This window comes from Phaethon lepturus, unplaced genomic scaffold (genome assembly GCF_000687285.1).
Source record: "Phaethon lepturus isolate BGI_N335 unplaced genomic scaffold, ASM68728v1 scaffold6913, whole genome shotgun sequence".
In the NCBI taxonomy this organism is placed as follows: domain Eukaryota; kingdom Metazoa; phylum Chordata; class Aves; order Phaethontiformes; family Phaethontidae; genus Phaethon; species Phaethon lepturus.
Window position 1 is genome coordinate 1 of NW_010526918.1, and position 66441 is coordinate 66441.

A 66441-nucleotide genomic window follows, 5' to 3' on the forward strand; every position below is an offset into this window, starting at 1 on the left:
CCCAAAAGCATGGCAAATGTTTACATGAATTCTCTCTTAGTATCTTTGTGGGGTAAAGAGACACATTCTTTTTAAGGAACAAAGAATGTTCTGCAAAACATCAACACAACATTTTCCATCACAAGTGAAGCTATCTCCTAGCCCCACATACGAACAGCTATAATGGAGTCTCTGCCTCCTAAGAAATAAAATAAAATAAAAGGTTATTAGTAGACCTGCTGATTGCCACCTTTCCCCTGCCCTTCACCCTCTTCACCCCACCCTCCCAAGTCTGATTCGAATTAGAAGTTCTCTTCAGCAATACGGAACCACTACCACTTCAGATGCATCAGGAATTATGGTTTGGCATGTTGTATGCATGAAAAATACTGCTAGAAGGAAAGAATTTGTTGTGGTCACTGGCAGATAAAAGGACACATCATGCAATGTGTAAGACCATGGAATGTGCCAGTCATAAATGAAGTAATTTTTTTTTTAATTCCTTTGAGAGTTCTAGACTAGCTGTACTATCCTCTCCCTCCATCCCAAACACCAAAATAATCAAGAACTTCATGCTTTTAGTATTTGCCGTTTAGAAGTGATGAACCATGTCTAACTCACTGCAGGTAAACACACAGGTCTTTATCTTAAAGACCATATTCACAGAAACACATACATTTTATTATTGCAAATCAAAAGAAAAGCATTTGGCTTTGTAGAAATGATTAGTTGTTCAAAACACACATATGCACCATGTAAACCTATGCTTTCCTTAAGTCTTTCTCTTCATCTTCCCGGACTGTGTGGCAAATATTTGCTTGGCTTTCATACTGGCATGTGATTGGCTATAAATCTCCTACGAGCAGGGATTAAAATCACACATTTGATAAATCCACTCAGTATCAGGAAGGTGTGTCACTGAACTCTTTAACAGCTAGTCTAAAACAGACATTTCAAAATGGTTCTTTTATATACACATCAACTAATGCAGGTTTCACTTATTTTTCCTTAGACTACTCCGATCCAGTGTGGAAGCATCTGCACACCTGACTCGGTCTCACTAGGAATGGCTATCTAACCAACAAGGTACTGAGCAAGAACTGAGGGAATCTAAATCGAATTCCCATTTCAGATACGGACTTCTTGTGAAATCTTAGACCTCTTAATGCAGGCAGGGCATCAGTGGCAAGATGGGGCACTGCTCCCTCTCCCCACAGTCCTCTCTCCTGTAGGATATTCTACCTCTTCATTTGCATCTTCTTTCAACATCCAACATCCATAGTTGTAATACCAACTGTATCTCCCTAAATTCACAGAAAATAAGAGCAAGGCAGGGTAGCAAGATGTTTATTTAGTCCAAGCCCTTTTTGCAAAGGCAGCTTTAACAGTAAAATCACTAATGGAAAATGTGAGAGGAAAACATTCCTTTTGGAAATGACCATTTACATTTCCTTTTTCCCCCCCCTTTTTCCCCCTCCATGTTTCTTCTAAATCTTGTACTTCCATTTTTTACTATATGCTTGGTAGGACGACAGGAAGAGAAGGAAGAGTAGTACCATGCTGGGTTCTTAACAGCTACATGCTCACACAACACATTAATGCCAGATTATTGGTTAACAGACATTAAAATAATCCATTATATCGCTTTAATTCCCTCAGGAGAAGGGCTACAGCATAACAAATAGCACTCTGGACCAAAGGGGAACAGTTCCCATTTACTCACTTGGTGGCTCTGAGCTTTCGGATTCAGCAAGAGGCTGAGTTGCTATGGAAACACGAAGGATAGATAGGACATGTAAAGGTAAGGCATACCATGTAAGTAAGTTATAAAAGGCAGGGGCAGGGGTGAGAGAAAGGAAAGAGAGGAGGTCTAATGAAGGAAGAGCGAGAATGACACTGAATCCTTATGGCAGATGTGTATTACCTGAAAAGGCTGCAAAAACTGTGTTGTGCTGCTGCAGTTTTCCGACCTGTCTCCACAGGGAGAGTTAAGCTGCTAGATGCAGGCCCCTCCAGGTGGCAGGGAAGCCAGCCTGCACTGCATGGTTCCTGCAGCAAGCTACGGCTCCAAAGGTCGCTACTGATATTTTTTCATCTTGAAGAGTTTTGAAGCTCTGAATCCAATTTCAGAGACAACTGCAGCATTTTTGCCTACTTTCGGCCCAAACAGCAACCTAGGTTCACATGTTGCTAGCTCATTAAGTACTGGAATTTCTGGGAGGCCCTCTAGAGAAGCACACCATTGCTAGCTTTTGCCCAACTATAGAAGACAAAGGAGCAAGGACTAATGAGAACCCACCCTCCTGATACACGGTTCTTTCTCACCTCCATGCACTAGGGCCAGGGTACAGGCAGAGAAGAGGAAAAATATCTAACGGCCCAACAAGATGTGAGCACCCTTGAGAAATGAGGCAGTTTTGAGAGAGGCCAACAGACTGAAAGCCCCTTGGGAATGCTGCTAAGCACTCCGCTCCCAAGAGCAAAGGCAGATTGTACAAGCAGTGAATACAAGGATTACCAGGACAGAAGGACAAAATAATATCTCTACTTCTGAACATCATGGGAAGAATGCAGCATGAGACACACAAGCTATGAGGGGTTTCTCTACTATTCTAGGTGACATCTTTAAAAACAAAAGAATTGTCACTGTCATGTCTTCATGACCGTGCAGAGAACTACAGCTACAGAGAGGGGTAAGGCTGGAGAGTGGCCCTGCAGAAAGAGATCTGGGGGTCTGGGTTGATGGCAAGTTGGATATGAGTCAACAGTATGCAGCGAAAAGGGCCAACCATGTCCTGGAGTGCATCAAGCACAGCATAGCTAGCCAGTCAAGGGGGGGTGACTATCCCACTTAGACCGCACTGTGGCCCCACCTGCAGTACTGTGTGCAGTTTTGAGCAGCTCAATATAAGGACATCAAACTATTAGAGTGTGTCCAGAGGAGAGTGACCAGTATGGTGAAAGGTCTCAAGGGTGAGACTCACAAGGAACAGCTGAGGTCACTTGTTCAGCTTGGAGAAGAGAAGGCTGAGGGGTGACCTCATCGCGGTCTACAACTTCCTCAAGGTGGGCAGCAGAGGCAGAGGTGTTGATCTCCTCTCTCTGGTGACCAGCAATAGGGCATGAGAAAATGGAATGAAGCTGTGTCAGGGCAAGTTCAGACTGCACATTAGGAAAAGGTGCTTTACCGAGAGGATGGTCGGTCACTGGAACAGGCTCCACAGGGAAGCGATCATGGCACCAAGCCTGTCAGAGTTCAAGGAGCATCTGGACAATGCTCTTAGTCACATGATTTAGTTTTAGGTAGCCCTGCCAGGAGCAGGGAGTTGGACTCGATGAACCTTATGGGTCCCTTTCAACTCAAGATATTCTATGATTCTATGATTTCTTTTTCCTCCCATGGTGATGTCAGTGCTGCTGGTGTGAGGGGAGAACAGAATAGACCCTCATGCAGTTTGCAGCCTAAATCTGATTATGCAGATTTAAAAAAATGATGAAGCATAATATAAAGAAATGAGTTTTCTTCCACAGCTCCAGAAGGCGTTTTAGTAACAGGCTTAGGGAAGCACAAGCCATTCCCTGCTATCACTTGAGTTTCTTCCACTCTATTTAGCGGAGAAACTAAACTCCTTATTTGCTGTGCTAAGTAGATTTCAGGAAATTTAGCTTCACACCACCAAAGCTGTGCATATCCCATAAGACAATCTCAACAACGGAACACAAACGGGTCAAAAATCTTAATGGCAAAGGCCAGTGACAACAACCAGCTTTCACATGGGCAGGGTTTCACTTGGTATCTTTCTCTTGATCTCTCTCCTTCCATGATTCCAGCATACCTGAGAGCTGTCTGTGGCTTTTATCTGTCCTGGAGATCAAACTTATGCTTATCTGTAGCTCCTCTACCTGAAGATTCAGTTCTCACTCGGGGGGGTGGGGGGGAACAGGGGGAGAAGATACTGAAAAGAAGGAAAACACCCAAGGATGTTAAGCAGACTGCACCACACTCAGTGAGGAGATGCATGCAGAGCAAAGGGGAAAAAAAAAGACAAGAGCCTCTTCTACCGTACTCACTCTCTGCTAAACGGGAGGTGGGTGCATCAGTACTTGCTAAAGAAAGAGAAAGGAAGGTGAGGAAGGTGAGGAGGAGAGTTGATTCCTGTTAAAAACTGCCAAAAGACAGAGAATTAAAAAACAAATTGGTCAGATTGTCAGATCAAGCCTCTCTGGACACAGAGTGCAAACAAAGTGTGTGCACTCTGCCAGACCTGCATTTTGGATCCTCTGTGAGTTCTTTCTTTAAACCAACTTTCTCACAACACAGGATCACTGAACACACATCACTCTTCACCAATGTTCCCAGGAGTTCAAACCAATACCATTTAAGGCCAGCAGAGATGCTGGCCAGCACTGTGTGTATGGCCGCAAAACACAGGATACCTGACCACTGTTTTGGTGAAGGCCATTGCTAACTATCCGTATTGCCAGCTTAGGACCTAGTGGAATTTGGAGATTATTTTAGTGTTGGTTCGTTGGTTTTTTGTGTGTTTTTTGTTTGTTTGGTTTTTTTTGTTTTTTTTTTTTTTTTTGACATTAAGGTATCTTGATATCAAAACCAAACACACACTCTTGTGGTTTAACATACATTTGGGTCCCACGTGGACAACAGCAAGAAACTGCCCACAAGGTCTGTGTGCAGCCTTTGTCTCCAGTTTTATAAGGAAAAGGAAATGCAGGCAAACAGCAAATTGTTGGGATGAAAATACAAACCCAGGTCAAGCTGGACAGATATCCTCCCAACCCCACAATTCTCAACTGTGCTAATCGGTGCTAATCATCACTAATTACTTGGGCCTTCATGTGCCTTTAAGATAGAAAGAAACTACTATTTGCTTACTGAGGAAAAATTTTAAAAATCAAAATAACTACGGATGTGATCTTCAAATCACACCAGACTAGGGGACACCCAACTTTTTCCTTATTTTGACTTTGCCCACAAATGGGTAATATTGTGTGACTGCAATTCTAGCACAGATGAAAGAAGGCATTTCTGTTGTGCCAACAATCTCTTCACCATTGCTGCAACCCAGTTCATGATCTGAGATGGGCTTTGAGAACCCCGGACAGCAGACAAAGAATTAGAGAACCAAATGCTCTGAAGCATCACAGCTGCAAGTCATAAATGTGCTTAAAAGAGCATCACCAGAATTTAATTTGTAAGTGAAAACACTGTTATAGCCCACAAAGAAAGGAAAAAAAGAAATGGAACTTATTCCTACAAGGGAGCAGAGTTAGGGACTACAGACTGTTTGATAGCCAATTGCCACCCAAAAAAAAAAAAAAAAAAAAAAAAAAAAAAAAAAGAGGGTGGCAAAAATGCTACTACAAGCATGATGTAATGTTCTTCAAAGCCACATACCTGTCCCCAAGTGATGAACATAAGTCTTGGCAGACAGCTCTGTCAATGTGGCTGAAACAAAGCTTTTAATGTTCTTTTTCCTCTCTTCTTAATTGGATCTCTTCTCTTTTCCTGCGGTACTGATCTGCACAGAGACTGCATAACTAAGCCCTTATCCCCCTTGTGTATCATGACTACGTCCACTTCAGAAGGGCCTACCATAATTTGGCTAATAGTTATAAGAAGCTAATTGTGGTTAGTATTATAAGGGATATATTACTTCTACTGAAATTAATAGGCTCCAAGCAATTTTAGGCAGTGGACTGCACATACGTTTTGGAAACATGTCTCCCAGTTGGGTCTTTGTAACTACTGCAATTTGCAGTTCTGTCTATCCATATGTCCATTCATTCATCCACCTCGACTACCAATCCATTCATCCTGCTAGTGGTCCAGTAAGTCCAGGCTTTCATATGATACAATCTTTAAGGAAAAATAGCACAAGCATGATTCACATCCTCTAATGAGGGTAAAAAAAAAAAGAAAAAAAAAGAAAAAAAAGGTTTTTTCCTTTTTTTAGTTCAGCTTCAGAAATCTCAGAGAATGCAACAGCAGCTTCATAAAGCTTGCCCATGCAATCTTGCGAATAACAACAGTTCACCACAAGGACACATACTTTAATAAACAGAATAATGCTCACTTAGATAAAGAGGTTTCTTTTAGCTACCATTGATTTGAAAGGCACAAAGCTATGGAGCATACAATGTTTCACTGAACCCAACTGATAATTAAACATATCCATCAAATCTCTCTAACTCATTTTGAATAGGGAAGGGAAAGCATGCATTTTCTTATTTAGTATGAGGTTTATTATTATATTTATTTGAGTATACAGTCTACACAAGTGCTGGAAGACTGTCCAAAGACTACTAATGACAAAAAGTATTAGTGAAAAGACGCAAAAAATACGATTTTTTTTTCTTGAAGTTTTAGCTTTCAACATTGTGGAGAAATTGAAAATTCTGAAGTTTTTCATTGGCTCTTAATTGGTCTAAACCAAATCTGCAACTCTCTCCTGTTTTTTCTTCCTGAATTATCTAAATTTTATTAAAATTTGAAAATTTTTAATTGATTAATCAATTCATAAACATTTAGCCTTCCACTACTCCACTCTTGTAATCAACAAGCCAACTATTATTATTATTATTAGACAATCACTAAGTTAAATATTTGAATTTCATGCTTTACAAGAAAGACAAAGATGTTAACCTCTTATTTTGTTCTAAAAAGAGCAGTATTACGCATAGTAGGATGGCTATTCTAATGTCAGTCTTGTTAGGAAATGGACAGTACCAGTTACTTCATTTCTAAAGACCCTGAGAGCAAAAGGGTACTAGATTAAAAATTGATGTTATATATGTTAGAGGAACACTCTAGGAACATAAAAAGAGAGTGAAAGAAACACAGAGAGGCACTTACGTGAGTGAGGGATGCCTGAAGTTTTTCCATGGATGGAACACAGACAAAAAAAAAAAAAAAAAAAAGACAGAGATAGGTAAAAAAAAAAAGTAGAAGAGATGATAAGAGGAGATAGAGAACACGGAGCTGGAAAAATCAAAATACCACCAGCTGTCTCAAGTCCAACCCTAGGGATTGGGGTAGGTTACAGGAGTTATCACAACAGAATGAACATTAATTGCGAGGGCTGGCTTACTGTACAGGGCCTGGGATTTCCCAGCAACAAGGCATGTGTACTCTCCCATACCACTCAGCAATTCTGGTGAGGCAGAAGCTGGCAGACAAAATCAAGACCATGCACAGCTCACAGGGCCTCAGAGCATGCACATACATGGGCTAGGAATATTGCTAGCTCTGAATTCAGGAGAAGGTCCTGCATAGTGGTTTCAGAAGAGCTATGAAATAGGTACACAAGTACAGGTGTGATGGTGGGAAGAAGAATAAGCTGTAGATCTAAATGCAAGGGGAATGGGAAAGAAGAACGCCAGGGGTTGTGGGTGGTTGAATACAGATCCTAATACTTAGATGAGGCTGTGTACAGGGATAAGAAACCACCTCTCCCCTGCCTCCTTTTATCACATCTCTCCTACCCACTCTACTTCCCCCCCCGCCTTGTTTCTCTCCTTCCCGACTTGAATACCTCTCTGGTTTTTAATTCTTGCCTCTTGTTCCTGGTTGAAACAGGAGGGCAAGTGTTACACCACAGCAGAGCACCCTGCCGTTGGAGTGGAAGATTACTCAAGTAAAGCAGACAAGAGGCTGTGGAAATCACGTTACAATGCTGCACGGCCATCTTAAAGCAGTGATTTGCAGAAAACATAAATCATCCTCCTCCCACAGTTCATGGCTAGTCCTATGCTGAACCTCTTAATTTCTGATTTGAAAAAAAACCCTGCCTTGCAACAATGACACTACATTCTCCATCACCAATAACCTTCTCAACTCACTGCTTTTTCTTATCAAAGCTCTCCATTGCATAGCCCCTTCTCTTTGACAATACCAAGTTTGTACTCGTAACTCAGGGCACAAACTAGTGCAAAGAAAGTAGTTCCTCTGCCTCCTACCTTCAAAGATTTTAAATTAGTAATGAAATTCCCTATAACCAAAAAGCACAACAAAAACAAATGGTGCAGCAAGGTCTGCAGGAGAAGAAGGTGTCATCCATGCATGGCAGAGATTCCCCGGAAAGATGCAAGGAAAGAGAACCAGAGAAGCAGAGGGAAGTCTTGGTTTTACTTACGAACTGGCTGTGTCTTGAAGTCGGATGGCAGGCTAATCTCACCCACGCCCTTGCCATTGACCGCAGATAGTCTCACAGTGTAGGCTGTTTCAGGTTTCAGGCCAGTGATAGTGATCATGCCTTCCGCATTTGCTGTCACAGAAACAAGGGAGGAAAAGTAAAGAAAGGCTCAGGCTTTAAGTTGACAATAAATACCATATTTCTATCGTATATTTTTGCCACGCTCACCCCATGCAACAGAGCTCTCTTCTGGGCCCAGCCTCACATAAACAGTGCAGACAAAGAGGAAGGTCAGAGTACCACCTCTGTGTCAGCCATCTAATTAGAGGTGTATTGCCACAGCCTCTCTAGAGGGGATGTAGTGGAGTTCGTGGTAGACACCAGAGGGCATCAGCCTTCGGCCTGTGCAAAGGAGCTCCCTGAATAATGCTCTTCAGGACCACAGCCCCACTGTGGGCCTCTGACTGTAGTAGACATACCACCTGGAACTGCTCATCTGTTGGGCTGCGTGATCCAACTGAAAGCAAAGCCCTTAGCAGGATAGAAACCCATCTTTCTCCTTCAGCAGTCTACAAGGAGGTCAGACACAATGTAAGAGATGGAAAGAACCTGCTGTGGGGTCATTGTGATATGAAGAAAGAAATAAGCTCTATTTTTCCTGCACAGACACAAAGGGAGAAATGAGAAAAATAAACCTGACTCTAGCTATGATCACATCACTCCAGTGAGGACCTAAAAGAATTTAAGTTCCAGCCAGGATTGGCAGTGGAAGATTCAGCTCTGAAATAGAACTCCTCTCTTCATAGACCTCTCAGATCAAAATTCCTTTGGTTTACTGGACTTAAGGATACATTTTAAGCAGTGTGTATTCCTATAGGTTGCTATAACCAGACAGGGTGCAATGGGAGTTAGACTTTCTTCTGGAATAGGAGTGTTTATCTTCCAAGAGGAACTGAAGGGTAACTAAAGGGGCTGACAGACAAGGTTTGAAAAGCCTTCCGTAGGAAGCGCACAGTCACTCCCCAGTCAGCAAGTGAAACCTCATTCGACACCAGACACAGGGTTCTGCACCTTATTCAGGCAGGACAGTACAAACAAGGAAGGGATACAACACAGTGCTACAACACACACTTTGTAGGTGGAGAAGGCTGGTGCCCTGTCACACACATAGAGCTATCAGCACAAAGGTGCCCTCATTTCCAACTGAAAATTCAAGGTCTTGCTTCAAAGCAAATGTTTAAGAACTTGTCTGGGGCCTTAATATAGGATTTGAAATTGCAAAGCTATGGAAGCCTCCACTCTGACTTTCCCCTAGAAGAAAGAAAGTCTTTTGGGATGCAGGTGGGGGAGGTAACATCTTGTTTTATCATCCTACCTTCTTTTGCATCATACAACCTTGAATGCCATTCTCCCTCACCCAGTGCCCTCCACTCTGCCTTGTATTTGAGGATGGGCACCCCGCCGGTAGCTTCAGGCTCATCAAACTCCACTTGGGCAGTACTGGAATAGGGCTCCACTCTGTCAATGGAAGGAGAGGACGGAGTATCTGGAGGAGGAAGGGAAAACAACCAGTGATACAGAAGAGAGCGGGGAAACAAGCTCTGGTGCAAAGAAAACAGAAAACTGGGAACATCAAACACACCCTTGTCGTGGCTTCACAAAGGACAGGAGATGGGTAGGCCTGAGGCTCCCTTCAGGAGCAGAAGGCCGTTAAGAGTGCTTTTAAGAATGCTTATTAGACAGTGCAGAGACCTTCATCTTGTCTCTCCTCTAAGAGGCTAGAGACACTTACAGTACCTTCTTCAAAACAGGCCAACCAGAGCAGAGCAGCAGAAGCATCCTGGATGCTATTCTGTCCCTAAAGACTCTTCCATAGGGCATTCCAATACATAGCTTTACCATTCCCAAATCTGTCTCTATGGCATCCCTGAGAGGACACCAGAGGCCCTTCCAGTCTCCCATGCAGTCAGACCCTGGGCCTCTTTTGCTTGGTACACAGCGCTCTGAGGCCTCTATTTTGCACTACTGGTACTATTTAGGGATATTCTGAGAAGCACATGTGCACGCATATGCACATAAGCAATTGCTGTCAGAAATCAAAGATCATAGCTTTGTCAAAGTGTACTGGAAGCTCAGAAAAGAATGAGACCCTTCAAAAACAAGCAAACAGAGATACTGAGGATCTTATCTACCACCCAACCTAATGCAAAAATCTACGAACAGCCTGAAAGTAGAAGCTGGCTCTCCCAGCTCTACCCCACCAACACAAACTAGAAAAGAACGTCCACTCTGTCACCTCAGCTCAAGGGCTGCATATGCATTTCCTTCTCTCCCTGCCTGGGATGCTTACCTGCCTGGACAAGAATGAACTCTGAGGACTCCTGGCCAATGCGGTTCACAGCAGTGCAGTTATAGTTCCCAAAGTCATTTTCAGAGTCTGGTGTCACCTGTGGAAGGAATGAAAGCTCATGCTCAGATCAGAAAAACCTTTACACTCTGAATGCACTCTGCATTTTGCTGGGGAGAAAAGCCACAACAAAGTACATGTGCTAACATTCTGAGGACTGTCCACAGAGGAGAGAACTGTAGTAGGCAGAAAGTCAAAGGCAAGGAGGAGGTGGTGTCTTCTATTACCTGATTTTTTTTTTAGCATTTATGTGCCAGAAACACCACACAACTTCTTGTCTACCAACAGGGTGCTCTGACAAAAGACTTAACTCCTTCAACATCAGCAACATAAATTACTTGATAGCACTGAGCCTTCCTGTCTGCATATGCCTTCTCCCCTCCTTGCTTTTCCTCACCTCCAGGTAGCTTGCTGATGGAGTGTTGTAGATCTTGATGTTGCTGTAGTTTGAGCTGGGAAGCAGCTGTCCGTCCCGAAACCAGGAGATGACAGCAGTAGGGTAAGCAAATACCTCACAGGTGATGTTCACTTGATTCCCTTCCCAGGTATAGACAGCCACAGGGCCCTGAAGCTTTGGGGCATCTGAAAGACAGACACATTTGTGAAGGTCACTTGAGCCAGAAAATCTCCTGAAGTAGCCCAGTCAGCTTCACTTTAAGGATCCCTTGGCTGGGGTCAAGTTTATTGTGGGGAAGGGAATCTAATATAGAAAACAAGAAGTGTCTTCTCATCTTGGGGGGACAGGCAGTGTCTTTCGCTGAAGGACATAAGGAGAAAACCTACTCAGTCCCAAAGGCTGCTCCTAAGGCAGTGTGGGAGGAGACACAGACAGTATGCTATGCATCTATGCAAGTGCATACCAGGAAGTTCTAGGGAAGAACTCTGATGCACCCAACAAATGGGACTGCAGCAGATTCATGGCCCATAATCTTCCCAAGGCGCAGGCAGTACACCAGCTGGAGACAGCTAGGGCAAACATTTGCATGTATGCACACAGCAACATGTCTCCAACAAAATTATATCAAACTGAGTTGCTTCCCATGCCCTCTACCTAAACAACACACCTTTCCCTAGCCATGGGTGCCTCAGTCTCATCACAGAAAAAGGAAATCAAAACAGTACCCTTCTAAACACATGAACACCCTCCCTGCCCCATCCTCCACTTCTTACACTGCACTTCAAGGTACATGGCTTGGGAGTCCTGCCCGATGGTGTTGCTGGCTGTGCATACATATTCTCCGGCATCTGTGTACTGAATTTCTTTGAGAGTCAGGGACGATACTCGGGCATGGCTACGTACTACAATGCGTCCGTCCAAGGTCTGGCAGGAAAGGAAAAGAGAGTTAGAGGCTGAGCTCTGAGCCTGTGGTATGGGCTAAAGGGATGGGAATAAATGCAAGTCTACCTCACACCAACCCTGCAGTGCTCAGTACTTCAAAAGTGATCACCTGAGGCCAAGTGAAATCGTGGGCAAAGGGGCATTTCCAAAACAACAAGAAGATTCCTTGTTGCACAGGGCCAACTGCAGTGATGCAAAGCACTCAGGGGAAGGGAAAAAGTGAAATGAAGGACCAAAGTATCAGATGCTACTACATGTCTGCAGACAGCTGGATAACATCAAGCTTCTTCCCAGAATGAGAATTGTCCATCTCTGGTCAGGTCTTATGGTTAGAGATCCAGGTCTGGTCGAAAATTTTTGCCACCATGTCTTTGTAGAAAACCTCTCCAACAGCTACTGTGTTTCTGCTCAGAGAATTCAGGCCTTCCTCTTCTCTGACTGATACTTGTTTTATTTTAATGTCCTTGAAATGGCATTACTAAGAAGAGATCCACACCCTAGAGCTGAATCAGGCAAAGTGAAAGCTCAGAACTTTCACATGGCACTGAAGAGAGCAAAGTACAGTGTGAACAGGGCAAGAAAAGTATGTTACCCTTCTAGAGACACCCCTGCTTCGAGGTCTTGTGATGCTCCAAGAAAATTCTAGAGCAATCTGCATTGACTATACACCAGTTTAGAAATTGCTCCCACGTGCAAGAAAGTGTGGGGATGTCAATGACAGAGACAAAGAATGTAAAATCCATGCTACCATCTCCTCAAAGGGACTGCAGACACCCAGCAATCCCATCCTACATCGTTTTGTGGTTCCCCCCCGCCCCTCCAATTTGTGACCAAAGCTCAAGTGCTCTCTTAATACATGAAGCGCATAAGGCCATGGACTCCTTCCTCCACCTTGGTGCTTGTACTTCAGCTCGGAAGCTTTAAAGCACCAACTCTCATGTAGTTTCCAAAGTGGCCCAAGCACGAGTGAACAAATTAGGTACCCTCATGGCTATGCTTGCTGCTGCAGCCTGCCACACTTAATACAATTAATGTTCCAAGAGCATTAATTTTCTTGGAAGATACAGGACAAGTACTTGAGAAAAGTAAAAACCCTGAGGATATTAGGCAGCCAAATGTACTGAGATGTAGCAGAAAATACATCTCTGGTATCTCAAGTGGTCAGATCCTCTGGGTCTGAAGCCTCTTTCTGTTCTGAGCTACTGGTCTCAATCTGAGACTGATGAAGTTTCTACAAGCAAATGTGATTACCTCTGTTCATTCTGAATATTAGTTAATTTGAGCTAGTCAAATTTTATTTGCACAAAAACAGTATCCTTTGATGACACAATTATATGCATTTTTCTTCTCTCTACCCTGCATGCAGGTCTACTGCAATCCCTGACCAATGCCACAAGCTACAAACTCCACTCCCTCTCCTGTGCTTAGTCCCTTGTGTTGATGGGAACAGTTCTTTATTTCATGTACACATGGTGTTGTGTGTACCATTTCCTAGAATGGGGGAATGATCCCTTAACAGGACATTAATCCATTGTGGTATCTTACACAACCAAATTCTACTTTTATTTTTCTTCTCGGGCTGACTATATTGTTATCCTTTTGTCAGAATTGTGATTTGACTCAAAAACCAAGCTCACTTCTAAAACTATTGCAGTAGGATCCATCAATATCAAGACTCCAGATCTGCAGAGACTCCCAGCTTCTTTTGAGCTGGGTGAATATTCTAAATACTCGTCTCTATGACCCCATTGGCAGGCAAAAGTATAAACACAACAAAGTACCAACACATGATCATTACAGCAAAGGTAATTTTACATCCAGTGTCACCTGCCTTTTCCCCTCTTTGTCAAGATCTAATACATACAAAAGAGTGGTAGGCAGTCATGGTAAAACAGTAACTTTACAAGTAATGCAACCGATTCTGAAGACGAAGCTCTGTCTCTTAACGCAAAAGGCACAACTAAAGAAAAAAAAAAAAGATCAGGAAAAATGCTCCAAAGAAAAATGTCTACCCAAGAAAATATGCTACTAGTTTTCTTTATTCATATTTGAGACCATCAGATACTAGCAATTCCTGGCTATTAGAGACACAGGATAGGTAGAAACTTGTGAGACAGATGTAGATAGTTGTAATATTTGATTTCAAGGATTTTGGATAACAAAATGCTTCACAGTAATGGGGAGACAACCTGAGGGTCACTCATGCCACAGCAACTGCCACTCTACAGAAAAGGGTATGATGGTTCTCTATATCATCGATTACTACAACTTATCCTGAGATACATGCAGGTGCTCTCCAAATTCTGACAATGCCATGTGGCACATACTCACTATGTACAAAGCTGGCCTATACTTCAGTACCAAAGGGGAAAAGCAGAGACAAGTAGGAACTGCATTTACCCCCTTTTCCCTCCATCTTTTGGATTTTTCAGTCCTGTCACAAACAAGTATCCATGACTGAATTTCACACGGTCATGTCTTCCCACCCACTTTCCACATGGTGGACATCATTACAAAACAGCAATAGGAAATCCTGACCACAGCTACAAATTCCAGTGAAGGAAGATGAGCGGTCTCTCCTAGCACTGCACTAACCAGAACTCATCTGCAGCTCTTAGTATTTGTAACGTTGCACTAATTCCCATTTACCAGAAAGGCATCACCGGTTTGTGGTGTAACTGAGGTGGAATTTGCTTGTAACTCAGTTTTTTAGCATCTGTTGGTGGTAATGTGTGCATAGGGGGTTGGTAGCATATGCTGCTAATAAGACTTTCCACAATTCTCCAGTATATGCAGGACCAGAATGGTAAACTGAGACATTACAGACTGTGCATAGTGACTAGAGCTGACTGTGGTTTAGAAGAAGCATCAGCCAACTACACCTGTCCTCCAAAGCAAGGAGAGCAAGTTTTAACAACCATATATGCTGCTATGACTGAAGGTCATAGAGACTTCCTTACTTTCAACTAGCTAATGCATTAGTAAGAGTGAAACACTTAATGCCAAGTATTCACTCAGCTTCCTAAGAACTGAACTCCTTGCTGCTGGAACACACTGCTACAAGACCCCATGCTAGCTATTTTAAAGATAGGTCTATTCAAGCTGAAACAATAAGCTTGAACAACATTCTCACAGAACCCCATTTAGGTATTTTAAGACACAGACAGAGGAAGAAATGTAGAGACAGCAAGCTTAACAGTATTAATTAAGCTTATATTAATACAAAGCTTGAGACAGAGAGCACAGTGAAAACACGGCGGGGGGGGGATGGAGACAATTGTAATAGGAATTAACATGAGGCCTGAAGAGCTGCAGCTACTCAAATTCCAAATTCTTCAACACAAACTAGTCTGAATATCCAATGCCTTCACTTGCCACAGTTCATCTATTCCAACAGATCATTCTGAAGTAAGAATGGGCAGTATCTTCCAAGTCCCATATGAAACAAAGGTGGATGACGCTTAAGTTAGAACTTCACTTTGTTTAGGCCACACCAGTCTCTATAGTTTAAGACGGCTTAAAAATAAAAAACCATTCAGGATACCCAGAGCCTCCACAAAGTTGATCCTAAAAATACAAATACAAGTCACCCAGTTCTGATAACTAATTTTGTTCTCTACCTGAACCCTATTATTTGCTTGGAAACATACTTTCTGGTCCATTTTGAAGCAAGAATGCTACAAATCAGGTGCATGTAAAGGCGGGTTATTGTTATTATTATTAAAATACGGCACTCAATGTGAAATAAAACAGCAACAAACCACATTTGCACAAAACTGAATCACTGCATTATCCCACACCCCCTCACTAACCCTTGAAAACCAAAGACAAATAATAATTTATGAATTTGGAGATTTTCTGAAGAAATATAACTTATGAAAGATTTATCTGCATTGATTTTGAAACGGAACATGATGCAGTTGTCCTTTAAGAGAAGGTCAAATGTAAGAAGTACCATGAGCAAACAGATGAGTTGGCTGGAGCAGAAGAGGCTATCTTTGGAAAAAAAATTACGTTCCCAGAATACGTGCTGTTGCTAATTCTTAAACCTCTAGAAGAGAGATATGATTCACACTGGTAGTGTAGAAGAAAATGGTGAAAGCAATATTTGTCAGATTTTACATTCACTTTTATTTTTGTGGGTTTGTTTTTTTTTTTTTAAGTGACAAGAATTACTCACTCCCAACACAGCTAGTTTGCTCATCCAAAAATGCATTACTACATGCCAAGCAATTTCTAACTCTATAAGCTGTTTCTTTTATGTATTATTTAATTTGTTGGTATTATTAATACTGGTTTAGTTGGCGTGTTTACTGGGCTAGAGATAATGTTAATCTGTAATGCTTAAAAAAACCAAAACCAAAAAACTAAGAAGTTTGCTAAAGGTCTGGTAATCTTATACCTCTTGTTTCTCGGGCCGGGTCCACGAAGCCTGGAGAGAACAGATATAAAACACAACAACAACAGAAAAAAAGCAATAAAAGTTTATCAAAGGTTGCTTTTAGGTATCATAGTGTATGCAGCACATAGCGTTCTGTGCACATGCAGGCTCCAAGCTGTATCTCTCAAGTGTGTGGGGTGATCACAATTTTAATTTCCCAATATAAACTCAATTTAGATTTGCATTCAAAATTTAATATCCTATAAATTGGTCTTAAAATGATTAAGCAAAGGCTAATGATACCTAAAGACTGCTTCTGGTTTTACATATTAAGTGACTATTTCCTTTGTCATAGCTCACCATTTCTAGAAACCTGTTCTCAGCATACTGGGGAAGTGATTCTGATGACCTAGGTCACTAAACAGCAAAGATAGTTACAGAACTGGTTTTCTAACACTGGTTTGTTAGCCACCTGCACACACCGATTAACATTAATACTCATATTGTTCATGTGATCATGCATTTGTATACATTTTTACATGCATACTGTGCCAGGAGTAGGAGATTTTGAGCTATAGAGCACTGAAACAGTATGACTGCCCTGGAGGGGAGATAGCAGGGCAGAACCTTGCACCTCCAGTTGATAATGTCCAGCTCATTATGCTTAGGGATGTGTGCACCAAATCCTGACTAGGCTTAGGACAACCAAACAGGCATCAGTGAAACATGCACAAGCCTTACCAATTAATATACATTTCCCATTCAGAGAAAGCCACCAACAGCGCGGACCATATGTCATTGTGGTTCAGAAAGATCAAAGTTGCTGGGTTCTGTTTTTCCCCCTGTGATTTATCTTTCAAATGTTTTTCTCCTGGTCTTTACTTCAATTGCAACTTGATCCATTTCAGTTCAGGGGTCAAAAATCACCTGCTAATATCACAGCCATGATGGCATTATTGAATATGAGGCACAAGCATTGCTGATGTGTGGATAGAACAGCATACACAAGAGTGACATTACAGAAATGGAGATGAAAGCTTAGGAAATGTGAATTAAAAAAACCCCATAGTATTATTTCCACAGTGCTTCTAGGGAACATTGTGAGACTTAAGTATTAATATATGGTACAGCCAGCCTCATTTTAGGAAGTCCTGGATAAAAGCAAGTTATTTGCCTGTAACTAGAGGCCTGAGGTGAAGCCACTTGAAGAGAACCTCACCAACACCTGCATGGGCTAGGACACTCCCATCAGGTGATGATTTCTCTGTGTATATATATCCTGTTGTACACAAGTTCCTAGAAAGCTGAACAGGCAACCATAATAATTCAGCATAATCCCTTTTTGATGTACCGGTCATTCTCTGTACCTGAGCAAGCCTGGCTAGCCAGGGAACTGCCTTGCTTACACCCATGCAAGTCCCCTTCCAATCCTATTCACTGAGTCTCTATGGTGTCAGCACAGAGGGATTAAAAAAAGTAACGGGGAGGGAGGGCAGGGAGAGATCTTTTTATTATCCTTTGGTGTTCAGTACCTGTCAACCTAAGGGAAGATGAAGGAGGAAAAAAACCCTGTTCCCACACTCCTAGAATTTGCTGTTTCGTTGTAATGGCACTCATGGGTATGGGAAAGAAGGGCAGAACCACATTCTCCATCCTGGAGAATTTCATACTAAGTCTTCCTCACCAACACAAAGAGATAAAAAAGCTCTACTCAGCACCGTGCAGGAGACAAAGGGGGAAATCAAAAGCTGCAGGGAACCTAGCACCTTCCCTTTGGAAGCAAGTTGTTAAATGGGAGCATCTTCAGTTACAAGGGAGCTCCTGGAAACTGCGAACACAGTATACTTCCCGAATCATTAAATCCAAAATATTCCCATGTACATCTCATGAGATATGAAGTAAAACACAAATTTAAGACAGGGAATTGTATTCAAGATATATTGTCCATTTAAAAAGGAAAAAAACCTCAGGAAATTAGTTAAATTTTGAAATGATAGATCTGCTGCATCAGATCTAGAAGCACTTTGCTGAAGGTACTGCAACAATGCTCATTTGCATCAGCAGAGTATTTGGCTCTGCGCTATTTCACTCAATCTTGTATTTCTTTTTACTCTTTAATTACTTCGCTGCTAAATTTTAACCTAGTGTGAACTGTACAAGGGAATGAGTTCCTCTCATCTTCTGGTTATTGTGCCCTAGCATGCTGCTGCAACAGTGGCAGCCCAATGCCTATGTGCCAGCAAAGGGGCACTCCTTACCTTGCTGGAATTCAATCAAGTTGTTTTCATCTAAAGATTTCTAAATTTTTAACAACTAATCTATTTGCTTTAACTGCCAACAACATAGTTGATAGAGGCTACTGGTCAGCAACAGTAACACAGAAAATAAGTGGAAGGATGCATTGGACTGTTTTCAGGGTAGCACAATGCAGCAATGTAATTCACCTGTCAGAGGGGTGAGCAAAAAGCCATCTATTACTCAGACAAGAAGACACCTACTAAAGGGGCCTCTCAAATTCTGATCCATTCAGAAGTCAGATTTCTGCATTTTCCTACTTTAGGAACAGGGAACCTTGTGGGACAGCCTTTGTGGAAAAGGTCCAATAACACTATACAGGTTAAATTGTAATTAGGATAAAGAAGGAAGAATATCAGAGCTGATCTCTTCCTCTGTTCTTTGATTCCTTTATTCCAGTGAGAAAATGTTCACTTTATTTTTGACTTGCCATAGAAAAAATGTAATGTGGTGCAGGTCTGGATAGCTAGCATGGGGGGCCAGACAGTAGTAATGAGTGAGACCCTATGCCACAGATATACCTATTGCCAGCTCTGGCAAGATGTTAAAAGGCCTGCATAAAAGCATCACCTGTTACCTCTCCCGCTCGACATGTACTGAGCTATACTGCTTGATAAGAAACTCGGGACTGCCTCCGCAACTGTTTCATGAAAGTGTGTGTAAAAGTAGTTAGCGATTGCCTCATCCAAAAATCTGACAGGAAATAACACTCATGTCTAAAACTGCAGAACTTGTATACACCAATGCACAACTGATCGAAACTACATTTACTGAATCACAGTTAGTATTCTGCTAGAGCAATAGAAGAAACAGGTCTCTTAAAAGGACATGAAATATACTGAAGGTGATGAGGAATATGGCATACTGGCTTGATCAGCTTTATATCTGGTATCGTTCAGAGAGAAAGCATTCCTCCTCCCTACAAAGGCACAGCAATAAATACCTGAGGAAAAATAAAGCCAAACCATTTCAAATCATCATGTTGATGACTATCCAGGCCTGTTAGCTCTTGCTATGTTCTGCAGTAGTGATAGACAGGAATCTCAGACAGACAGGGCAAAAGTTTTGCCTAAATAGCATGTTCCTACATTCACAGCCAAAGTAAACCACATATAAGCAAATTTTTAATTTTTTTTGTTTTTCTTTTTAATTTTACTTGCACTCTCTGCAGGGCAGAAGAATGCAAGCTGCCAACTTAGTACTAAGAGGAACCTGCAACCATGCCAGTATCTGGAAGTTTGGTGTGCTCATCAGTTTGCGTATATAGTTGCCAATCATCTGATTTTGCTAGAGCACAGCCACAACTACTTACCTTTGCAGACCATCGTCAAAGCAAAAGATTGTTTGTCCAAGGAGTGCCATGTTATGTAGGCATAGCCATAGAAAGGAGAATCTGTTGCTGTGCATGCTAGGATATCAGCAGGTCTCTCACAGGATTGTGGGAATGTTGGAATAGTTGTGACATTGTCAACCTAAGTGTTTGGGCTATAGCACCTCCCGCCCCTTGTCCACACGTCAGACTGTCTCTGTTCTTGGGCAAAGACTGAGGGGGGGGAAAAAACCTGTAATCCAGAGATGGTTTTTTGTTTCTTTGGGGTTTTGGGTAGGTTTTTATGAAGTACCAAATGTTCATGGGAGTTAAGGCACCTCTAGACCTTTAAGAATCTGGACTGAAGTATGATTACAAAAGTAAACAACATGTAGCAAGAGATGCATCCAAGTGTCTAAAGCATATTTAAAAGTAGGGCTCGATACATTTAAAACCAGTATTTTGTCCCACAAAGACCATTCATTTCCCTCTGCTATCCTAGAGAGTGAAGTGGATAGTAAATTGAATATATGCATTTGGTTGTACATGTGATAGAATGCTTATCAGAGCTATTTTGACCTGAGGATTTTCTGGACATCTATACTGTTCACCTAAACTTACAGCACAAGATAGAGAATGCAAAAACCAAACCAAAACACACACACAAAAAAATTCTGCCTAGAAAGCGCATGGTATAGGATTTAAAAAAAAAAAAAAAACAAAACCAACTTTGCCCTGAAAGTTTGAATCAGTACATGAGACAGATCTAGTCTCATGTACTGATTCTACTACATGGTAGTACCTCAAACCTTTGATTTTCCACCCCATCTGTGTAAGAAACTATCAGAGTATTAACATTTTCCTTGATACTGATCACCAACTTAACAGCATCAAACAGGATATATATGAGAGTCTCAAAAATGGTTAGCAGTTTTGCCGCTGAGATCTTGTTAGTTTAATTGGGCTGGACAGATGGGACTCTGCAGACAGGCTCTCCTACCAACTTCTACTTGATTTAGTGTTATTTCAGTTTTTATATTCTCCCTGTCAAAGCCCTCTTCCATGGCTGTCATCCAAACTCTAATGCTAGAAGCACTAGAGCACTTAGCTCCTCCTACCGCCCTCCTAGACAGAGATAATACTATGAATAACCTTATCCTGTCAAAACAGGTGCCCCAGTCATGCTGTAGTGACAGCCCAAGCTAACAGCTTTTGAAAGCAATGGAAATCTCTCTCCAACCATTGCAGGGATTTACACTAGCCCTTGAATCCAAAAGATGTTAAGGAAGAATGAAGGATGGAAAACTTTGGCACCCCGATTAATAAGTTACACATTAACAACATGGTGAAGAGGCTGACATCATGAAGGCAATTAAAAAAGATCATTTAGGAGGCTATAGTGCAGAATGGCAGTGGATGACTGACAATGGATACCTCTGTCGCTTTAAGACTTTCACAGTCTATCAACTTCTGACATTGAATCAGAACCCCTGGTATGCCCAAGTTAGCTGAGCCTTGAAGAATCCTGTTATCAGAAGATTATTATAAAGCAACAACTCCTTACTCCAACTTTTGTCTAGGCTTTCTTTGTCTCTAAACTGCCTCCTGATCACCTTATGCAACTACTGTGAAATACCTACAGTAATACAGCACATTCCAATCTTGTCTAGTTAAGGGAAACTGTGGCCAATAAAAAAACCCAGCACTCTTTTTTAAAAGAAAAACTGCTAATTATTTTTGCCTTTTAAGAACAAAATGGAATTGATGTGATCAACAAAACAGGTGAACACAAAGGCAGCCAGGCTTTTGTGCTTCAGGTACATGCAGTATTAGAATACAATACAGAAGGGCATGAAGAAATTAACAGGCTCATTTTGGTCCACTGCATCTTTGAGAGATACTACCCCGTGCCTCTCCACCTGCCACCCTCTCAGATCATATCATCATCATGACAACAGCACAGACAACTCTGGAATCAGGGTTCTCATTCCCACCTCTCAGCTTGGAAACAGAAGGGAAAAACCCGTTCACAAACTTCCTGCATCTGTAGGTCCCTTTGGAAACTCCTCTGAAAAGGGTCCAGGGCCTACTGCTTTTCAAATTAATTCAATTCAGAGTGATATCAGCAGGATTTAAAAAGCATAGCCTCAGTTGTTATAAACTGAGATGGCTCTTTGTTCAAAAGGACACCTATGGCATTACTTCAGCTGTGGAGCTAATCCTTTGGCAGACAGTCTGTGCAGGACCGCACGTGTTCTCATTACAGAGAGGGGAATCACCATGATTTCCATGTGCATCTGCGTGCGACTATAATGCATTCCAGATCAGCAGAGGCAGGCAGATACAAGCTGCACTGATCCCAGCAAATGAGACCATGGTTTTGGGAAGGGTTATACCTTCTCTTCACTGCTGATGTTCCGGGTAGAAGTTCTCCAAGTGATGGAAGGGATTGGGTCCCCAGATGCCTCACAGGTCAGTGTAATCTGATCCTCCAGCTCCATGGCTGTTTTATTCTCCACATAGGTGATTTTGGGTTTTGCTGAAAAGAAAAAGCAACCTTCATTCAGTTGGTGCTCAGAATGAAGATTGCCTGTCAACAGCAGTGTTTGAAACAAGCAACATAGGGGAAAAAAGGCTTTTGAATTGGCAGAAGTTTACTGCCATATGGGGAAGGGGGCAGAGTGACATTTGAGAAGAGGATAGCTCCTTGCAGAACTAGAAGACCTTTTCTACACATGCGTACAGCTGCGGCTTCCAAGAAAGGAATAGAAGAGGGTATATCTGAAGTAGCACCCATTTAAGTGTACAAATGATCAGTCCTTGATAATCAGCTAAAGTCTTCCACCTCACTGTCTACTTTCTCTGCCCTACATTAGCCTTTTGATAAGCAGCTTTCTCAAGTGGCTGCAGAGGGATGGGACAGGGAGAATTATATTCCTTAACACCCCCAGATTCATGGAAGGTAGGAAAGCTGCTGATTTATTCCTGCAAGTTTGAAGTCATTCACACAGTGGTGGGGTGGAGTGCATCTCCCTGTCCAGGTTATAGCAAGTCCCACTGAAGTGCTAAAGCCCTTTTAATGGCAGCTTTGGCTGGATTAGGATTCAGCTCTCTGGGCCTGGAAGATAGATATTTCAAATAGCATATGAATCTCACACCACTCCCTACACAGGGGTGAATTTTTTATCAAGAGAAGCAGCAGAATGGCGTTGGCTTCTGTTCAAGACACTTACACAGAATCTGTTTTGCCTTAGCATGATAGCAGAGATGCACAGCATTACTTGGGAAAGAAGCAGCTCTGGATAAGCCACATCAGGCATTAACTGGGATAAGAAGGTTGCTTCCAGCTTGCACTACTGAGCTACCAATAGCCAGCTGGATTGGAAAGGAGGGACAGCAAGAGCATGTTTACCAAAGACTTTGAGATGAATGGTGGCATCCTGCTCGCCAGCCTTGTTCTCAGCAATGCAGATGTATTCTGATTCGTCACTCTTATCCACCTTCTTGATGATGAGCTCAGACCCATCGTAGTTAAAACTGTATTTCTCTTCATCATCAGCCTGTTCTATTGGCTCTCCATCCCTGCAGAGCACAAAGCACACTGGCTATGTTGGGGAGGAGAAGCAATCAAAGGCTATTTTTTTTAGGCTTGTTGTTAATGCTGGAACTGCATTACTACACTGAAACTCTTCAGGTTGAGAAGGACCACCACCTTTCCCTTTCCCTATAGGCTACAAAGCTTACATTTTGATCTATTCCTAATCCCTCCTGCCTTAGGTGTCTTAGCAGCTGAACCTTGCACCTCCTGACACGCATCATAGCCCATACACAAGACAATAAAGGTGGCTTCTGTCCTTGCATATCAAAGCAGTATTACAAGTTGTGATCAGCTTTTTCTACATTACAACTTGTCCTCATAAGCTTCAAAGGCTACACTATTACAAGAACAGTATACCTGAAGTCTGTATCAATGCCTGGCAGTGAAATTTAGACTCAATGAAGAGAAAGACTTTAGATGCAGATCTCCTGGCATGACAAATGTAAGTTTCAGCAACCACTTTTGCCTAAGTTTCCCCACCAGTGCAACAGATGATAATAAACTGACCCATGGGACAGGTCTGGTCAACATGAAGCTTCATCGCTATTTGCAGTTTGACAGAGGATGCAATGGGACAGTGAAAAACTGCTATTTTAACTGCAATTCTTGTTTTTCCAGGAAGCTGTGCTGGTTTTGGCTGGGATATGGTGAATTTTCTTCATAGGAGCTCATATGGTACTGTGTTTCAGGTTTGTGACCAAACCAGTATTGATAACACGATGTTTTAGCTATTGCTGAACAGTATACACACAATGTCAAAGGGTTTTCTGTTTCTCACACTGCCACTGCCAGCAAGTAGGCTGGGGGTGCACAAGAAGTTGGAAGGGGATCCAGCTGGGACAGCTGACCTGGCTAAACACCTGCCTAACAACACAAAGCAGTGAATGAACTCCGTATTTTACTTTGTTTGCTCCCACCGCTTTTGTTTTATCTATTAAACTGTTTTTATCTCAACCAGCAAAGTTTTTAATTTTACCCTTCCGATTCTCTTCCCCACCCCACTTGGGGAGCATGTAGCGAGTGGCTGTGTGGTGCTTAGCTGCCTACTGGGATTAACCCAAAACAGAAGCTAACTGCAATTCCATTAAGAGGCCATTCTTTGTCTTTTGAGAAAAACAAATTAATCTTATTCCAGTTAAAAAGTTGCTTTCCCTCCAGCCTGTTTTTCCAGGCCTTGGTGAAAACGTCTATGCTCACACACAATCAGGACATTGCACACAGCATCTTACTTTGTCCATGTCATGGCTGGCTCAGGAAAGCCATCAGCATCACATGCTAAGGTGACAGACTGGCTGAGGTTGGCAGTGGCATTCACAGTGCTCTGCCTGGCACGCACAGAAGGCGGTACTAGAAGAGAAAGAATCCACATTCAAGTTAGAAAGGAGAGAAGATGTGAGCAAGAGTGGGCCCTGGAAGGCTCACTGTAAATCTCTGCAATACACACAGATGTCACTAGTTATTCAAATCCTTACGCCATCACCGACACGTTTCAATCAACAGGTTTGATGCGTGAGCTCTTCAAAGCAATCAGCACAGGGAAAAAAGGGCAGGGGTGGGAATACACACAGAAAATCAGTACTGTGGACAAAACACTTTAGAGTCCCAACAAAATCAATACTTCACTAAGTCATAAGACACTTAAGGTTTCCCCTGACATGATAATTTCCTGTAATATGATAATTTCCTGTAAACGTATGGTACACTGTCAGCTAATTTTATGGACATTTTTATTTGACACAACAGAGAAAGATTAGTAAGCTGATGGCAAATTGTGAGTATGAATCTAAAGTAACATTTCCATCAGCAGCTGGGAGTGCAGGTGCTACATACCCTGTGCCTGTACTAGCCTTCCTCTAAGCTGCTCACCATTTACGATGACCTGAATATCTTTGAAGTTGATCTCCCCACGAGCCAAGATCCGGCCCTCACAGCGGTATGTCCCTTCATCTGTTTTCTTGATTCCCCGGATCTGCAGGTAGTTGTTGGACAGGACTATAAATCGAACTAGAAAACACAAAAGGAAGGTTCATCCAAGGATCCTCAGGAAAGCTCACTGCAGGTAACCGGTTATTCCCCTCTGCTTGCCCTTTCTGGGTTGACACAAGGCTTACTGTAATAACATTTCCCTTCCCATCATTAGAAGGAGATGCTGCAGTAACTGGACATTGCCAAGAAAGAAACCAGATGTGGGTAGCAGGCAAACTGCTCTGGTGCTATATATAGTAAGTACACACAGAGAGATAAACAGATAAATATATGCACATAAACACATTTACATTTAATTAGCATCAGACAACAAGCAATTTGAAACTTGCCCCATAGTGGCAGAGTTCAAGCCTTTACCACAGTTCCCTTGTGCCTGCAACAAGCAGACATGGGAAACTCAGCTGAGGCACGAATGCTCAGGGCTCTGGAGTCCCCTCTGCCCGTAAAATGCCCCTCTGGGCATGACAGTCTGCAGCATTTTGAAATAAAGGGAAAGGTTCTTACAAGGAGCTTTTAGCCCCTTTTCCTTAGGAAGACTGGAGGGTGTCACAACATGCAGCTTTTCTATTTGATGGCATTTCTTTTATCTGAAAATTTTTTCTAGCATTCCTTGGCCTATTACGGTGTCAAAGCCTGATGGCCATTTCTGGGGTAATATTATTGTCCTGCCATTACCAAACCACAGCACCTTGAATAACTAAATTCACATCCTAAGACCTAGTGTTTTCTCTTGCCTTGTGATCACCACCATTTTGTTCTCCTGAACCCCTTGTATAAGCCTGATTTGAGTCCTGAATGGATAAGCACCAAGACACATCTTGTGCCTTACCATCTTTTTTTAGGATAACATCCCTGCCTTTGTGCTTCCAGATGATGGTAGGAGGCAGTGAGCTGACCACATCACACACGATCACAGCATCATCCCCTTCCTTGAATTCCTGAGGAGTGGGAGCATTCTTGAACATCAGCTTTTCTGTAAACAATGGAAGGACAAAGTCATTGCAGCTTTCTCAGCACACCTCAAGCTGTGCTCCTGACTCAGGCTTGACGAAACCAAAGAAACCCAGAGAATGTATTCTCTAGAAATCCTTCCTGAGGGGAGGATAAAGGAGTGCCTGACTCAACGCATTGCACTGCAACACAGCAACCCCATTTTCCAGCCCTGCCTCCCAGGCATATCAGTGGGCCAAATCTATACTCTACCTAGCTCACCGATTTGTCCACACTGCAAAGAGAAAACGTGAACTTGGAACTGTTCAGCTTCCTATCTGGAGGAGCTGCTATCATGGCTCTGCTGGACAACATGCTGATAGCTTATCATAACCCTTTTGAATGTGTTATCCTCTTTACTGAAAAACAAGTCTTATGTCATAGCATGTCTATCATCCACAAAAGCTGCTCTCTCCACGTACTCCTCCTAGGCACTTATGATGTGCTAGAATCTTCTCCTTCTACCCCCGGCTCTCCTGTCTTTCAGGAGAATTTAAGCAGTAGACATGGTATGCTGGTAACGCCCTGACGAGTCAAGGTCCTGGGTTCTCACTTTCCCTCAAAACCAAGAAAGGAGATGGCTGCATATTCTTAACATCCCCTTTCTTTTCACCCTCCTCCTTCCCCTTGAAAAATAGCCTTTTCTAGGAAGATAAAATGGTGCCTCCCTAATCTTGCCTCATACATGTGCGCGGAAGACCAGAAAATAGCCTCAGAGACGCTCTCTTACGGAAAATTTTCACATTGACGGTGGCCTCGGAGTCTCCCTCCTCCACGCTACTGACAACACATTTATAGATGCCAGCATCATCAATGTTGGCGTTGTAGATGGTGAGGGTAGAGGAGAAGTCATCATTTCGCACCACTGAGATGCGCTGTTGGTTCGGCGTCAGCTTCTCACCATTAGGGGAAAACCAGGAAATGTCTTTGTATTTGGCATCCCCTGCCACTAGGGACAATAAAAGAAAACAGAGCAAACTGAAATGAGTTCCCAAGAAATCTGCACAGAGGAAATTAAATACAACCAGTAGCACTATGCAGAAGACTGACCCAGGGGAAGGGCTTCTGGTACCTGAGAAGCAAGCAAAGAAAATTCTCTCTCACAGCACTGTGAATGGTCAGCTGCTGTCCTGCAAAAATGATATTAGGTTGGTTTTATAATCTAAAGGGGTACACTCATTTTAGCCCAGAATGGCCTTCTGTGCATCCTGGGATCCCATGTCCCAGTCCCTCCACTACGCAGATCAGCCTGAGAAATAAACACCTCTTCTTGCTTCAGCTTATTTTTAATAATATAAAAATATTGTATTTTCAATACCTGTATTTGCAGGTTGGGCTACTTCGCATACCAAAATGGTGACATTGCTGTAGCAGCAGTTGTGGCACTGATCAGCTTAAACCTCCTGCTGCATCCAGTGCAAATCAGAATTGTTATTAAGTGGTTCCAGGCTGTCTTTTTCTTGCAGCTCACATCTCTGCATTCCTCAGTGTGACTTTGTTATTTGGGACAAACTCCTATTATTGGAGGGGCTTTAATTAATCCCACAGTTTTCTGAATGCAAGTATCACAACAGTACTTGCTCAGAGTATACTTTTGTTTTTAAAACATTATCAAATTACTCTGCAGTTAAGCACTCCTGGATCACATAACCTCATTATTTCTCCCAGTCAGTATGCTCCTGAGGAAGTGTGGTTCTCTGATTGCATTTTGCTCCCAGACCTCACTACAGCACCTATGTGCTCTGTGTCTTGCTTCAGGATGCTATCATGTCAGTGCTCCAGCATACGAATTCCTCCCATTAGAAACCAGGCCAACTGCTTTCATGAGAACCTCTGAAGAGGACACATGGATGCTAATTTGGAACACACTATAAAATTGCAGGACCCGCTTTTGGGGCACATGGATTGCATCAGCACTGCACCACGTGCAGGAGAACAGCCTGGGACAGTTGATGGCCTGAACAAATATTAAATTGTGTCACAAGAAATGGAGGTTTTCAGCAGCATTAAAATCCTTAGTTGCAGAGGTAACAACTCTCAAGTCACCTAGCACTCCCATTACTGATGTTAGCAGTTGATTAGAGAAATAATTTGGAAAAACAACAGGCTTAATTCTAAATTCAAAAGACCAAAGAGCTGTGGAATGATCAAGGTGCCATTGTTGTGGCTATTGCTCGAGCTTAGAAACAACACTTCAGTACCTGTTTTTTCATTTTAAAATCTGTTTGCTGGATCTGCTTTCTGTTGCAAGCTCTCAAGGGAGAATGCATTTACTGTTTCCAGTAAACAGCACGCGTTGCCTTTGCTACTCAGTCTTATAAACCATAAGGGCATGTGAGAAAGAAGGAGCAAGAGATCTTTCAGCTAGATCTGGCACTGGAGCTTTTATCCCAGAGTGAATACACTGACTGACCTTCATAGCAAACCATGGAGACAAGTCATGCCATAAGCTCTCACTTACCTTGACATAAGAAGAACTTAGATTCTCCAACACTGATCTCCCCCTGGCTTGGAACAATGTCCACTTGTAGCGAGGCTGGAAAAGAAATGAGCACACAGAAGATGGGTAGACAACAGGAGTGGTCTTCAGCAAAAAAGCTTTGCCAGCCTTCCAATCCTTGTGGTTCCTTTACTCATCCAATGGAAGAGCATAGTGTGGAGTGCTCTTGGCTTTTAAGTGTCGCTTTTTATCAGTATTTATCTGAATGTACAGTGCCATGGGCCCCTGAGGACCCAAAAGAAGCTGCTAACATTCAGAGTTGTTTCCAGCCCTTTATAAAACCATATTAAAGGATACAGAAAGGGCTGATTTATGTTCAAATCTCTACCACACTACAGTACCAAGGAGTGTGCTTGGTGTGCACACCAGAATATCAAGCAGTCTGTAAGGATGCCTCAGGATTCAAACTGGAACTGGCTCAAAGGCCTATCCTGGCAGCAAATACAAACTATCTTTGCTTTGGAGACTTCTTGTTGCTCTGTGAGATACTATAGTCACACAAGCGCCAGTTACCAAACCATCACAAATGCAGAGTGGGAGTCACTAGCATACTCTAGGTCCTTGATTTTCCTTGATCTCCTACTCTGATCTTCCAGTCAGAAAACTAGTCCAAACAACCAGCAAATCAGAGATGTTTATGGCAGACAGAGCGTACCTGGATTAGGAAGGAAATTTCCTCCAGTACATACTGACAAGGACTATTGACAGTTTGTGATTTCTGCCTTCACAGTACTGGCTGAGACTTGCTTCCAAGTTCATCCGGGCATATTTCACCTAACTCGCTCCTACTGCAGAGATGAAAATATTAGCAATACTTTAGTCTCTTCCACTGTCTTCTCACAGAATATCATCAGTGCTTTGGCTTTTATGTTAAAGTTTTTAAGTTGCTGTTCTCTCAATTCTTTGTTTATTTTATTTTATTTTTATTTATTTTATTTTTAAATAAGAGACTGAAGGTGTTTTGGCAGTAGAGCAGGAACAGATGTTCCATGGACCACAGTGAGGCACCTATTACATGCTTATCTGGAATTGAGGGAGCCTGAAGTAAGTGAAAGCTATTGTACCTTCTGTGCTCCCTACAACCAAATCCAGCACAGCCTCAAAGGAATCAGTTAAAAATAATGGAAGTCAGATAATAATTCCAGAGAGGATATTTGAGGATACTGTTGCTGAAAGGAATCAAAATGATTCTCAGATGTTTTCAATATCCCTCTGGGCATCTTTATTTAATGCACGTCTTGTCTCAGTGTACTCTCTCACCTTCCTTGTAGTTTTCAATGAAGTACACATAGCCCTACCAGCCCCTGCACTCACCCCGTTTTATTTCTGGGTAATTTCATTTCTCTCAACAATACTACTTTAATATAATTTAATCCCAAACAGAACTGCAAGTACAAAGAGCCAAATATAATAAAAGCCTAAACATTTATTAGATTCAGTACAGCGAGGACTAAATAGCCTACTTCTGTAGGCTCATTTTTATGGTTGTTTTTCTAAAAATCTTTCCAACATCTGAATTTTAAATTTGGAATCATATTCTGGTGTGCTCTTCCCGAGAAGGTCTCTGCTGCATGGAATGAGTGCAAAAGTACTACAAAGAGTTCTTAAATGTCACAAATACAGACCTCTGAGTTCCTCCAGACCAGACTTCTGCTTTGCAGTACTATCTAAAACATTTCATAGAATCTTTGGGTTGGAAGGGACCTTTTAAGGTCATCTAGTCCAACGCACCTGCAGCGAGCAAAAACATCTTCAACTAGATCAGGTTGCTCAGACCCCCTCCAACTTGACCTTGAAGGTTTCCAGGGATGGGGTGGGATATCTACCACCTCTCTGGGCAACCTGTTTCACCACCCTCATTGTGAAAAATGTCTTCCTTATATCTAGTCTAAATCTACCCTCTTTTAGTTTAAAACCGTCTCCCCTTGTGCTATTGCAACACGCCCTGATAAAAACTCTGTCCCCATCTTTCTTAGAAGCCCCCTTTAAGTCCTGGCCGGCTGCAATAACAGCTCCCTGGAACCTTCTCTTCTCCAGGCTAAACAACCCCAAATCTCTCAGCTTGTCCTCATAGGAGAGGTGTTCCATCCCTCTGATTATTTTTATGGCCCTCCTCTGTACCTGCTCCAACAGGTCCATGTCTTTCCTGTGCTGAGGGCTCCAGAGCTGGACGCAGTACTGCGGGTGGGGTCTCGCCAGAGGAGCAGAATCGCCTCCCTCGACCTGCTGGCCACACTGCTTTTGATGCAGCCCAGCATATGGTTGGCCTTCTGGGCCACGAGCGCACATTACCAGCTCATGTCCAGCTTTTCACCCATCAGTACCTCCAAGCCCTTCTCGGCAGACCTGCTCTCAATCCTTTCATCCCCAAGCCTGTACTGTTACTAGGGTTTGCCCCAACCCAAGTGCAGGACCCTGTATTTGGCCTTGTTGATACTCATGATGTTCACATGGGCCCATTCCTTAAGCTTGTCCAGGTCCCTTCAGGTGGCTTCCTGTCCCTCAGGCGTGTCAAACACACCACTCAGCTTGTTGTCGTCTGCAAACTTGCTGAGGGTGCACTCGATCCCGCTGTCTATGTCACTGATGAAGATATTAAGGAGTACTGGTCCCAGTATGAACCCCTGAGGGACACCACTCATCACCAATCTCCATCTGCACATTGAGCCACCTCCAACCAATTCCTCATCCATCCAACCAGTCACCCATCAAATCCATACCTCTCCGATTTAGAGAGAAGGATGTTGTAGGGGACCATGCCAAAGGCCTTACAGAAGTCCAGATGGATGACATGCATAGCTCTTCCCTTGTCCATTGATGTGGACACTCCATCATAGAAGGCCACTAGGTTGGTCTGGCAGCACTTCCCCTTGGAGAAGCCATACTGACTGTCTCTAATCACCTCTGTCCTCCATGTGCCTTAGCATAGCTTCTAGGAGGATCTGTTCCATGATCTTCCCAGGCAGAAGTGAGGCTGATGGGTCGGTAGTTCCCAGGGTCCTCCTTGCTACGCTTTTAAAAATGGCTGCAATGTTACCCTTTTTCCAGTCTCCCGGGACTTCACCTGACTTTCAGGACTTTTCAAAGTCAAAGGAACTCCTCAGTGTGTGACTTGTGCTTTTGAATAAAGATTAAATTTATGGAGTTGCTAATGTTTTAGCAAGCTTGAATAGAGCAACTTGGAGAAAAATAATGATGGCGCCTGTCGGGATACTTTATGTAACCTTAATACCCTAAATTACATAGAAATTGAGACAAATGCACAGATAATCCTATAAGGCCCTGCAAGAGTGCTCTTGATAGGATGGATGGGTTGCTATAGGAAATCTGCTATGACCAGCCCTCTATTTAGAGGGTAATGAGAGTATTGGATACCATTTTGGAAGCCACTGCTGCTAAGGATGCCCCATTTCTGTCAACTGAGCAGTAGGAACTTAGTGTAACTTTGTGTTGGTGCAGAACATTCTCATAGTATCAGTATGTACATTTAAAGCTGTGCCTGTGTGTTTTCAGATATGTCCAATATAGGTATGCAGAGAATATAAACTCTGTGGAGTGTCCCTATTGGATCACTCCCACTGCCTGCCCTTTATCATTTCATTAGAAAAACCAGGCTCTATGACCAGTGGCTACTATTACGTACCTCACTGCCCACATGCATTTTTGTGCATCGGGTATTTAGATTGCCCCTATGCTTCAGTGTCTCTGCAGCATGGTAGGTGAACTAAAGGCAGTACAATCTTCTGGTCTTTTCTGCAGATACATTACTACTTAACAGTACAGACATGATTTTGCTCTCAATACAACAGCTGGATAGTTGTCCTAAATGCTCTTTCTCTTCTACTTCTTAAGAGTTTCTCATCTTCCTGATAAATGTCAGGTGGAAACAGGTTATCAGTTAATATTTCAAATAATGAATAATATTATTCCTCCTCCAAGTCTTATCCTGCCAGTGAACCCCGTGTCAGTGAAAAATCACTAGGCTCAGCAGGTCACCTGCAGCGGAAATACAAAAAGATACCAGCATTGCGTTGTTTCGGGCCAGCTTAGACAAATTTTGCATTTTCCTTCTCCAACCATTAATGCAGATAATTTCAAATATGTCTTCAAGTGGTACTTAGTAGCTTTGCATAAAAAAAACCCCATAGGTAGACAGTTAACAAAATGTCTTTTTTTATTATTATTATTTTAGTCTGTCATTATTAGCAGGTCTGCAGGTTTAGATAAGCAAGGCTGCGTTCTGAGGCACACACAACAGGCATTTTGTCCTTTTCCCTTTGGGTGATATCCCTAAGTACAGTTTTCTCCACCATATCACCATGATTTTCCACCACAGTCAATATATGCAGTGGTCCTTCTTCATATTCACAACTGAAGGCACCATAGATTGATTTCCCTGCAATCTCAATGTTGACAGAAATTATGTCAACATTAACAATCACATTTTAGTTTCTAACAGAGACCCCCTGCTCAGTGTCTGCTACTCTTTTGCACGGTGTTTAAGGAAGCCACTAATACACTGGTGTTACCAACAAAGCTCCCAGTCATATTTGCCAGACACAACTAAGGTTCTGCTGCAAGATTATTTATATAAGCAACCGACAGCAACACATTCTGCAGAAATTTGATCTAAAAATCAACTTTGGCACTTCGCAATCCAAGTCCCTTTACCTTCTGACTAGCATATAGTCCCAGCTTTTGATAAGTTTAGATGTTCAGGCTTCTCAATAATCCAGGTGCTTTTGCACACACTGTGCTCCAATAATCAGTTTCACTTCTCGCAGAACTAGAGCTTTAAATTCTCAGAGAATGTAACTCAAGACAGACATTGTGGCCGCTATGTTTTGTAGTGGTAGCTCCCCACTACAGTAAAACCTAGTAATTTTCATACTCCTACATAGACTAGCAACCTAAAAAATGTGCCACAGACCTTTCTGGAGAGATCTTCATCCAATATATGTGTATTTCAGCTTCATTAACATCAGTGTCCTTTCTTGTAAGATGATGTAAGCATAGAAAAGAAGCAATTTCCACTTGCACATATATGGCATCCTGTCAGTGCAAGGACACTTTAAGAAGCTCCCTGTATGACTATAATGAAGTGACAGCTTGCAGCTTTGGTGATGGGAACAGCAAGGAGGCGGCAGTGACAAACATGATAAATTCATCTGTGCTGACAAGATACTGATACTACATGGGAACACCTCACAAGGGAACCGTTAACTGCCTGCTGGGCTGGGCTCCGGAGACGACCTCGCACTCCATCCTGCGCCTCTGCCCACTTCCGTGGCTGAAGTCAGAGAGGCAAAGTGATGTTACCACTTGCATTTTCAATGAGATTGTGACTATGTAGGAAAAGCTCAGTGACAGCCAAGATGGGGTTCATGATATCCTAGCCAAATGAATCAAACCTTTCTTTTTTCTTTTTTCCCCTTTTTTCTCCTGTTTCTTTTTTTTCCCCTCTTCAATGCAGTAAGATTTTTTAAATGTATTGAATTTTTTTGAATGGAGGAACTGTATGACCAGACTGTGTGGCCTCTCTGTTTGTACTGTGTGGGGTATTCTTTTCTGTCAAAACAGTTTTACGAGATCAGCTTTGTTAAACAGATTAAGGAGAAGGACAGGAGACTCAGACTCAGTTGGAAGCAAGCCACACACCTGAAGAAAGGAAGAATTACAATAGTTCTTTTGGAGATAGGTGGGCAACACAAAAGCCGGGAGAACTTCCGTTTCTTCCTGTGTGAAGAAGGAGTAGGCACAGACCAAAAAAAGGACACACCTTGAGCTCATCTGATTTTGAGCAGCACAATGGAAAAGTCATCTGCTCCTGGGAAAGCCCTAGCCCATTCATTTCTTCCCCGGAGTCCACTGACAGTGCAGAGCCACCCTGACTCATGCTGCAACCCTACCCTGTCCTTGGAGCAGCATAACCAGGTGCCAGCCAGGCACCTGCGGGCAGAACAGCACATCAGCTGCCGCATACAGCTTGAGAGACCTGGCTTTCTTATTGCAGCTCAACCCCCTCATCCACTTAAGGGAGACAGAAGTTACCTGGCTGAGTCTGGCTAGTGATCATCTGCACTCCCATCTGAGCAATTAGAAGTTGTCATAGCTGTCATACATGCATTAGGTAACTCCACTGCATTTTTCAGTCCCACCTTCACAGGAGAATTCTCCCCTTGCTGAGGGCTAAAGTACAATCATCAAAAGGTAACTGCAGTCTCAAGTTGCTGTTTAGCTCCAGTTTCCATTGGGATAGGAAACTCCTAATGCCTATAATATATATATATATTATTATAAGGAGAACCTGCTGGGCTAGTGAACTGAGTACAACTGCTCCAGGCCAACTCCTCCTCAGAACTTCTTAGTGGGAGTTAATCTCCCTGCACTCATCTGTGTCTTCTCATCCTTTATTTGTCTTTAGGCAGCAACCACAGCATTTGTTTTGCATTTATACTGTGCCTAACACAAGGGAATCTAAGATACCGCACTATTCTAAGAAACAGACATAAGAACCTTAAAGTAATGTCTGGCTGCCATGCCTTTGCTTACACCTAGTCAGAAGTAACTCCCTGCAGAAAGACTTCTGATTGTTAATTGCTAGGTGGAGTGAGCAATCATCTCATAGTCATTAAAGACACAAAACACACTTTAAGAAATCTCAACATTTCCATTCTGCCATAGATATGGAGAAGCAAAATGACACCTGGCTTCTTTCAGTCTCTCGTGTTTTCTTCTGGTGGTGATTCTCTGTAGGAGCCAAAATAATGGATTAGATAGGCTGTAGGTCTGCTCCAGTCTCGAACCTGCCCTGGTTTTTGTTCTCAATGTGTTTGCAAACAATGTTAAGGCTTTCTCCTACAAACTGAGTTAACAAAGGGCTGGGAGGCAGACCCCGGTGATGAAGTTAGGCACAAAAGAGCCCAGCTGTGTTTGTCCACCAGTCTGCAGTCAGGGCAACTGAAGATAACTTCTGGAAATCAGGTATCATCTGAGAAGAAATGATCTTCCGAATTATTCACATCAAGCTCATCTGTACTTATTTTACACCAGGGAGAATTCAACCCTAATTGTTTCAACCAACCTCTATGAGCAGAACAATTTGCTGACATCATAACCTGGATAAAGAGTTTCATCATAACAATGAACTATGCCTTAAATTACACAAACAATTGTTCCCTACTTGCTAAACTTTATTGCTTGGTGTAGGATCATACTAAGAAATCCAGCACTACCACAGTTTTTAAATCACTACTTAATCATCATTTTTGCTTTGCACTTCAGGGAAACGGAGACCATTTTTTCCACTCTTTATTTAATAGACACTGTGAGTCCATTTGTATTCTGCTTCCAACTTCAAGCAATAAAGGCCTTTTTAGCATCGCATAACAACTGCATTAAAAGGTCTCTTCATAATCACACAATAACACTTTTTATAGCTCTGACCTCCCCCATATCTTTTATCTGGTTACAAAGTCCCCTAGCCCCCAAATAATGCTGAATAACTCCCCATTGATTAGAAAAAACTGCTAATGCAACTTCCTGTTCATCTGTAGTTAAATATAATTAGTTTTGCATTTCAACAAAAGAAATGAGCTCAAATTAAGCCATGGTTTTGGTAATAGGCAGGGAGGATGTGTCCCTGCTGGGCTAAGACTGAGGCTAACACAGCAGGCTTTACCTGTTAAGTAAATAACATGTCACTAAGCAAAGTGTGTTAATTGCTAGATATTTGTTCTGTATCTGTCTAAATCCAAAAGGACCCAAGTGAAGCACGGTGTGAATGAACTGCAGTTAGTTGCAGTCACCCTTCCACATTAGAAGCAGGAAGGCTAATGCACACACTGCTCTTTGAAGGTCTATCTAGGGCCATGGAAACAGAATGTCTCAGAACACTAAATCCACTTAACTACAGATTTGCATGAATGCAAATTTACTATGGGGTTATATCCAACATGGCTCCCTAGGGTAAGTGCGAGTTCACTCCCCCCTCATCCTTCTTTTCCCATAAAACCATTGCTCCTTTCGCCTTCCACCACTTTGCTACTGACCCTTAAGGTTCTGATTTGAACTTTGGAACTAAATAAGGACCTAACTCCTTTTGACTTCATAGCATGAACTGTTATCGTGTTCAGCATGTGCTACATGACAAATCTACCATTCCTCTGTAGCTGAAAGTAATGGGCAGGAATCTAGAGCAGGACACACTTGCACATGCAAGGTAGTCTGCCCCTCTCCACATTTCTGGAGAGGCTCTTGCCAGAACAATTTTGTATCTTTGTACTTGCTTTTGGAAGAGATGCAAACCCTCCAGCTTCAGGACAGCCCACCTCAAGCAAAGACAGAAGACACCAACTGCAATGTGGTACCTGGCTAAGCTAGTATCAGCAGAATTATTCAACATTCTCTGACAAAGCTTGTTTGTCTGTCTTCTCAACAAGACTCAGGGCTGAAAACCAAAAGTCCGGCTTCTGTGCTTTATCCAACTGCCATCTTTGTTATACGAGAATTTGTCAATGGGTTTGGAAAAACCACACTGGAAATTACTCTTTGGTGGGTATTTGTAGAAAACCAACCTCGGCAACAAACACTGGAAGATTCTACATGATTTTTCTGTCTTTTCTCTATTAACCTTAAATCAACACCTGTCGACCACATAACTCAGCTTTAGGGTAATGAAAAATGGGGAGAGGAATTGTCTCAGGTTCCCTCCCCATGTTCACTCTTAACATTCTCCCAGCATAATATTACAAACTGAAACACTTTCTGACCCACATTTCATTTCTAATCTGATCTAAAATGTCTCTGCTTATTAACATTTCAAGTCTCAGGTTAGTTCAGATACATGTCTCCACTCATTCAAAAATTCACACTAAATATGGCAGGATTTTTAGTCTTTTGGCCACTGAGAAAAATACCACAGACATGGGGGGGGGCAAAATAAAACTTAAACTTGGCAATGAAATCCCAGCCGTGCCCACAGCCAGATGAGGAAGAGGCACAAGCTGAGGCAGTACTTACAAAACAATGGCAAAGTGGTTTAAAGTCTATGGGGCTGGAGATTAGGGAGGAAGGATACAGCACATCACAATCGGATGCCCTCAAGGAGAAACATGCGCAGTGTTCAACTCAGTTGCAGGTCTCAGCAGAGAAGCAGCATGACACCTTCTGTAGTGACAAACATTTTTTTTCTATCATTCGGTATCTCTGAGTGTGCACTGACCAAGTGTTCTCTGTGGCACGAGCTGTGCATGCAACTTAGAATGACTACAAAGTGCACAGAGAAAGCACAGCTATCCAAAGACATCCCATTCCTAATAACTCGATCATACCCAATTCTCTTACACATCTCTGGAGATGCCCCCTTTCAAGACATAAATTTGAAGTCCTTCTGACCTTCCTAGGATGGAGACAAATTCAACTTCTATTTAGCACCTAGTGCTGACTGCGGCTACCCTATTTACGTTCCATAAAGTATCACACTATATCACATCACCCTTTCTGACTCCAGTGTTTCAAAAGAGTATACACATCTGAAACACACCTGAAACCTTGCTCAATGGTCTGCATACTACTGACGTACTTTCTAGCTCCTGCCAGCAGATTTATGACCTATGCATTTGTGTGGTGCTTCCACAAGATCTTCTGTTACCAGGATATTCTCAAATGAAAGGCCATAGCAACAACCAGCCTAAGGAGAAACCAGGGCAGGCTGGGGCAGGGGCAAGGATGCCAATATCTGAGGAAGGAGCATAAAGAGACATTCAAACCTTCATACTATCTGAGTACAGTCTCTAAACGCTCTCTTCAGTACAGAATATTGATTCTACCAGTGAATATGTTTCCGAGGAGAACATCCTGTTGATTTCACAGGACTAACCCAACAGTCTGTGTGGTCCAGACCAGAAAGTAACACTCATATAGCTGGTTAGAGGAAAGGAAAACCCAACTCTAAAACCAGCTGGCATAGGCATGTAATGATGCTGTGTTTCCCTGCCAAGGCATGCTCAGGTTTCCTCAGCAGTCTTTATCTGCCTCTTCATGGTGTTCTAGGGTGAACGAATTACAAAGATAGGGATGTGGCTATGTTACAGTAATGGCGCTTTCAGGACATTAGATAAGTAGGAAACAATGACGTGTAATACTGAATAGCAGCAAGGAGGAATATAAGAAAGCAAGAAAAGGAAAGAACTACACAAAATGAAAATAAAACAAAAAATAGTAGGATTGCATCTACTACAAGATGTAAAACTTGCAACAGAAAGGGAAAGGGGAGGCAGCTATCCTGCTCAACATTTGATCATCTCACTCTAGCACACTAGGGGTCATTTAAGATTCTTCGCAGACAGTTAACTGTCTGTCAAGAGCTGAGAGCATTTAATCTACTTGTTTACCTTTTAAGTCCCATGAACAGCCAAACTTCCCAGTTCTCTTGGGGGATATGTTCTTTCTGATATGTACTAGTCTTGACTTTGAATACAGTTGGTGAACTTGGACAGTATTTGCCTTTGAGGTAACAGAGGTCCTCCAGCAGTAGGAATCCCTATGCTCACGCCACTTCTATCACACGTAACCTTCTGGCTGTAGCAGCATATTTCTTTCTCCCCAAACTAGCAATAAGCCCTTAAGATTACAAAGGTCTATTGTAGCAACTCTCTGAAGGTCCAGGCTCTCTACAAACAGCAGTTACCTAGCATGCTATGAATTCATGATATGAACAAGCAACTACATAAATATCAGTGAACAAAATACAGAATAGCTTTCAAAGAAATTCTTGCGAGATCAGTACCTCGCTACCATTTCTGCCTTTGAAAGCCTACCATCTAATCTTTACAGAATAATTACTACAAGACAATGTTCATCTAAGTATACAGGTATATGTAAAGAGACCAAGTGCAACAGAGTATTTGTCTGTGGTCAAATTCAGATCATTCAAATTCCTGGGCTACCAACAATCCCAGCTAATCTTAATGCTATGCATGTGACAGCTTCTTTATGGGAGCCACAGTATGCTATCACCTATTAGTCTACCTCCTCTTGCTTGGATCCAGTGCAAACACCGAAAGCAACAGTTTATCCTTCTGTCATTGATAGGGAAACTGTCCCAGCAAAGCAGGCAGTCTTTCACAAGATGTACACCATTCACAGCAGACAAAGACCTGCTTTCAACAAAATTGAGAGAGATTTGAGATGGGTTAGGAGAATACAGCTGGGCATCCACATGTGAAACAACATGCCTCCCTTTCAACAGATGTATTCGGAAGCAGCCTAGAGCTCCAACAGTTGTTAGAGATTACTAAGCTTTTGAGTTTTCCTATCCAGACATTAGTCACAGGGAAATGAACCCAAATACAGAGCCATCCAAATATGAAACCATTTGTTGGTTACATTTCCTGAATGGCTTTAGGAAATGAAATTGCAAAAGAATAATCCCTTGGATAAGAATTTTTCACATCCCGCAACTATGCTTATGTGATCAGCTACTTTTCTGAATCAGAGGAAAACGCCCCTGAATCCTTCTTAAAAGGGACCCAAGCCACAAATCTGAGTCACACCAATTGCTTCCATGACAGCAAGCACAGAACAAAGCATTGCCTCTGCCACACCTTTGACAAGAATCCATCTTTTATTCCCCCAGGTAAAGAACTATTGGAATCAACTGGATTTAAACAGCTTTCAGCACCTTCAAGCTCGATTAAACAACTCCCCAAAAGCTTATGATGCTACTCTGCCTTGGTGTAATGATTCTAACAATAGTCCAATAAAGCAAACTTTGTATTTAGAAAAAGAGAGTCACAGTGGCTGCAGCAAGCTGAAGCAGGTAGAGAAAACCACTCATCCCTTTATACAAACACAGCAGGCAGGACTATAAAGAACAAGCCTGAAGCCTTGCAACTGCCATACTAACTGAACTGCCATTTGTAAGAATCCACCACTCATGCTCTTTCACTGGAGGTCAGCCATTTCTCAACGCCCTAGGAGGTATCACTAAGCACCTTACTTGACTGCTCTGACTGTTTAGAAGAAAAAACTTCGTATAGAAAGAGTACCAAAAATACTTTCCAAAACACTGCCCTTCTTATCTTACAGCTTTCTCAAAAACAGTCTTAAAACTAAATTAAATATATTTGAGTTACTGTTTTGAGGAGGAGATAGGGGAGAAGAAAAGTAAGTACAGAGCAATACATAACAGCCAACACAAGTCTATTTCTAGCCATCTGAATTCTCTGATCCAAACGTGCATCCACCCTGTAACAGAATAGCTGACAAAAGCTTGACTGAAATGGTACCAGCAGGATGTCTTGGTTTATGGCCTTAGTGCAGAGGAACAAGGTGAACTTCTGAGACCTGGAGGTCAGACTGTGCTATGTTCTGTCATCAAGGTTGTGGAACCTGAATTATGCACACAGTTTTTAGGTATCTAAAGGCAGCCCCAAATATTTGCAGCCAGAACTTCAACTGGGTGGAAAAGGATTCAGCATCCACTTAGGTAATAAGCACTGGGTTTTCAGAGGAGCTCACCCTGCCTGCTGACACCATCTTTGACACCTGGAAACAAATGCAATTTAGGGAAGTTAGTGGAGAAAAATGCAGGCTAAAAGTTAAAGTCTAGAAGCAAACCCGCTAACACCACAAACTTTTAGATTTATGTTCCCACTGCTCTTCCTTTGGATTACATTCCTCTGCAACATGCAAGTGAAGCTAAGAGAAAATGCACCACCTTTTGGCAAATAAAGACCAACACAGATGAAGTGAGTTTTAAAGGCAGAACTCCAAGTTGAATTCTTGAAGACTGTACCTTTAATTTTGTTGCTTTCTAGCAACAGCTCACCAATTAAACTTTGCAATGCATGCTAAACTATAGGAATAAACAAAATTGATCAGGAAAAAAGAATATCTACTGGGTCTAATGCCCATGGCTCTTTCAGTAAGGGTAGGATTTGTAAACCTCATTAATTCAGCAGATTATGGGGAAAGCCCTCGGGATTTAATATACAACAAAGGCTTAACAAGACAAAGATGTGCCTCCTGTACATGGTCACTTTATTCAAAATTCACTGATTGCTCAGGAGTCAGAGGCAGGCAGCTGGGATTGGCCCAGCTGGTCTGCAGATCCAATGCCTCCCCGTCAGCATGGTAACTGCTCACTAATTCTGCCACGAATTGGAGGAGGGGACTGTTGATATCTTTGGGGAATATCAGAACGTAAAGATTCAGAGAGGAAGCACACAGCAGCTTACCATAGTACCACAACAAAACGCAAAGAGAAAGTCATGACCAAAGCACCACTTAGAGGAGAACAATCTGAAAAATAAATCAAACCATAGGCTAGTGCCCCAGGGGCAACCTGCAGCCGGCATGCAAGAGGATGCTCTTCCCCCGTTGCTAAACACACCATACTGTAGTCAACACAAACAGGCAGCACTACACGCTGCACAGAGGGCATATCTCCTGCCCACCACTGCAGTATCCCACTTCCAGTCGAGCACAGTGCTCTCAACCATGGGTTTTTTAAATGACTCTGACAGCAGCGGCTCTTGCAGAGAATGCAAAAAGCAGAGGCAGCTCTGATCCTGTGCAGTGCCTCTGGCTGCAGACTTTCTTCCTGCCCAGCCAGCTCCAGTGCTAGACACAGGCTTCCATCGACTTTACTCTGGCCTCAGCTGGAGAAAATGGTACCCATAGTAGGTCCAAGGTGGATTTATGGGATGGAAAACACCATTGCCAAATGACTTGGTGGCTGCTGGGGGTGGGAGAAGGCTAACTCGCTTATTGCTTCAAGAAAACCACATGCTATCCTCTTTTAAGGCAAACATGCTTTGAATTACTATATAAAATGTTGTAACCTTGCCATTGAAAAACCTGTCTGCTTGTGAGTCTGGGTGTAGGCCCACAATATACCCTTACAAGAGACAAAGCTATCTCTCTGAGCTGAAAGCCTTGTCCTCTACTCCATCTGCCATTCTGCAAATGTCTGTAGATTATTTAAAACTGCACCCTGCCAGAGAAAGACACACTTGCCTAAGCAGCTGAAATAAGTGAGCCAACCAGCCTATGTAACCATGAAAGCACAAACAGAGAATTCAGAAAGATTTCTTCTGTGCTTAGTTTACGTCAAAATTATTTTGATTCTGGACAAAATGACATGCCCAAGTTGATATGGGCAATCTGTGCAGAAAATAGGGAATAATTCAGATTGTGCCCAGACCTCTTGCCCAGGTTGTGACCCCATCCTTTGTATGTACAGGATCTTTTCTAACATTGCTCAGAAGTGCTTTTAATTTTTGAAGTGACCACAAGATACTCTGAAAAAATGACACCACTAACACCTTCTCCTACAGAAACTTATGAATCAAACTAAAGCTTCTCAGACATATCAGCAGTTTTACATGGAACACAGTATTATGCCTCTTCTGATAACATTCTTGATCAAAGCTTTTTATTGCTATGGATCATAAAACTAATAGCCCTATTTGCCACAGCAAATATTTTCATTTACCTGAGGCAGAGTAAGCCAAGATGCTTTATGGAGCCATTAAATCAGAGTATGGACAATTTTAATTAAAACCCAAGGAAATTACAACCTTCTGCTCAAAAAGAAATGTGGGTGAGTGACATTGCATTGTGGGTAAATTAAGAACCCAGAGAAGATGAGAAAAATCAGCATTTATAAGAGCTCATGATTCAAGTCTAATCTTGCTGCAGCTAGTTTATACTGGCAGTCTGCTGAGCAGCATGCACACATACATGCATTCTTTTGCGGAACAGAACTATTGCTTCACTTGCAATGCAGCAGTTAGCTAACAACTCTGCAAGAGCTGAAGCTCTTGGGATGTCTGTGTCATTCCAAGAAGGAAGCAATCCCTAGAACCTGCAAGCTCTACTTCCCCTATAGTCTATAATTTAGTCTTAGTGAATGCAGCAACATTATTAGCATGAGATTTGATTTTAAAAAGACTTGAAAATAATTCTTTCCCAACCTTTTTTATATGGTGACTTAGTTTTGGGACATATTTTTAGCAACAGTTAAAATTGTACTAGCTGAAAAGCTTGAAACTAAGTATTTACTTCTTAGAAATTATTAACTTCAGTGTAACTCTGTCATCACTGCAGTTACCAGATTCACTCAAGGAAGCTGTATTCTAGCTCTAGCTCATTCATTCCATGAGTGGACTACCTCTCCCATACTGTATAATAATTTCTGCCTTTTCCTGACCTATGGTAAGCACCAGAATGTCTCAGGAGGAAAATAAACCTTTTTCTTCTACTTCAGTTGAAAGGAAGAAAGAAAACATTGAATGCAGTTTCTCTCTCTTCTCTGTTTCCAGAAAGGTCAAATCACAGGCAGAAGCAAAGCACTTTAATTCTTAAAATGCTTGTTTATGAAGTATCATTGGGTATAAAAGCACTGGTGCATTTTTGTCTCACTGATGAAGCTGAAGCAGCAGGGAGCAGTTACTGACATCAGCGAGAGTGGGACTTGGTTTATCCTTCTTCCTCCCAGGTTTAGCAACTTCTGCTTAAGATTGTACCTCTTCCTAAAGTACTTAGATATCAAGGTAACAGGAACAATACAGTCCTTATCAATAGACCTAATAAGGCAGAGCAGACATCCAGGCTCCTGTTTCCACAAAAGGTTCAACCAGATGATCTTTTGAAGTCCCTCCCAACCTGGGCTGTTCTATGATTCTGTGACATCTTTTCCACCATGGACTACACATTTTTTTCTTACAGCTCACTGTTTCTGTTCAAAATTAATGAGAGAAGTGGCTGTAACACTATGTGAAAGGTCATGTCAAAATCAATACTATCGCTTGGCAGCATTGTTACGTTGCCATAAATCAAGCAATCCCATAGTACAGTAGCTCTGATTTGCTGACAGCAGCCTGGAAGATCTGCTGCACACACAGCCATTTCTAACTTATAGGTCACACATCTGTTATCTATGAATCTGTCCTGCGGCACCTCAGGGGAAGACCAAAGCAATCGAGGTGTTGAAGGGAGAAGACAAAGAATCGCATTTTTTCAAAAGCAAGAAAAAATTTGAAGGGCCTTAATTTTTGGATGCCTCCTCTAAGTTGCTTTAAGGAACCCAAATTGAGGTTTTGAGGCAGGTGTTCTGCACTTAAAAATACCAGGATCTACAGAAGTTTCTTACAAACATCCAAACCCAAGGCACCCTGAAGACTTCCTACCTGAGTTGACGCCAATTTTATTTCCTTGGGAAAGTGAACTAGCTGCAATGCTGCCCACCACGTGTGGGGTTTGTGTCCCATCCCCTATCATCAGCCAGTGTAATCCTAAGTTTCAGCCAGCTGCCACAAATGCAGAAAAAGTCTCAAAGAAGAAAACCATGCTCTTCAGAGATGAATTGGAAAGCGTGAGAAACCTTATTACTGCCCCTGTTGAAGAACATGCTGGAAGGTAAGCTTACTTGGCAATAGAGAATTCTCACCAGCCACAAGTGTCATCTATGGGAAAAGCTCTGATCGGTGCCCAGAAACAATCCAGAGACAGGACACTATATCTCACAAGCTATGGCAGTGTGAATCTGGATCCCGCCCTCAATGGAGAGAGATTCTTTCCACCTTTGGAAAACCCCGTCAAGTGCAGATCTCACACACACACACACAGAATGCCTACTTCTAGCAACACAGTCCAACTTGTGGTAATTGGAGATGATTAATCAATTATTTACTAGATAACAACTCTTAGTCTCTGAAATCATATTTCATGTCAATCCATCATTTTGTATTATGAGCACTGAATCAACAGCCCTTTGTGTTATTTGTCTAGGAAAAGATTTCACACTGCTGGCATCCAAGTCCTTAAATACATGCACCAGAGACATACTGCCTCTCATAAATGGTGGCTCACAAACATGCTTCAGAGAAAATACTATACATTTTAATAGTTTAAATTCATATCTGGAGCCATCTTTTGCCACGTACTAAGTGACAGAAATCAATACTTTATTTAATGTGTAAATTAATCTTCCATACCTAGTGGGACTTAGGAATTCTTTGATAGCTGAATATCACTATATAGTTTAGAAAAAGCTAAAAATCATGAACTTAGAAAGAAAACATAATACTTATAAAAAATTAAATAGCAATAATCGTAAATATGCAGCTACCACTACTCAACAAAAGCAAAGAAAAAATCCCAGTCTCAGTTTAGTTTCAGCATGAATCTTTGAGGTATCCTACCTTTAGATACCACCAGAGTTGCACAGCTGAAAGCAAATAATCTTCTTGCGCTTGAGTGCACATTAAGTCACCTGTGCATATCTACAAAGTCAATGGTTTGGTGCTGTTGAAAGCAAGTAAAATGCACAACTCTCAAAGGATTTGCAGTCTGATGAAGGTACAGAGACTTCTTGAACATGTGACACATGTCTGATGAGAGACTTTCAAGAGGTTTGGCCTACTCAATAGCCTCATCAGATTAACAGTACTGAAATGTAGTAGGTGTTCTCAGCAACAAAGAAGCTTTTATATAAACATGAAATGATACCTTTCTATGAAAATACAGTTTTCAGTGAAAAGGCTTAAATCAGAGAAGGAAAACATGGCTGGGAAAGGACTGCCCACTCTTCCAGTCAGCCTAAAATTTTAAAATTAAGTCTGCTGGGTTTTGCTGACATTATTCAAAAGCTGTTACACAGTGTCATGATTGAAGCAGTTCTTTTGCAATGAAGATTAAAAGGAAAAAAAAAAAAAGTGTCAGCTACCACAGGCAGCCCCTGATATTCACACTGCAATAAGCCTATGTGCTTAAAGGCAGCATTCACCAATAGCCTCGAGGCACTGTACAATAGTTATTACAAGCTCAGTTACCTCATTCGGCATAACGCTTTACTCCTCCATTATCATCAAGTCTTGGAAAAGGTTGCCAATCAGCTTGTGCTGATTGTTAAGGGCAATGGATGTTAAGAAGATCAACCACCACATCTCTCAGTACAGCCCGTGGGAATTCTTTGTGCTTAGCTCTCTGTCTTTAACTAAAAAACAGAATAATAACTCTGGCTATGTGATTATCTCCAATAATCTGGTCATTCACCCTCCTGAAGCATTTAGCTTGAGGCAACAAGCACTTTCCAGGGCTTGCACCTTTGTTCAGTGCTTTACACACTCCTAGAGGAAAGGCAGCATTGACAACTGTATTGGGTATCGCTTCAGGTATATTAGGGTACAGCAATGTATTCTACATAGACATATTCTACATATTCTCTTTGCAGAAACATGTTCTGACTACGAACTAACAACACAAGGGACACGGACACAAGTTTTAACTGAAGTGAGTCATCACTGAATTGAAGAAAAGACAACTGATCATTTAGCTGTTTCCTTTCTCCTGGTCCCATCTTTAGGCAGGATCAGGAGACCTGTATCATCCACATTATTTGGAAAAGAGCAGACACAGCAGCATTTTGGATCCAAATGCCCTTTCCTAATCAGCTGATTTAAAAAAAAAAAAAATCTCACACTGTTACTGATTTGGTGATCAATAAAAATTAGGTTTTTTTTCTCATACACTGTAATTACACAATAAGACAAACAACGGGGCTGTATTTACATGAAATTCAAGCATGCACTGTTCACCACATACTGTTCACAGAATCACAGAATCATTAAGGTTGGAAAAGACCTTCAAGATCAAGTCCAACCATCAACCCAACAGCACCATGCCCACTAAACCATGTCCCGAAGTGCCAGGTCTACACGTTTTTTGAACGCTTCCAGCGATGGTGACTCTGCCACCTCCCTGAGCAGCCTGTTCCAATGCTTGACCACTCTCTCCGTAAAGAAATTTTTCCTGATATCCAATCTAAACCTCCCCTGGCACAACTTGAGGCCATTTGCTCTCATCCTATCACTCCATATATTCCTGCAGTTTTTGTTATTTCAGAGCAATGTCAAGAGTGTTCTCTGGGTGTGGTGTGGGGTTTGGTTTTTTTTGTTTTTTTGGTGTTTTTGTTTGTTTGTTTGTTGTTTTTTTTTTTATAAACTGCATAGAAACTGACAGTAAGATTAGGAAACATTTAAAACAGAAACTAAACCATACCTGTGAAAAGAAAGTTTACAAAATTTCTGTCCTGTTGCTAAACTGTAAACACCAAACACATGGCTCCATCAAGTAGTAGTTGGGCAAAACATTGGTGGCACTGCACATAGTGTCATGATGAAAACATCCAGTTGGAGCTCTTTCACTGTATTTTACAAGCTACTTTAAGTATACACTCAACAAACAGTGAGAATCAAGTCAGCTCATAGGTCTTATACTCTTAAGTGAAACACAATTTTTGGGTGCAGCTGCTTTCCTGCACCAGGACAGAATGCTACAGAAGTCACATAAGCTGCAGATGATGCATGACAATCAGTAACACAGTGTTTGGAAACACTCCTAGTCAAAGGCAGTTATCTACAGTGGCATAAGACAAGGTACATTTTACAATGCTTTCCCCTTAAACAACAGATCAGGCCACAGGACCTCACAATCTGCTATCACTCAATAAGGCTAACAAACTTTTAGGGTACAGAGCTGAACACACCCCAAAAGTTAGTGATATGCAAGAATCTCATGCTCCACCTGACCCTCTCGAGAGGCTCTCTCATTAAGGCCTGCTAGTTTTGGAGGCCTTGATTATGTGGCTCTATTCTTCAAGCTGCATTCAGGAATCTACACAGCTTGTGCTGACAGACCTGAACATCTGGCCCTCTGCTGACATGTTTTTGTAATCTTCTTTGCATCTGGAATAGAGTTTCTCTCAACAGCTCCTTCCAGCAGAACATTCCCCCCACCCCCAAGTCAGAGCTGGTGTAAGAAACCAAGGAGATCTGTGATTCAGTCTTTCTTTTCTTTTAGCTGCTGAACACAACAGAAATGTTTCATTTACCTACTCTCTCTTGCATGTCCTCCCTGGCTTCCTTGCCACTTGCAAGTCAGGAAAGAACGACACAACCTGCAAACTGCCCAGATCTGCCCTGTGGACAATATAAATGTATTTTTCAAGTGTTTCATTTTTGCAAAGTAGCCTTTTTATCCAAGCAGCACCTCAGATTGAGGCTTTTTCTTAAGTTTAATTTCCTTACTGCAATTTCCCTTAGAGTTCCAATTACTTGTGTAAATTAAGGAAATCTGTGAGCTGTAATGTTTCATTAAAAGCTTTCTGAGGTACAGAAATGCTGAATTACTAACTCTACCATTACTTTACATGTCGATTGCAGTTGTAGTTTTAAATTAAGGTTTTGTATAAAAGGCTTTGTCACCATTTTCCCCTCTCACACCGAGATGTCAGTGTTTTGTGCTTAATGGTAATAAAGCATCAAGCTAACTATCAGGGTCTGTACGCTCTAACGTCTCCTTTTATCAGAGGACAGGAAAAGTAATGTTTAATGCCACCTCCTACAGATACGCTGCTGCTGAAATGCAGCTTGCAATAATATTTATTAGAAAATGGTCTATCACTTCTGGTTATTTAGCTATGTTCTTTAATGGTCAGCAAACAGTCAGTTTTCCAAATAATCCAGTAGCCATTCCCCTGACGTATCATGCCAGTTTTCCTCTTTGCTGGGATTCACAGCAACCATTGCAAAGTTTGGCTGGCTCTTTTGTTTAATCCTGGCATTCTGAGTGTTTATGTTACTTGGCAGGCTCTTCAGGGTGGCCTGCCTCGCTTACCCGAATCTCTCAATGAAATCCCTCTCGTTGTGGAACAGATTGTGGACCCTTCAACAGTTCTGTGCTGGGATCTGTCCCTCCAGTACAAATTAAAAACACTTCTTGGTTCCTCTCTTTTAAGACAAATGAAGAGCCCACCTGGCTAGTCAACGAACAAATCTGGTTCTGTTTGCCCACATGGAAGACTAGTGAACTTGCAGTCCTGCATTGTTCCCATCCCAAAATCATGAACTGAAGTTAGAATCTCAGGACTACCACAAAACTATGTATGCTGTAAGAATTTTTGCAGAAAGGTTTCTTTACTGAATGCTAGGCTTAAGCATGCTTTTTATTTTTTAACCATAGATTAAGATAAGAAGCTCTTGCTTTTAGTTACTATTCATCTCAATATTTAAGTAACCTCATTTCATCCAAATGCCTAACCAACGGACTGAGACATCATGCAGTCACCTGCACACATCATATTCAAATACAGCATGACTGAACAGGCTCAACTCCCTCAGTGGCCAAAGACTGTACTCAGGGGTCACATGGGGTCCCTAATTTTGCACAACATGACATTTAAAAAGCCTGTTAGTTGCCTGTACTGGTGCATGCCAAAACGGATACTTTTCATCTTGGAAAAAAAATAAAGAATACATGTCTTCTGCTCAAGCTTCTTTACTTACCCCAGTGAGGGGGACACTTCAAGAGTCTTATCAGGCCTGACTGATGTCAGCATCTATTTTATAAACTTGTAGTCTCCAGGATTTGTAGCAGTTTGGACTATACCATGAAAGAAGGCAAGTAAATCAGAGTAACATTAACAGTGGAAACTTCACCTAGTAGAGTGAGAGTGCCTAGGAAGCTTTTTCCTTGCTAAATGCCAAAAGATGAGGGAAATGCACAAGAGTAGCTAGAAGTAGTGTGTGAAGCATGCTTGGTGTATCTCTTGCCAAAAGGACTGTCCCGTAACAGTCCTGCTGGAGATCTTATTCAACCATCACTCAAATCAGGATTTGTCAAGTGAAGCAGTCAAGCTAGATTGTAGCTGCTAATGAACAGAATTTGGCCAGATAACGTTCACAGAACAGTTTCCAAAAGGCAATTCCTGATCATTTATAAATTACACTACAAGCAGAAATATGCCGATAGCTATCAGGGTCCCAAAGCCACACACAGATGAAAAGCAAGAACAAGTACCACTGATTTATAGCTGACTCCTCTGTAGTAAACAGGAATTACCAACGTTGCCTTACAACCTAATATTGCCAGATGAAACAGGCCCATTTTTCCTCACTGTATGAGGTGAAAAAGAAACTTCATGACTTGCCTGTACATTAAAAACATGAAAAGGTTGCTTCATTACATAAAACCACATTGGAAGAGCAGAAGTAATAGGAAATCAAAAGAACAAAAAAAGGTTAGTATTTATATAGAAATATCACATTAACATCAGATGATTTTTACATAAGAGGAATTAACAAATGCGCATTTTGCAACAGAAAAAGCACAACACTATAGAGTTGAACTGCAGAGGCAGACCGGAACTACCACTGGACATTTCTAGGGATTACTTCATCTATTGTCCTCCTTTTTCAACTTGGAAAACAAGCTTTTAACATTTATAGCAGCTGCAGAAAGCTAGAAGCAACTATAACAGGTCTGGAAGCTTTGAAATAGTAAAGTGCTCATAAAAATCAAGGTACAAAAGAGTTTCAAGAGTTACTCCAAAGACCATGGCATTTGGCCTGCTTGTATAACTCCAGTTCTCAGTTGCTTCACTGATTCTTTCTGTCTGGTGACAAATGATCCAAGCAAATGATGGAAGTAAAGGGAGCACCAAACTGATGAGACTGGAGGCACAGCACAACTGCTCAGAAGCAGGGGAACCCAAGCAGTCTGGCTTTTGTCTTTTTTCAGCTCCTTTGGTTACAGCATCTTACTGCCACACGAGTGGGAGCTGGAGTACTACTTTCAGTGATAGCAGAACCAGATCACCATTGACCATACCTGGAAATCCTCACACTGCTCATTTTTTGTACAAGCCTTCAACGACGGTGAACAAAGCCAGCCTAGCGACTTATAAGCCAAGGACAAAACACTGCCACATGGCAGACTATTAGATGTTTCTGGGAATTTGGTGACTTGCTAGATACGCTAGTGCCTCTGGAAATACCACTATAATTTGTGGGTATGCTATGATAATATTTAAAGTAATGTGTTAAGTGGAAGACCTTTTGCAACTACCACATTGATAGAACCTCCAGAATTTCAGAAAATCATTAGGGCTATTAGCATCATTAAGACATCTTTCCCTTGAGTAAAACCTAAAGCATTAATATAATGAAAACAGAAGCCAAAAGATTAGGAAGAAGAACACTGGCCTATTTGCTCAACAAGCACAGGGACAAAAAATGCCTTCAGGCAAGAGTGGAATGAGCTTCTCTTCTCTGCCTCCTCTCTCTGCTGCTGCATTACTATTTTAACTATATAGTCATTAGACTAACATCAAGTTACAGGCGATAAATTAGTGGCCCTCCTCGTTCAGGCACGACAACATACAGAAGAGGAATAGTTTACACAAACTCAAATTTAGACATAATTTGCAGCTAAGAAGCTCAAAAAAGGGGTGATCTCAGGGAATAACAAAAAGAGTGTAAAACCAACCAAACCTGCCCTCCGCCCCCCAGTATATCTAAATGTCTTACAGCATCAGCTGTGACTGACAGGATAAACAGTAACCAAATTGCCAGAAGGCAAGAAAATGTTTCACCTATTGTCCTCTGGGAAGTTCTCCAAGAAACCTAGCAAGAATTTACCACAGAAAATATTAAGAAACTTAATTAATGTTTAATGACAGGTCACAGTTCTGGGTAGCTTGGAGTCTTTTCCACAGTTATCTCAGCTTTAAAAAAAACATACAGCACCTAGTTTGATTTTTACTGGGACAATTACATCTGTTAAAGGGGTTCTAGTCAGCCTCATCAGCCAGTTAAATTCTGTGAATGCTGATGCTGTTCTCCTTGGGTATCTACAATCCTTGCTTCCAGTCTTGTTACACTTCTCTTCTGAATCTCTGCAACTCCTAAGTTATGCAAGTCGGACAAAGAACATTTTAGCCGAACATTTGTGCTTCAAAAATCAAGAGAACTGGCAGAGTTCAAGGACTGAACCTCTCTTGGTCACTACAAGCAAGGCACTCCTTGCAATAACATCAGCTTTGGCAATGAAAGAGAGATCAGTTATTCTTTCCGTGTCTATTCAGTACCAGGCCAAGCAGCCTCTTCAATTTTTAATGCCTTCTCTGTGTTGCAATCACCAGATCAGGTGGGATAAAGCTCTTCATCTCACATTCCACCTTCTTCTGTAGCCCATCCCCAGAATTAGTAACAGTACATCAGCAATGGGCAGGAATAAAATCTCTCACCTTTACTAGTATTTTTTTTTTTTTTTAAACTGTCATGAACTCAGATACACGCCATCTAATCTTATATGAATGCCAACAGCAGGTAACTGTCACCAATTATCAAACAGTGGAACTAGAGACACATCCAACCCAGCCTGAGAAAACGGATTTCTACCAGTAGATGACACCATTTCTAGCATGAATCTTACTCAATCGCTGGCAAATAGGACTAAGTTAATGTCTTGAAATTAACTATAACGTCAAGAAAAAAATGCTTGATTTCCTTGACAAACACATGATTTAAGGTTTCTATCTAAAAACACGTAAGCTGTGTCACAACAAAACACTGTATACAGATTAACTCCAAAATCTGGGACATGAGTAATTTGCATTTTAAACTGCTCCTTGGAAGAAAGACTGAATGAAAATCACAGAATCACTAAGGTTGAAAAGGACCTTCAAGATCATCAAGTCCAACCATTAATCCAGCACCATCATGTCCCCTAAACCATGTCCTGAAATGTTTCAGAGTTTGCTGGTTAAGAACCAGGTTGTTACTTTTTTATTGGGGAGGACGTCAAACACTAAAGGAAGAAAAAAAAAGTTTAAACAGTTAAAAGTAACATTCTTAAAATTTTATTTTTGTATACAGATAGACCAGCGGATGGCAAGATCCATCTTCTCCATTATTAGAGAATGCACCCTTCTGTGTCTCTAGCAAATATAATACAGAAGCACAGCCCGTAATTAAGGCTAGAACTCTTCCATGTCCTTCTGATATTTGAACGATAGACCGAGAAGACATAATCCTTCCTTATATCCTTATCAGGAGTCTTTCTTGCTTTCTGTAATACTGGTATGAAGATCCCAGATTTAACAGCAGGATCATGCCTGGAATACGCTGAATCCCAGTTACTCTTCTGCTTTCCAGAGGCCATCAGAATGAAAAAGCTAGTATAGCCAGAGGCTACTCAAATTAACATTGGAGCATGGAAGCACATGCAGAGCCATAAAAATGTCACAAGTGCAAAGCATTTTTAGTTTAAAAATCACTTTCCTTTCACTACTCCCAGCCCAAACACGAAAAGATGACTTAGGCCAAGGACAATTACACTGTCTGGTATCTGTGTCACCATCAGAGGAAATGCTCATAGTGTGACAGCTGTGAGCTGGCATCTCCATGGTCTATAGATTGTGAGGAACAGTCCCTATAAGAGAAACTGGACCCAAAACCAGCTGTTACTGTTGAGATCCTAGCCTACAGTTTTTCCCCTAGAGAACACACCCTTTGCACTACACAATCATCTCTTCTCAAACACAAGCTATTTGCTGTACGTATAAAGGAGATAAAAACAGAAAAGCCTGAGGGCTGGGTATCTGGCTGTTCATAGCTTCTGTGACTGAGAAAATAGATAAAACAAGTATCACAGAATTATAGAATCATAGAAACTTTGGGTTGGAAGGGACCTTTAAAGGTCATCTAGTCCACCTCCCCTGCAATGAGCAGGGACATCTTCAACTACAGCAGGTTTCTCAGGGCCCTGTCCAACTTGACCTTGAAGGTTTCCAGGGATGGGGCATCTACCACCTCTCTGGGCAACTTGTGCCAGTGTTTCATCACCCTCATTGTGAAAAATTTCTTCCTTATATCTAGTCTGAATCTACCTTCTTTTAGTTTAAAACCATTACTCCTTGTCCTATTGCTACAGACTGTACTAAGTCTGTCCCCATACTTTTTAGTCACCTTAAACTGCATGTCCAAGAGGAAGAAAGGGAGGGAGTGAATGTCCACAGACACGTCCTAAGCAAAGCTACAGCTACCCCACACACCACTTCCATACACCATATAAAGGAAAATCCTGCTGACTCAAAGGTGTTGCAGGGCTTCTCAATGAAGTCTTAGCCAAGTTTGCAGAACTCCTGCTGAGTGGCTTTGAGATCACTGCCAAAATCAGGTGTATCCAAGATTTGTTAGACTCAAACCCTTAAAGACAGACAAACATATTCCAGACAGACAGGTGTCCAAACAGAGCCCTCACACCAAGAGATCTTAATGATGTTGCCTGATTTGCTCATCCTGTATCCTCTTGTCCCCTCTGGCAATATACTCCTCACAAGCATCAAGAGCACCTTCAGTGTACTCTAAACATAGCTCGATTTTCACACCTCTCCCTGTGCAATAAAATACAGGATAATGGGGAACTAGAATACTGCTGCTGTTGCCAAGTGTTTCACATGACACTGCTTTTGTAACGGTCCTCTGAAAAAAACCCACAAAATACAGAAGTCACACACACACTCGGATTCATCTTCTGACCCTATTGTGCAACTCCTCCACACAGATCTTAACACATTAGGCACAAATATGCATAAGAGTTGGTTACCTTTATTCATTTAGCACTGTACTCTGATTTACATCTCCTCTGTACATTGGTCTCTCTGGGTGGAGTTAGAATGACTTAAGTCAGAGTAGTGGCTTCAAGCATCAAGTGTTCAACATGAATAAAATTGATACTGCACAGATAAAATAACCCATAAAAAAATGAACTCTCTACTATAGCAATTTTGATGGGAAGGAAAATAACAGGTGAAGGTTGTAAATTATGAGAACTCAGCCTAAGCCATAGCTAATCATCAAGACTACAAAGAGGCAGCCTTGTATTAAAACCATAAAGACTTTATAAAACAGGACTATGTAATCTGGGCTAAAACCACTGCAACTCTACCAAAGTTACTGATCAAAATGTAAGCACAAATCTATAATCCTAGGGAAGCAAAATCAGCCTAGTCAAGCCACACACATTAATTCATCACTTTTATTTTCTTCTAGCTTTGCACTCAACTGCATTCATATTTTTTGTTCTATCTCACTCTGTCTCCTCCAGAACCTCTCTTCACAGAAGGGTTACATCTGAACAATTCGGCCTGTGAAGTTCACTGCCTGTCACAAGCAATTAAGTCACTCTGTGTTCTGCAGAACACTCCCGCACAACACCAGCAGCTTCTCTGCCCATTCCCCTCTCTGAAGTAGGCTACTGTTATTCCCTGCACCACTCCAAGTCTTTTCTAGGATGCAGTGTTTGTTTCCATAGTAATGTCGGTTGCTTATCCTCCTTCTTTATTGACTTTGACCAAGGAATGGCTCTGCCTTGCCTAAACTTTACCTCCTCAGTGTAATAAAATCAGCAGGATAAGCAAGTCACCAAGTGTCATGATTACTGCAATAATGCAAAAGGCCTGTGGTGTTCTTAATGAAGCTGGCTCATAGTTTTATTTAGTGGCTGATTAATCCATCTGAACAAAGATGGTGAGAATCCAGCCTCAAGCTTTTACAAGATACGACATTTACTTTTGAAAAACACTATGTCTCGCATGCAGGAAAAACGACAACAGTTATCAGATGCCTTTTGGTAACTGGTGAAAATTCAGTTGGCTCTCAGCTATAATAGCGGCCCAGTCTGAAGGCAAAAGCTTGAAACTAGTGGTAATAAAATTAAATGTAAAGAGCTAATATACTAGAGCGGTAACCATGATCTTCAGAATATTTTGTCTTAAATTAAGTGTCATAGGCAGGATTTCTCTAAAGAAGCTTTCCTCCTGCAGGCTCCATGAAAAATCTCAAACCCCAAATCCTTATTTAGATTTACAAAGTGGCCCAATATTCAGCACTGAACACCTAATGTCATGAGGTGTTTGATACCTGCCCTGCACTTTCAAAAATCAGATCTTTTTATTGAGATGTGTTCCCTAAATAGGAACTGTCACAAGGGATTATACAGAGTAGAAATGCAGCTAAACTCTTTAGGGTAGGGACTGTTGCTTTGTTTGCAATTTAAAGAGCACTTCAAACAGCAGTACCCTAGTCTACAATTGCAGCCCTTGTGCTCTGCCACAATATGGATGAGTCAGGTGCAACAGCTGGTCTTGAATGATAGTACCAGCTTGTGAAATACAAGTAAGCAAGGTTCATTCCTATGATAATGAATACCCAGGGACAGGCTCCACCTGAGCCCTATTTACTAATGGCTGGGGCTGGAGCATACCCTGAAGCCTGAGGATTTATCTGTCTTCTAAAGCTTATTTGTATATATTAAATTTCCTTGATTCTATCAAGCACCCACTGGCGTAACGTTTGCTAAGAGTGCTAAGAGGTCTGCAAGTTCAAAAAATCTAGGTATTTTTGTTGAACACTGACATATCTTTTTCTCTCGTTCTTTAAAAAAAAAGAAAAAAAAAATCAAGTTGTTGACTTGGCTTTAACATTCATGTTAACAACTTCAGACAACTGAAAGAACACTTCCAATTCAATTTTTCTGTGAAACCTCAGGATCTAACTAAGCCTTAAAGCCAGATCAGCAAATTAAAATGTTTCTCTTAACATAATGGTTTCGTACTTCAACTATCCTTCCCTGCCCTCTCTGTTAGAACTATGCTTTTTATCATATAAAATGAGAAGGAATATTAATGCAACCATTCCTGGAATACTAACACAAGATGCTGTTAGACTGTAAAACTTCAATGCTGACTTGAACAAAATACTCTTTATCACTAATGCGTTAAAATAGTGCTTGATAGGAGACTTCCTATAGGGCAGAGAGAGATGACACTTTGAACCCATTGACATTTAGCTAGAAGAACCTTTAACAGAACCTGTGTCCTGTCTGCTCAGACAGCTCAAGGAATAAAATGCCAACCAAATGAATCCCAAGTGAAGAATTAATTTCTGTTTATGTGATATTTAATATTACTTCTCCTACCAAGGTCAACTCCTGTATTAGTCTTATGGAGCAAATTCTCCCAACTTACTCTTTTTCTTCAAAACTTGGCCTAACCAGCAATCACACCCATGAATGGACAGGTGACCAGCCAAATGCCATCAGCCTTTGAGATAAGAGAGTTCTGTAGGCAATAGCATACATTGAATATTCACTGTAACCAGAAATGAAAGATGGAGAATTATTAGCCAACAATTCAGCACAGCAGTTATTTGGGTGTATAGTAACGAGTTACTAACCTTGCAGTCCTAGGATGGATCCACTGTCAACATACTGGGGAGCATACAAAACCTCTGAGTCTATTCTAATGCTTTGCTACCTCTGCACATGCATCTCTGAGCCACTCAGATCCAAATTAACTCTTCATCACGTCTTACTGAAATCAATCAGGTGTCAGTGCAATACATACCTCACCATCTCACTTTCAATATGTTTCAATTCTATGACTGTAAAATGGTGACTGCATTGTCTTTTTCTTAACTTGTCTTGCTTGTTTACAATGTAACTGGGGACAGTCTTTCTCCAGGTATCTGTATCAGACACACCTTGCTCACAGCAGTTATCAGGGCTAATGTAGGTAGGTTTATCACATTTTGCCACTACTTACATTGCAACTGTAGCATAGGAACTACACACTGAAAGCAAGCAGGGAGGAGAGGGCTGAAGAAAAATGCTGAGCAGGAGTGTTCTGCCCAAGCTGGCTGCAGTGATCTGTGGGGGCAAAAGACCTCAAAGGTCACCGGAGGATTCCTGCAGTGGTGTTTTTCTTACATTGTTATTTCATCCCCTTCTACGTTCCAGGGCATGAAATAACAATGTAAGAAAAACACCACTGTTATATAATACGTAACAGCAGAACAGAAAATGCAGAAGAAATAAGACAAATGTCCTCTGAGAGTACTAGAAGCACGAAAATGTCCTCAAACTGAAAAAAGACAAACACAAAGTAATCAACGTAAAGGCTTGCTGAAAGAATAAACCTAAGTATCATTGTATCGCCATGTTTAAAAATAGCAAAAGAAAATGTACCACTAAAAATCTTTTCGGAATCATTACCACCACTATTAATTGCTCTTTACTCTAAAAAGTCCCCAGGGAACAGTGAGATGTGCAAGTGTCTGAATCTCCCAGATACAATATCCTGCCTTTTATCTCCATCATGAAGAGACAATATTTGTTTTTAGAGCCAAAGGCCAAGCACTACATTTCCTAACCTTACCCAGATCCACAGCTGTGGAAATAATCACCAGCAACATGAGTCAAAAATTGACACAGGTCAGTCTCCACCCATCCAATTCTTGCATTCATTTCAGACTGAGAAACAGCTGAGCAGAAAGGTGCAAAAAGAGCCTTCCAGACACTATAGGGATGAAGGGTGTAACAGTCTCTCACAAAGCTTTGAGGATTATGTACTACATAAAAACTAAATGGATACAATAAAGTTGTCAGAGGTGATCAATAGTTTCCATTACCAATCTGCTTTGAAAGCCACAGCAGTAGTTAGCATGTCTGGGCAGCTAACTGAACCCCCTCCTGCAGTAAGGCTAGGTCTTAGGGTCCAAGCAGACGCAGAACCTATATAATATGACCTACACGGCTCCATTGATGTGCAAAGATAGAAGGGACCTATCTCGTGGAGGGAGTTCTGAGGACAGATAAATATATGGAAGCAATTACTCTGTCACTGAAATGATGTGAGATAAATAACTAAAGCATGAGAGATCTTTGTAAAGGAGCTATTATTTCACCCTAGTCTACATCTACCACATAAACAAACAACATTGCTAGCTGTTAGCTGCAAAGGATGGACAAAAACCTTGCCCAAAGGACTGCCCTGAGCCACTGTATTACCAGAAAAAGACATGCTGAAGTTCTCTGCTAAGGATCCTACACTAATTGCTATATTCTACACCTAAGTTTTTTGTGCTAATTGTTAGAGGTGAAATGGGGAGATACCAAAACCTTAACTCTGTTCTCCATGAAGCTTTTTTAGTCAAGTTTAAAATAGGCTTACGCTTGTTCGGTTTAAATTAGAAGTTAAAGACCTGCCTTCTATTAAAAGCTAAAGCAGATATATTTGTCAGTGACTCAGACCAATGTAATACAAGTACCACACATCAAGATTAAATACTGTAAGCACCACCTTCCCCAGGTGTTGCCATTCTAGTCCTTCAGACCATTTACTTAAAAAGGAACTTGAATAGTACACTACAAAACTTAACATTGGTAAAAGACAATGTTGCCAGTCAGCAAAATGTAGTCAGGCTCTCATCAGCATACGTGTGAAGACAGGCTGTATGAAGACTAGCCTTGGTGAAAGGTTCTGCATGTGCTCAAGAGCACGCATCAAACTGGAACACCTTGTTTCCTACAATTTCCATCTGGAAATGGAACACGGCATGTTCCTCAATACCTGCAGTCCTTTGGTTATTTGCAAGGTCCTTTTCCCATCCCCAAAAAACCAGTCAATGAGGCTTCTGTCAACAATGTTTATCACTTGTAAGCTGCTTCTGACATGTCTGTAAGTGCCATCTCCTACTCAGGTCCACTAAACTTACTCCTTTACCTGTATTTCACAATGACATGGGATTCAAAAAAATGCAGCTTATCCTCACATGAACTTCATTATTTTCTCTTACATTCCCATAAAGATTCATACAGTCCTACACATCAGTCTCCTCACCCACCTTTCAGGCTAGTAACAAGCACTAAGTATGGGCTCCACCATGCTAACTTAACCAGGATGCCAGGGAGTCTTCATGGTCACTGCTTTGGAATCCAAAAGGAAACAAGACAGACCTCAGCAATTCCAGCTGCACAGGACACTCACTCACACTGGGGCCTCTCAGTTTACTAACCAACCAAATAAATACTGTAAGAGTAACTGAGAACAAACATAATCTTTGGAGAAGGCTGCAAAGACTGGTTAACTACAGCTTGCACATTTCACCCTTAAGTAATGCAGCACGTTTGCAGAGTAGCACAATAGTGAAGCTCAGCTCATAGGGCTACAACCTAGTAGTTGGTTGTTCTTAAAGACTGAAAGCGATCTATCTGAACCAAGAGCAAAAGGGAGTGCGGTACAGTCCACATCTTTTATTATTCTTATAAGAAGTATTATCATCATTATAAATTTCCAGGTCTAAGCAGCAATGGCTGACATCTCCGCAGAGAATCTATTTTACTCAGTTCTCTACTATGCGTAAGGTTAACTGGGCAGTTAGTGCAGCAGCTGCCTCCCACTGAAAATCACTGAGAGTGTCACCACTGCATGCGTACAATACATCAGTAAGGACCAAAGAGAAAAGTTTTCAGAAACATACAGCATTTAAAGTGCATTTCATTGTTGGCACCAGAAATTATTTTAGCAGAAACCAAAGAAATTATTTAGACATTTTCATTCCAAGGAGAAATTAAGGGGTGAAAAATTTACGTGTTTGTTTCCATGAACAGTAAAAGGTAAATGCAATTACTTATTTGTTTGCATTTTAAAACAAACAAAAAATCTCTCTCAGTAGTGTATAATTACATCTACTAAAGCTCATCCACTACTGAAATACAGTGTGCTAATCAGTGGGCAGCCGCTGTGCGATGAAAACTGCGTTACTGGCTGGATGGCTTCTCTTTCAGCACTGCTACGAACGAGAAGTGTTACCCGTCTTACGCAGCACCATCCTGAATAAGCCACGAGAGGGAGTATGTAACCGATGGTACGGCAGAGCCTGCCGTGTAGACTGCTGCGACGACACGGGCAGGAGGACGTTGTTAGAACTGAAGGCATAGTAAGGCTGGGGAAAACCGTGGGGCAAGGTAAGGCCAGAAAGGAGCTGAAAAGCAGAAAGAGCAGATCTAGGTTGTAGAAGAAAATCTGAGCTGGGTAAGCAATGCCCCAAAAGTTCTTTAGTGGCAACAAATGTGGAGAACTGAACATTCCTCATAGCAAGTCTCCATTCATTCTGTTACTGAGACAGTACCAAAAAATCAATGGCAATCTGCCCCAGTAACACATGCTGGAGGTGACCAGTTCCTTCAACAAAGCTTGTAAGCTATAATAGATGTCTCCCACCCCTCACATCTACTGTTGCAGCTGTGTGATGCACTCTTATTAAATGCGTCTGGACCTTTCTGTTTTAAAATGAGTCCCTACCATCACAATTGAAAGGATGTTGCAAGCTCCAAAAACTCTACTGAAACAAAAAGAGCCATAGTAACATTTGCCTCAAGAGGATGGAATGTACAGCGTTCCCAATCAATAGATCAGAATTCAACTATCTAGCTTAGCACTACACCTTGCTATTTTGCATTCCCTGTTAAGTAACTTTATTTTATGCCAGTCATAAAGAATAGGTTTTCAGAGACTTGGCAGAAAAGTATTATATAAAAACATCAGTGCCAATAACGCATATTAAGAAAAAAAATCCCATGGAAAGGAAAACACGTATTCAGACATCCTCCCCTCATCCCTTGCCCACCAAGAACGTGAAATAATCCTTTGTCACTTCAGCCCATGAAAACTAGGATTCATGCAAATTCCCTGGATTACACCTACAAAGATTATATATAGAATTATTTTTTCGCCTCTTAAACCCATAGATTTTAAAGTCAGAAAGAACCACTATGCTTATCTCCTCCTTTGAAGGATCTAAGAAGGAGGAAAAGCAAAACCTGTCAGGTATGGCTTAGTTCAGCCACAACATTATTAATTGTGGCAAGTCAGGATCTAATGTACAAAGGTACAGTAATTTGGTTCCTAAGCTGCAATCAGCAATTACCTGTCTACTTCTGAGCCAAAGGGGGAAAAAAAACCCCAACAAATCCAAAGCTGCACATACCCTTGATTATTAGTTTGCTTAACACTTCATCTGAGAGGGGAACACTTAATAGCAGTTTCACAGATTGCTGCTGCTGCTGCTTCCCAGCACTGCTCTTTTTGTATGGATGGTACCCCAGCCAGCTGTTTCTCAAGCATGGCCCTAATTCCTTCAGACACTGAGACACCTGAGTAACATATCATAAATCACTCTGACAATAGCAGCCTTGCCTCCATTTTGCTTCGCACACAGAAGCCAGCTGCTCACAGATTATGCCATTCAGATGCTCCACAGGAAAAGAAACTGCCCTTATTTCAATTAACTTAAACCTAATTTCCTTGTGCCTACAAGTCAGCCATTCATACCGTACATGCACTGCAGTTGGACTGGTTCGCTGTTTGTATTACAAATACATCTCATTCACAATTACCACACTTCCAAGTCCTTGCAAACTAGGATCATAGCTGATATGACACAGACTGTAAGTAAAGACCATAAAACATTTCCTTAAATATCTGCACGGTGTAAAGCTGTACAATACTTAAAGCATATGCAGTTATTACTTGCATGGACTCTGGGCTTTCATGCAATGTTACTGCCACGCAAGCAGCAGCAGCTGCTTTCATCTCTGTGCATCAGAGTGTCATCCAATTACACCTGTAAATTTCAATCTGGCACAAGGCCTGGACTGCTCCTTTACTGAAAGGACACCGGAGCGCTTCTGAAGTACTCTCTGCTCGCAACTTTCACTAGTTAAGGTTTAGCCTGCTACACTTCATTTATCTAATGAAACCTTGGATTCTAGATCACAAGTTCACTGGTGATGAAATGAGCAGGAGCCTACTTGTTTTCCAGAACGGCAATGACGCCACCAGTATTTCACTTGGACTGCCTCCCATTTGGGGAAAGGCACATGGCTAGAATGCCTTTCTGCACTCTAGAATGAGAAAACATAAATCTCTTCAACTTCCAGGCTGTTTTCACCCATTCCATTCCTCATTCTTTTTTCACATCTCCTCAATCCATTCCAAACCTGCCCTCTTTTGCTCCAGCAGAAATTAAGTTCTTCCAAAAGTATCACCTGTTATTTTTATCATATGTTCACATAACACTTCATATACTAAGATCCTAATCCTTGCATGACATCATTTCTATGCAAAAATTCAAAGCTCAGGATGGTAACAGACTTGAAAGCATCTATCTCCTGGGAGTCCAAGTATAAACACATACCATCCATTACAAACACACATCAAGGCATTATCACTGCACTCAAGGACAAGCATACTTTCCACTATAATTCAGACAGGGGTTTGACTCAGTGAGACAACAGGAGGTTAATAGCCATGGAAGGGCAAAGAAGGACCTTATACTCCCATTTTCCACTGTCTCAACATGCCTTCATGTGGAGGGAAGAACTGACATCAAAGCTAATTCAGTATAATGGAAAAGTAGTATTAATTTGCTCCCACTGAAAGCAACAGGCTTGAAATGCCCAATTCCATCAGAACACCTCAAAAATTTGAATATAAGATATCACGGCCCACAAACTTTCTGGCTCAATTGCCTCTCATCCCATTTGTGACTGGTTCCACTACAATTAATCACACTTATATTATGAATGTTGTGTTACAAAACTAGAAAAATTGAAAAAGTAAGTTGTAGATGGCACACTGCTGCCTCCAGCCTGTGACTTTCATATGAAAGCAAGGCAAACAAGAGTTTCAAATTCCTCCTAAAATAACTTCATTATCTTATGCCTCAAATTATATCACTTCATTATTGAACTTCCTGTAGAGGTGGAAAACGTTCCATTAAAACTCCCACCTGATCTACCTGGGCATATCTTATGACCATGAATTTAGAGAAGTTCAGTAGCAGACAGCTAACCTATACTTTTCATCTGTAGAAACAGGATTAAACCTGTGCTGGAGGCTACTTCACTGAATGTTGCATGGGCTTAAAGAGGTCCATTGCTGCTTGTTCTCCCAGGACTGCAGCTATGTAATGTACTTTCCTATAGCTCATTTTTCAAACAACGTTCAGGGCATAAATAACAATCCCTTTTCTTAGTTGAAAAAAGAAAGGGAGAGGAAAAAGTGCAGTATCTCTCATCCTTCCTTAGACACTCTTCATTACAAAGATACAGAAAGGGAGGGAAGGGAATCTGGCAGCAGACAACTGCCGGCACTTGCGTCCCAATGTGTACTACACAACTGCTCCTGCCTGCCGCTTCCACATTTTTTTTTTCCCCTACATGTTTTAGTAGAAACAGATGGGGGCCCTGGCTACTGTATTATCAAGTCCCCTTACACAGCTGCACAACTCTGAAATTGCAGAAATAGCAATCTCCTGGATAAATTTCTCCTGCCACTAACAACTGCTTTCTTTGCTGTAATGAAGACCATAGTGGGTCTGGAAAGTTTTCTTCCACTGTCAAGAGCCATGGATAGGTTTATTTTGAGCCATAGTATATTTCTATATTCCACAATGAAGTTCTATGAACACGTGCCAGATGACTCTCCCCTCCCCAGAAGTCACAGAGAAAAGCAGCTAATACAATCTGCAAGAAGCATGAAGACAATGCAGGCCAGAGAAGTAAAATAATAAACATTTCTTATCCAAGAGTCATTTGACGGGAAAGAAGAACATGTCCACTAATCCTAAATGGCTTCTGTTCTGCTTGGGTCAATCCAATAAGCAGCCTACACCCAAACTAGAAGTTTCCAAAGCAGGAAGTAAAGCTGCAGTGATTTTCACCAACAGCAATGGGCACTTCAAGCTCATAAGCAAGTACTCTCTGCACAGTGGCCTCATCTTGGACATGGCGACTCCAATTAAATGCCAGAGCAGATTTTTGTCAAAACTGGAAACAGATCTACATTTGCAATATCAGAAAAAAAGGGAAAAAAACCAAAACCAAACACTAGGTGGAACTACAGCACTACATTCACTGCTGCATCTGCCTATTAATTTTTGGCTATGATCATAAATGTAAGTGAGACCCTTTGTCCATTCTCTAGATACCATGCAGAGAGTCTAAGCACTCCTTTGTACCACCCTACAAATGAACAAAATGCCTTCTAATTTCCTGATAGGAAAACTACTCCAATTCTTCCAGACAAATAAAACTCGGTCACTAACTTACCATCACCAAGAGATATTTTTGGTTGTGAAGCCTTCTCTTCTGTACCCATAGGGAAAGCATTCAAAGTTTGCCCTAAGGTATGACACCTTCCTCCTTTTGCTTAGGAAGCAGCAGATGTGATTCTAATGCAGATTCCTTGGTCCTTCAAAAATCAGACTGCATATTTCAAATTCTGCCCTGCTTAGCATTACTCTGCATAAATGAAATGCACTGCGGCTCCTCAGTAGATGAGGCAACAACCAGGGAAGTCACTGACAAGTGAAAACTTTCCAGAAGCCTGCGTATTTGTGCAGAACATAACTTGGAAAGGAAATTTTTAACACCAAGTTCAAGTTGTGGGCAAGCCACCTTCTGAATATGAAGTAGGTTTCAGTGTGACTGAAAACTAAAGGCTAAATATTAGGTGAATAAATGTGTAATCCCTAGTTTTGTCCTTCCGTGATTCTTCCCCATACTACCAAGTAAAACTAGGAAACTGATGACTGTTCTTTATTCAGACAAATTTGGCCAATGTGCTTTCATGAATGCACAAGCAACCATCTAAGTGTTATCTTTCATGTCAATAGGTTCAAGATGCTTGTCAAAAAGGAACCTCAAAGCAAGAGCTTGGGAAGTTTCTGCAAAACTGCCTGTTGAACCCCAACAAGGCTTCAGCATGCAGCAAATCTTTTTCACTGATAGCTCTTTGCTCCCACCCCCC

The 66441-nt window shown here is 41.7% G+C and overlaps 1 protein-coding gene across 1 annotated transcript; it reads right to left on the reverse strand.

Annotated features, from left to right (window-relative positions):
- Positions 1 to 1702: 1702 nt before the first annotated feature.
- Positions 1703 to 29696, reverse strand: NCAM1 (neural cell adhesion molecule 1; the record flags this gene model as incomplete). The annotated part of the gene is made up of 16 exons (XM_010283212.1): positions 29627 to 29696; positions 28899 to 28973; positions 27168 to 27386; positions 26277 to 26420; positions 25328 to 25465; positions 24691 to 24808; positions 23276 to 23445; positions 22260 to 22402; positions 11710 to 11860; positions 10937 to 11121; positions 10483 to 10579; positions 9508 to 9678; positions 8133 to 8264; positions 6854 to 6868; positions 4051 to 4086; positions 1703 to 1744 (listed from the first exon to the last, which is right to left on the reverse strand). Coding segments are annotated over exons 1-16 (1906 nt in total), but the record flags the coding sequence as incomplete, so codon positions are not given.
- Between the last annotated feature and the right edge of the window lie 36745 nt (positions 29697 to 66441).